General features: G+C 38.8%; 2 protein-coding genes across 2 annotated transcripts; both read left to right on the forward strand.

The window, feature by feature from the left end:
• Positions 1-16446: 16446 nt before the first annotated feature.
• On the forward strand, positions 16447-22895 carry LOC132602210 (cytochrome b561 and DOMON domain-containing protein At5g47530-like). Its single transcript, XM_060315173.1, has 4 exons — positions 16447-17462; positions 18244-18687; positions 19755-20018; positions 22091-22895. The coding sequence occupies exons 1-4, from the start codon at positions 17124-17126 to the stop codon at positions 22355-22357; spliced, it is 1314 nt and encodes a 437-aa protein (XP_060171156.1). The 5' UTR covers positions 16447-17123; the 3' UTR covers positions 22358-22895.
• Positions 22896-61271: 38376 nt separating this feature from the next.
• On the forward strand, positions 61272-61703 carry LOC132601398 (uncharacterized). Its single transcript, XM_060314484.1, has one exon. It carries the CDS (start codon positions 61272-61274, stop codon positions 61701-61703), a length of 432 nt encoding a protein of 143 aa, XP_060170467.1.
• The last annotated feature ends 10386 nt before the right edge of the window (positions 61704-72089 follow it).

A 72089-nucleotide genomic window follows, 5' to 3' on the forward strand; every position in this document is an offset into this window, starting at 1 on the left:
CCTCAAATGCATCAAACCATCCAATAGGAGATCTACATTGCCTCTCATAAAGAGCCTCAAATGGAGCCATATTAATACTCGAGTGGTAACTTTTATTATATGCAAACTCTACCAATGGTATGAACTGGTCCCAATTAACACTAAAGTCAATCACACAAGCTCAGAGTATATCCTTGAGAACCTAAATTGTCCACTCAGACTGACCATCTGTCTGAGGATGAAAAGCAGTAGTGAGATCCCATCGAGTGCCCAATTCGGCCTACAAAGTCCTCTGAAATCGGGACGTAAACTGCGTGCTTCTATCAGATATGATGGAAATAGGGACCCCATGCAAACGAACAATCTCATGGATATAAATCTAGGATAAATTTTAAGCAGTGCAGGTAATCTGAACCAGTATGAAATGAGCAGACTTATTCAATCTATCAACAATGACCCAAATTGAATTAAGGTCTTCAAAAGACCAACGACAGAGTGCATGGCTATCCTCTCCCACTTCCACTCAGGAATGGGCATCATATGAAGCGTACCCCTGAGTCTCTGGTGCTCGTACTTAACTTGCTAACAATTGAGACACTACGAAACAAATTCAACAATATCACTCTTCATTCTAGCCCACAAATAATGTTGCCTCAAGTCACGATACTTCTTGATAGCACCAGGATGAATTCAGTATCTAGAACTGTAGGACTCCTCCAAAATACTCTGAATCAAGTCATTAATGCGAGGAACAGAAACACGCCCCTTAATTCTCAAGAACCCCTCACTATCAATCATGGACTCACCACTCAAAACCTTATCACGGATCTTACATAAACTTGCATCCTCGAATTGCCTTGCCTTATTCTACTCCAGAAACGATGATCTCGCCTCTACACAAGCCAACACTCTGCCCCAATCAGACATATCAAGCCTCATGAAACTATTAGCTAGAGTCTGGGCCTCCATGTCTAATGGAGACTTCGAAATGATCAAGCGAGCCAAGCTATCCATACTAGCTGACTTCCTACTCATGGCATCCGCTACCACGTTTGCCTTGCCATGATGATACAAAATAGTAATATCATAATCCTTAAGCAACTCCATCTATCTCCGCTACCAAGAATTAAGATTCCTTTGAGTAAACACGTGCTGAAGACTACGATGATCGGCGAAAACCTCAAAATGTACACCATAGAGATAGTGCCTCCAAATATTCAGAGCAAATACCACCGCTGCCAACTCCTACATCATGAGTGAGATAGTTCTTTTCATGAATCTTCAGTTTTCTAGAAGCAAATGAAATAACTCTCTTTTCCTGTATCAACACAGCACCCAAACCAGTGAAGCATCATAATAAATCACAAAATCCTTTCCCTCTACAGGCAATGCTAGAATCAAAGCTATAGTCAATAAAGTCTTGAGCTGTTGAAAGCTCTCCTCACACTCGTCGGACCACTAAAAAGGTACCTCATTTTGAGTCAAACTGGTCAAATGCGAATTAATAGAAGCAAATCCCTTCACGAACCGATAGTAGTAACTGGCTAGCCCCACAAAGCGATGAATCTCTGTCAGTGATGTAGGCCTAGCCCAATCTCTCACTGCCTCAATCTTCTTAGGATCAACCATAACCCCCTCATTTGACACCACATGGCCCAAGAAAGATACAGACTCAAGCCAAAACTCACGCTTAAAGAACTTGGCATATAGCTCTATGTCTTTTAACAACCCAAGAACAACTCTCAAGTGTTTCTCATGATCCTCCCTACTCCGCGAGTAAACCAGGATGTCATCAATAAACACTATCATAAAAGAATCCAAGTATGGCTTAAAAAGGCCTTTCATCAAGTCTATAAAACTAGCAAGGCATTAGTAATCCCAAAAGACATAACAAGAAACTCATAGTGCCCATATCAAGTCCAAAAAGCTGTCTTAGGAATATCTTCGGCACGAATCTTCAACTGATAGTCAATATTAGAGAACACATAAGCCCCCTGAAGCTAGTAAAATAAATCATCAATATGGGGAATAAGGTACTTGTTTCGAATGGTGACTTTATTTAGCAGGCGGTAATCAATGCACATCCGCATAGTTCTATCCCTTTTCTTCACAAACAATATAGGAGCGCCCCAAAAGGAGACACACGGTCTAATAAACCCCTTACTCAGAAGATCCTGAAGCTGCTCCTCCAACTCCTCCAACTGTGCTGGTGCCATCCGATATGGCAGAATAGAAATAGAGCGAGTCTCTGGCTCTACGTCAATACAAAAGTCAATATCACGATCTGGTGGCATATCTAGCAAGTTTGTGGGAAGCACCTCCGCAAACTCACACACCACAGGAACAAACTGAAGAGATAGAACGTCAACACTATTAACACGAATGTGTGCCAAATAAGACAAGCACCCTCTATTAACTAGCTTTTGGTGTGAAAAAAAAAGAAATGATCTTATTTGGGGAGGGACTAGGGATACCCTTCCACTTAAGTCTAGATATACCTGGCATAGCTAACATGATTGTCTTGGCATGACAGTCCTAAATCGCAAGGTATGGAGCTAGCTAACTCATACCCAGAGTAACATCAAAATCTACCATGTTCAGAATCACTAAATCAACCCATGCACCATACCCCATAAATGTGGCAGTACAAGACCGGTATACTTTATCTATAACCACAGAGTCTCCAACTAGAGTAGATACATGAATAGAGGAATCAAGCAAATCACAGACTATGTCAACACCCGTAGAGAAATATGTAGACACATAAGAAAATGTAGACTTCGGATAAAACAATATAGAAGCCATGCGGTGACAGACAGAGATGTTAACTGTAATGACTACATCCGAACCCTCAGCCTCTGATCTGCGAGGAAAGGCATAGCAATGAACCCGTCCGCCACTAGCCTGCGAACCTCTACAATCAAGCTGTCCTGTCTGAGCTCCGCCCCTACCGGGCTGATGTCTACCTTTGACTGACTGAAATCTACCTCTGCTAGGCTAGGAGCCACCTCTACCAGCTGTGTGACCACCCGCTCAGTCCCAACACGGTTCTCACCATAAGATCTTTCTCCTTTATCTAATGAAACTGGAGCCCTGGGAGCCTAGTACTGAGCACTTTGGCCACTCTGCCTAAGTTTGCAACAATTTCTCTTATAATGCCCCTGCTCACCACACTCAAAGCAAGCACGGTCAAGAGTAAGTTCTGAATAGAAACTAAAGAAGTCGAATAACCACCATGTTCTGGGAATCTAACCTGTGAACTCCCTGGCTGACTAGAAGAGTACTGACTGGCCCCTGATGGGCCTCCAACTGAAGCATGCATGGCTAACTGAATAGGACGTCCCGAGTACACCTGTGAACTCTGTCCCCGAGAGAATGAACCACTGAAACCACCACTCTTGCCGGCCTTCTTCTCTGTATACTTACTATAACCATCCTGTCGAACACCATCAACGGTCCTAACATGATCCACCACCTCCTGGAAGAAAGACCCTGAAGCCACAAGCTGAAGAGATAACAACTGAAGAGCAGTGTTCAACCCTTTTATAAATCGCCTAACTCTCTCCTTCTCAGTAAGCATAAGCGGGAGAGCATAACGAGACAAAGAATTGAACCAGGCCTCTCAAGCAGCCACCGAAGAGCTTCCCTGCTCAATGTTACTAAAATCATCACACCTTCTGTCCCTCAAAGTACGAGGAACATACTTCTCTAAGAAGACCTGATAAAACTAAGTCCATGTCGACAGAGGCAATCTCGCTGACCTACACTCTACAAAAGCCCTCCACTACAACTTGGCATCATGAAAGAGCTGAAAGGTCACAAACGCAACACTATACTTCTCCACTGGTCCATCTTATGCAGCCTCTCATGAAAGTCCATGATGAACTCATAAGTATCCTTAGCCTCAGTGCCATAGAAGATTGGAGGCTTCATCTTAGTGAACCTCCAAAATAAATCATGCTCATCACTGCCCCTGCCACTGGTCTAGGAAATACCTCAGGTCCTGGAGCCTTATCCATACGGGAGCCATAGATGTAGCATGCTATTCCCCTAGAGCACGAACTCTGTCTGGAGCCGGATCACCCACTCTCACACCTTGGTCACCTGGAGTGGCTGGTAACATACCTGCCTCTGTCAAACAGTTCAACAAGTTAAACACTTAAACCATAACATCTGATAACACTAGCGTAGCTATAATATTTGGCAGAGATGGTGCTACTGTTCTTCTGCCCTTGCCACGGCCATGGCACCTGACTTAGCCTCTATCGCGAGCTGCGGCCCCAGCGGGCTGCTCGGGTGCCTCGTTCTCTGCTGCTCTCGCACCAGTCCTCACCATCTGTGAGAAAATAGAATGAAAAGTCAAATACTAATTTAAATCATCCAGATACCAATTGGAATCAAGTAGTACAAAAGAAACAAAGAAATTAAATTTTTCTAGTGTCCCATAGCCTCTCGAGGATAAGTACAGGCGTCACCGTACCGATCTTTAAGACTCTACTAGACCTGTCCTTGTAGAATGAGATCGACGAACCTAAGGCTGTGATACCAACTTTGTCATGACCCAACCCATCGTGACGGCACCACAATAACCCCCTAGTAGGCTAACCATCCCTTTAACCAATTATCCATTCATTTGTACAATTATAAATCCATAACAAGAAAAAAAAAGCATAAATCAGTCTAGTCATGCCATAAATGAAATAAAGATGCGGAAGTCTAACTATTACAACCCCAAATCCGAAAGTCATAGTACAAGGACTATAAAATATAAAGCTGTCTGAAATAACATAAATGTTTGAAATAAAGTAGACATCAAGATAGGAAAGATCTTTAGGCGGCATGCCATGGATAGGAGCTCACCTTCTGATCTAGATAGAAAATAGCCTCAATCTAGATGTGTGATCTGGAAGAAGTCTCTGGCACACAATCTACACTCAAATAAAAAGTGCAGCAAGATAGTATCAGTACAAACACTATGTATTGGTAGATATGATAGGGCGACTAAGATTAGTATCATGCATACGTTTATAAAATCAAAAAAATAGGCAGAAAAGCACTGTTACTCCTAATGCACAAGCAAGTATACGATGTCGCCAAGTAATATAGTTTCTTGTAAAATTTGGATATCGTATCCACAGAGACATATGACCAACGGTTTAACGAGAATTCACCATTGCTACTAATTATGCAAGTAAATAAGAGAATGGTTGTTGTGTTTTAGAACTAATGCAAAGAGTAAATAAATAACTATTTGTGTGAACAATTTTGCAACGAACGTTGTTAACAGTTAATTTTATCACAGAGAGTTGAGTATTGCAGGGTTACGGCACTATCGTATTCACGTTATGCATTCGCTTTCATTGGATTTTATTCTTTATCGAGTTACTGATTGACAGGGTTAATATTATGACTACGAATCTCTCGAGTTCTCTAGTCACCTATTCGTATTACTTTCATGTCTATATCTCTATGGTCATGAACTTTCATACAAACGCATTTATAATTCCTATATATCAACCAAGTATGGCGAACTAGGTGTATCTCTATTCTAGATGGAAATCCACTCCCCGATGCCCTGGGTTAAGATCCTACTTTACTTAATCTTCGTTCTATCTTAGTATTCTTCTCTCGAGTTCAATCTAAGAATTAAATATATATCCTACTGGTTGCGAAGCAGAAGAATAGTCGTGCACAAGATTAAGTAAATAACTCATCTAATAAATATAATAAACATCAACTCAAGTTCATACTTTAAAAATCATACTTTGGCCACAACCCTAGAACAAGGGAGTTTAGCCGCTCATATTCGGATTATAATAATGGAATTTCATGTTCGAATAAAGAAAAGATGAATTAATGAAGGTAAAAGATCAAACCCTACGATGATAAGATCCTTGCTCTCTGCGAAATAATATGTGATAAAACTTTCAAAAATGACCAAGGGTCCTATTTATAGCATTGAGAAATAACCCTAGAAAGCCCACCAAAAATGGGTCTAAAAATTGGCACAAGTGCATTTTTCTCCATGCAGGCTGTTGAGTGCCTCCCAAAACTTGACATGGCCTCACTTTGAGCCAAGCTCGGCGAGGTCCAAGTGCCACTTTACACTTAGCCGAATTTTTGGACTTCTTGAAATCTTGAACATCCACCTCGCTGAGCTTCCTTCAAAACTTGACAGTGCCTCACTTCGTTCATGTGTAGCTTGTTTCCTTGAGACTGCTTGGTTTTCCCTTTTGTGCTAGATGAATTACTCCATGACACTCTTGTTTTGAGCATGTTTTAGACTGGCCTTGAAACTGTGAATTTTAGTAAACTTTGTGATTGTTTGTTAGTCCTAATTAGTAGCTAAAATCTTTAAGTTTGGAGTCATGGTATACTTGAGGTTTTTCTATGTGATATAAGTAGGGTGCTTGAAGGTTGATAGCTGTTGAATACCTAGCATATATTAGTGTATATGGAGGGTATGCCCTTTAAAGGGTTTTGCTCTCCATATGAGGTATATTAGGGGTATATCGTGTATATCACAGTTTGGTACTTAGAAATATTTTGAGAAAAGAGAATGGCTTGGCCCTATTGCTTGTGATTGGGCCTGTTATACGTGTCTCTGAAACTTGAGTCCTCTTTATTTGTCTAAATTATGCCTATGTGATTCATTATTATATTGGCTTGGCTCAATGATGTTGTAATTCAATTTTTGTCTTTGTAATAATTTAATTCTTTTATTTAGTTTAATTCATGGATGTATTCCAATGTAATTTATACCCTTTTTGCACACTTTGTCCATCCAACCCGTTGGTGGGTCTCAATGAGGCCCACTAACACTTTAGATCGATTCTACCAACCTTGGAGCAAAAAAATGGAGCATACGCTTTTTTTTTAATTGTTTTTATTACATAGGGGGGTAAGGGAAGAGGAAATGGGGAGGGTATTACAATGTGGGGATTTGAACCCTCACCAACAAGATGAAAGTTCAGGAAGTCAACCAACTGAGGTACTAGATCCCTACGGAGCATACGCTTGGATCACAAGGACATTGCATTTATACTCTTCTGTTGGGCTTGGTCGGCCCAATTACTCATCCTTATTTTATGCAATTTCAATTTTACTTTTGTATTTATTTATAAATTGGAACCTTTAGAATTGTCCCCCTTTAAAGACGTAAAAAATTCAATTTTCTATATTGTACAAAATTGATTTTGTAAAAAATTAAAAATAACTCACAATTTTCAAATAAAGGACGCACTGATTAAGTATACATTAGACTAAAAAAGATCAACTTTAAAAATTTTGGGACGGATTGGAACATATTTGAAACTTGTGGACTATTGACCCGCACTGGACTGATTTAGATTCTCTTGGATTATTTTGGATTGTTTAAAGACTTGGACTATAAAATATAAAAAGATTAAAATTGGACTAAATAAATGCTAAATTAACACGCCTAAAAAATGATTTTTCAACACTTAAAAATCTTTTAAAACCTAAAAACTTAAAATGGGTGGGCTTACGTGGTGTTCTACTTAGGTTAAAGGCCTTTGGGTGTTAACCTAGGTGTTTTAGTCCGAAACCCAACACCCAATTTTGGGCAAAACTCTACCATTTTCATTTCTTGAAAAATGTGATAATTTGCATGAATGACTAACTTTTATTTGCGAAAATGTAGACAAAAAACAGTTTTATATTTGCAAAAAATACACTATTAGAACCCGTTGGTCAACCGTATTTTACGGATGCTTAATACCGGAGTGCCTAACACTTTCCCCGGGGGATCACCAGAACCCTTACCCGAACTTTGGTTAAATTAGGATTCTTTTAAAATTTGATCGTTTTAAATGAACCCTTTTCAAACTAGCTTTCCTAATTTTTTAAAAGTTAGGTGGCGACTCTAAAATAATATCCATTTAGCGTAACATCCACGTAGGAGTATATTTTTTCCTTTTTCCCGGTACAACTGGCAACCGTACTTCCCCGGGACACTTTCCTTTTCAAATGAGGCAAGTGCAAATACGAATCGGAAAAAATATAATCGCTACACCCGCCACCCGGGGTACAACAAGACTCCATTATGGCCAACTCGGTAATTGCACATACCCACCCTATAACTGGATAAATAACAAGCCCTATCTACTACCCACTTCCCCTTTTGACATATCAACTACACGTCTTATTTCACTTATTTACTTAATGGCATGACACCCACAGAAATTAATATTCATCGTAACCTAAACAATGTCCGTCCGAACTCCGTGTCCGAAGACATAATCATGTTTTCTCCCGTCAATTCTATAACGTATATATGATTTACTAATCAAAGTCTAGCTCAAGTAAATCATAACCTACCTTGTTGCTGAGCAGCTTTCACAAACGTTCTTGGAGTATCTACCATCCCGTCTTAGAGCCAGAAACCGTGATAGAGAAATCTTTAAGGAAGATAACCCGAAGGATGTTTGGATAGCCACCTTTCCCCAGTCACCAAGTGTTTTCTTTGGGAATACCCTAATGACGCCTTAGAAGAGGGGTTTGTGGATAAAAGTTGTAAAATCCCGAAATAAGGCCATTAAACGCGGGTTTTGGTCCGCGCATACTAATGCAGCGGACTGATGCGCCGCTACAGTGGGCTCGCTATGGCAGTCAGTTACCCGCTGCAGCGAGAACATACCCTCCAGGCCCATAACTCTTTAACTCCTAACTAATTTCAACTACTAGTAATTATTGCACTTAAAAATCCCCCGGGGACTAATCTTGTGATGATACCCTGGGTTTTCGTACACGGGTTGCGGAAGGTCTAATAACAACCTGGCGGGTCGTTACATCTGATACCAATTAAACAACCGCTCATTCTCGAACAGCGTCAAGCGGATTTGGGTAACAAGGTTATATTATACGGGATGTTATAAAATTACGTATCCCATGCCACATCTCAAGTTTTAAATCCTTACTCGAGTTCACTCACCACTGGTTATCAATACCTCGGCCATAAAGAATACGCGTGGTTAGAACAGCCGTACTAACAAGGGGACGAAGCACCAGACTTGAAAATCTTAGTCCGCAAAATCGGAACCACTGGGGGACCTAGGACTCATACGGGATTTTAAATCCCTATGGCTGGAAAGGGTGGGACCACGAGCCATTGTCGCAACTGGGAACTAGAGTAACACGCAAGCCGCTACAACGGTTTGTGTTCCTTTATGACGATACCACTTTAGTGGATAGAGTATTGCTGCAACAGAACTACCCAGGTAGAGATAGAAATATGGGAGGTGATAATTTACTTTCCCACTTCCTACTTCCCCCTTTTCCGAAAACCTCTCCACTCTCCACGATTTTTATTTCCCCCCCCCCCCCCCCCCCATTCACTCCCTTAGACTCTTAATATCCCCCTCTTCCCTTTTTAAATTTCCCACACACCATTCAAATCTACACTTCAAAACACAAGGAAAAAATAAGAAAATTGGGGAAAACGGCAATGGTCAAATTTTTGGAGAAAATCTTGCAATCTTTTGCCAACTTAAGGTATATACTCTCCTCTACTTCTCTATTAGCCTGTTAGTCCCTATTATTACGAAAATGTACATGCTAAAGTTGTTGGGTAGTGTTAGAATGTTGGGATTTTGAAACAAGAGTTTTTGATTCCTTAGGGGAAAGAGATTTCAAATTATGGCATGTTATTTCAATGTTCAGAAAATCTTAGCATCACTAATTACCTAAGATCTACTCGAAAACGAGGAAAAAGCGTTGTTTGGGTAGTGGGTGCATTTGGTAGAAGTGTTTTTGATAATACTTGAAATTTTGGGTTTGTTTGTAGTTAAAAGGATGTTTCATGGCGTGTAACCAACATGCATGCTAACATATTGCCCGATCTATGTTGAAATCTGTAGAAATGTGGCCAAATTTTTAGGCCACCATTTTTGTTGGAAAAAGGGTTTCTCGCTGGGGAAGATGCAGCGGACCCTCTTCACAGGCGCGACCTTACTGCAGTGGTTATACTACCACTACAGCGAAGGCTGCTCGGGCAGAATATGGTTTCTGGTAGTTCTCCCTCCTAGGTTGAGTTTTGTTGGTTTTTCTTGACTACATATGCCCTATAGCTAACTGAACTTGGTGTATCATTGGACTAATGCAGTTTTCCTTTTATAGGTACGCAGTTTTATTATGTCATGGCCGATTAACAACAACCAGCAGCCCACTCAAGCCAGATTCGCCAGCACTCAGTGCCGAAAGCGCTACATGGAGCAACAAGGCAAGGGGTTGCTGTATGAGAGGGGCTTTATCATGGACCGGGTGGACGAGTTTTTCCCGTAATTCTACAACTATTTACAGGAAATTAGGTGGAACAGGTTGGTGTAGGACCCCAACAATCGCAATGCCAACAGGTTCAGGGAGTTTTATGCCATGCTCCCTACTGTCAATTGGACTTCTCCAGACCCGGGGAGCATAATTTGGGGCATCCAGGTGAAAGTCAGGGTAGAGGTAATTAATGATGTTTATGGGCTTCCCAATCCCCCCGAGGACGGGATGCTTGCTAAGGACCACGATGGTAATGGCCCTTGGTTGGTGAATATGCTGGTAAAGAAGAGCAACAAGCATAAGGTCACTTGGGTTGTTAGCCGGATCGGGATCAAAAGTACTTATTTCACTGACGATGCTCGAGGATGGCTGAACCTAGTTTCCCAAAGGGTTCGCCCTTCGAGTAACACTACTGATGTCACCTACCCCCGGACCCTTGTGATTGCTTGCGTGCTGGATGGTGTGCCTGTAAATGTGGGTAGGCAGGCAATCGGGGAGTGAAGTTGTTTTGCGGCCAAGGTTGGCTTAAGTCTGATGTTTCTCTCCCTTATCACAAGCTTGTGTCATCAGGAAAATGTGTTTACCGAGCCTGCGGACTGGACAGTTAAGTGCGATGTGAAGTTTAACCCTTTAAGGGTAAATAGTTCGTAGTCTCGCAGCAAAAAGAGAAAGATAGACTCGGATGATGAGGAGAGTGAGGGTCAGGAGGGAGAAGGAGATGGTGCTAGCCCTTCACAGCCCTAGGGCCCCTTGGAGTAGATGGCGGCCGAGTTAGCAGTCATGAGAAGTAGGGTGGAGGGGTTTACATGGCCTTTTATGGAGGTCCGTTCCTCTAGTGCCGCTGTTGGTGCTGATGCTGGCTATTTTACCCAAGACAGGGTAAAGAGTTACATGGAGACGCAGACCAAGATACAGGAGTCTGTGAATACCTTGCAGGATGTGTATGGTTCTTTGTCCCAGGCTTATGAGGAGTTCCGGGAGGATTTGGACAAGGAGAAGAAGAAAAGGCAAGCCCGGGACAAATTGTTCGTGAAGATGTGGAAGGGCATCAAGGGTATCCTGAAGACCTTGAACCCAAAGGGAAAGCTGCTTAAGATGAGCAAGCGACATGCCCAACAGTTATTCTTCCTGAGCGGGTCCAGGCTTGGAAGTGATGACTCCAGCAGTTCAAGTAGGGGAGGTGACGGGGCGACCAACAGAGGAGTGGCCTAGTGTCCTTTCCTCATTCCCCTATTTAGCATGATTTCCCTTTTCCTTGTAGGGAGTTGTTTTAAGACATGGTTTTATCTTGTTTTGGTCGGATGTTTCAGACAATTTCTTTTGTTTTCTGCATTGGTTTTTCGGATAATGATATTCGGTACTGAATGGTCCTTTCCCTCATTGGGCTAAGGGTCTCTATAAATTGTTGTGTTAGGAAATTTCGGATTTTTCTTTGAGTTTGGGATGAATTGCACAGGTTGAGAAATTTTGTAGCAAGGAATCTGGTCACTGGAATTTTCTGACCACTGCAGCGGTGTGATTTCCGCTATAGCGCATCTGCTGTGGCTATGAAGGCTCCGCGTCTATGAGATATCTGAAAATATGAAGATCCGTTGGCGTAGGCAAGGTCCTGTAACGATAAACCCGCTATGGTGGTGGGAGAACCGTTCCGGCGAAGGATCGGGGACAATGAGCATTTTTCTACTGCCTAACAGGATCGTACAACCCAGGAAAATAATTGTATATACACGTAACACACACAAAAAATTCACCAAGCATAGATAGGCCAGCACCGCCAAATACCAATTGGAATCGACCAGATACCAATTGGACTCGTCGAGATACCAATTAAGGATCCTCCTAAATGCCTCATAGCCTCCCGTGGATGGGCACGGACGTTATCGTACCACTACACGAGACTCTACTAGACATTGCTCTTGTACTCGAGAGACCGGTAACCTAGGCTTTGATACCAACTGTCACGACCCAAATTATTGATCTTGCGGGCACATACCATGTTGCCATCCGATAGGCGAACCCTTACCCACCCAACCCCTTCGTAACGTTGTTTTGAAAGCAAATGTAGCCAACAATATAGTAAGTAAAATAGACATTTCGAAGACATTCTTTAATTATATAAACACAGTTTTAATTTCCCAAGGATCTAGTCTAAATCGATACAAGAGCTTCAAATTACAGAGATATAACAAATAAAAGTCACAGCTTCCGGCTTCGGAATGAGATGTACAGAATCTGTAGGAAGACATCTGCCGCTGCACTAATGAAACCTTTAAGCATAAATCTGAAACATACCTACACCCCGAAAGATGTAGCAAGAGTAGTATCAGTACACCATATGTACTGGTAAGCATCATAGGTCAACTAAGATTAGTTCACGCAACAAGGTATAATATCAAACAGAATAAACAAATAAGTATAGTCGCAACACCCCTTTTTAAATCCTACCCATACTTGCACAGTTCTGACATTAATATGCTCGTGTCCTATTACCATGTCAATGTAACACTAGAAAGTAAGGACTAATAGACAACAACAATTACATTTAAGACAGACTTCTAATTAGACCCCGACAATTATAAAGGACAGATCTCAACCTCTCTATCTACCTACACTCAGTGGGTCCACTAATCCTTACCCTTTTCCCCTTTGCTTTAACATGCTTAGAATTTAGCGATTAGACTCAATCAAACATACAACTCACAATGGACACCAGACTCAACCACTTATCAAGTATCAAGTAAGAACAAGCAAGTGATGCAATTAATGATAGCAAATAAATATACTCCCCAACACTTAGCCACACTAACGGGGTCAAGCCAACTTATCTTCCTTTATTTATCAACGGGCTACGAGGTTAATTGTAAACGCCTCATTTTTCACAATCATGATTAAATCTATTGTAACTTACCAGAATGAAGCATAACTATGTGTCATCCAATTGGATCAGCTCTGCCTCCGCAACAAATATATGAACACACAAATATAATGCAGTCAATGTTAGTATCATATCCGTACACACATGCTAAATGGTAATGTTTGACCCATTAGCCCTAATGGTGTCCATGTACCACTCGCTCCAAAACTAAGCTCGGAGCACGAGCCCGTAAATAGGGCACATCTTTATCCCCTATCAAATGTGCCTTTTCAAATTTTTGTTATCTTTCTCATCACAATGTATTTCCGTTCCACAATCAATAAGGAATGTAAACAATCAAAATCAATATAAAAAATACAAGTCACTGTATCACGAGTCACAACAAGACTTAAGAAATTACCCTCCTAACAATGAGGATACTCTACGAAGATGAATACACTAAGAATACCAGTCATCAATGCACTGCCATACCAAGACTCTGACTCGACTCACCAATAGCAAGAGTAAGGAATCACTCTGAATCAATCAAGAATTAAATACTAACGATTCCTGCATGCTCAATACAGAGAATAATGACAGCATGAATACTAAATAGGGACACCTAAAGTTTAGGAACAGGTCGCCCTCACTCGGGGTATAACAAGACTCCATTATGGCCAACTCGGTAATTGCACATACCCACCCTCTAACTGGATAAATAACAAGCCCTATCTACCACCTGCTTCCCCTTTTGACATATCAACTACGCATTTTATTTCACTTATTTACTTAATGGCACGATCTTAACCTAAACAATGTCCGTCCGAACTCCGTGTCCAAAGACCTAATCATGCTTTCTTCCGTCAATTCTATAACATATATACGATTTACTAATCAAATTCTAACTAAAGTAAACCATAACCTATCTTGTTGCTAAGCAGCTTTCACAAATGTTCATGGAGTATCTGCCATCCATCTTAGAGTCAGTATCTGTGATAGAGAAATCGTTAAGGAAGAAAACCCGAAAGATGCTTGGAGAGCCACCTTTCCGTAGTCACCAAGTGAGTACTTTGGGAATACCCTAATGACTGCTTAGAAGAGGGGTTTTAGGATCAAAGTTGTAAAATCCAGAAATAAAGTCATTAAACGCGGGTTTTGGTCCGTGCATACTGCTGCAACGGATTGATTCTCTGCTACAGTGGGAACGCGGCTCGCTATGGCAGTCAGTTACTCACTGCAGCGAGAACATACCCCCCCCAGACCCATAATTCTTTAACTCCTAACTAATTTCAACTACGAGTAATTTTTACACTTAAAACTCCCTCGGGGACTAATCTTATGACGATACCCTGGGTTTTCATACACAGGCTGCGGAAGGTCCAATAGCGACCAGGCTGGTCGTTACAGTACAGGTTCATATGACCATTTCATTACATACAATTCACTTGCATTGCATGCATCCCGTTACATATCATACTGTCTATGCTTGCTTGACTTGATTTCATACCATATGTGTGCTAAAAGGTGGGATTTTTATGCTCATCCTCTACATAATTGACATAAAGATGATATCTTTATGCTTAATCTTTACACTTATACTTTTCTTAATGCGGTGAAAAGCTTGAACCTTCACAATTATACTTGGAAAGGAATAGACTTTATGATCCAATTGTGTTGTGGGAATCTTATTTATTTTCTAAGTGATTATGAACTATTTGAAACTAACAAAGAAATAAGAGGAGTATCGGAAGTACCCCGTCATCACTATAGTTTAGGGTCAATCAACAATGTTACTGGGTACACGTGCTTCCTGTACTCACTATACACTTGTTGAACCTTTTGTGTGCAGGTTCGGTCCGGATACGAGAGGATATCGAGGCTCATAGATCCTTTGGAGCGCTTCTCAGAGTTTTAGGGTGAGCCGATGATGGTTTCATGGCGTCAAACTCCTTCCTACTTTACCTTTTGCCGTTCTCTCTTTCCAGACAATGTTTATGTATTTTCCAAACTTGTATTAGGATTTAGTAGCTCTGTACTTGTGACTTCCAGGTTTTGGTGGGGATGTACTGACTTAGACCATTTCATGTTCTTATTATTAGACCTATTATGAGACTTATTATAATTGTTCTGATTAATTCCACAATTTATTTATATTTTCGCGACTTAGTCACAATTTGAGGATTTTGGATCGTGACAATTGCCATATCCATTGCAAGAGATAGGAACATATGAATGAAATTGAGTTTGGATGGAATCTTGAGAACAAGACAAAAGGAAATTTTCAATGTGATTATAAGTTAGATAATCAAAACGTTATCTAGGAAAATGTTATACTCCTACTTAACGTACAAAAATTACATAGTTACTGCTATATTGGGAAGAGACATCACAAAAAGGATTGTGAGATCCATGTCGTGAATATAACTATTGTGATTGACAGAGAGGCAAATCACACAAGGAAAGGGAATTCCTACCAAAGAAACGAATAACACAAGCAAGTTTACGCAAGTATAAAACAAGCTGCCTCATTTACTTTTCGCACTTGAATTTTTGCCTTTTTATTCTTAATAGTATTATATTGGTTTTGATCTAATAGTTTGTGTGTATAGAAAATATTATTTAAAATTAGTTGACTAAGATTAATCTAATCGATGAATAAGTTTAAAGGCTCAATTCAACCCCTCTTGTTTCACAGATTGAATAAACATTAATTCATTTTCTTTAATCCTCGTTATCTTACCGGATGACAAAATGATCTTATTGAACGATATCAGTTTACCTCTAAAGGGTTACAGTAATGGTTACAGTTCCTGTTTGAGCCTTTTTTTTTTTTTTTTAAATAAATGAGAAATTGTCTAGAATACACACCAATCTTTGCCCAAATTTGCTACAACACACCTAATCTTTACGGGGATCCTATTATCCCCTGGATATATTTTTAAGGAATTTATTCGGCATTTGTCAAGTGAGCTAGATAATAATTCAAACATGTGCTAAACTAAATGTTAAAAAACAAAGGAGTTCAGTCATTTTCAGGTCATTTCACTCTTCGAACAAAACAAAAACTTAGAATTTTCTCCTACATTCTTAATTTTTTTCATGGATAAAGCGTTGATTCTCTTCGAATTTGATCTTCTGAATCACTATATTCTTTCATAATCGAATCTTGGCTTGTGTCGTGTTGGATTTTGGTTTGACTTTTCCTGATAAATGCCAAAGAATGCTTTAAAAATATATTCCGGAGGTAATAGGACCGTCGTAAAGGTTAGGTGTGTTACAGCAAATCTGGATAAAGATTGGGGTGTATTTTAGACATTTTCCCTAAATAAGTCGAAGACCAAGCCAATCTTGATAAGAAATAGAGAAATACAAGTAAATGGTTAGAGACTTTCTTTTAAGTCCCTTTTTAACATTAACCGAAGACAAACCGATCTCGAAAAGAAAAAAAAATAGAGAAATACAAGTTAATGGCCAGGAACTTCTTTTAAGTCTTTTTTTTCTTTAATATCAGCCGAAGACCAAATGGATCCCGATGAAAAATAGAGAAATACATAAGTGAAATGGCCGGGAACTTCTTTTTGGGTCCTTTTTTTTTTTTTTTTTTTTTTTGTGTGTGTGTGTTGTTTTTTTTTTTTTTAACAATTAACGAAGACCAAGCTAATCTCAATGAGAAATAGAGAAATACAACTAGTCACAAAAGTGATACTTTGTTTTTACATCAATTATTATGTAAAAACACGCACATACACACATACTTAAGTTTGTCCTTTCCCTTCCTATACGTGGAACACAAAGTAAAGCATTTTACTATACAAGAAAAGCAACAGAAAGAGAAGTAAAGTGAAAAACATAGGAAGAGTAATTGAAACACAGCTTTTACCCTCGCACTTTGTTCCTAATAAAAAGAACCTCTGACCTTATCCAAAAAAGTGGGAGAAAAAAAAAAGAATAAACAAACAGAACATATACATTACTTCTTTTAAACTCCAATTTTCTCACTCCAATGAAAAACTCATGGATGCGTATCCTCATGTTAAATTTCCTTCTTTCCCCCCTTTTGACTTGCCTATTATATATACCTTACCTTGAGGTAGAAAGAGAAAAAAATAGAAAAAAAATCAATAAAAAGAAAGTGAAGATGTCTCCATCTTGTTTAACATTTTTGGTCTCAAACTCAATCTTCCTTTTGTCTTTATTTTCATTTACAATTCATGCCCATGATTGCACTGAGGATTTTTGGTCTGAAGCCCAGAACAGAAATCTAACATTATGCAAGAGATACAAACACAGGAATGGAGTTGAGTTTGGATGGAATATCGACAACACGACTCGGAGTCTCCAGGTCAGAGGCTGATTTAGAGTTGATTCTATGAGTTCAACTGAACTTATTGCTTTCGGCTCAATCCATAAATACATGCATAAAAAATTCTATGCTTGTGTTTTTGTATATAGGTTAATTAGATTCATTTTGAGCAACTTACCAAGGGCTAAAATCATAGCGATCCTCCTATTCAACTATTTCGATCATTTTTCAGCACCTCAATTTCTTTGGAGCATCTGAAGATTCGATCATTTTTGTATGATTTTTCTTGCACTACCCTTTCCAATGAGTTTCAAAACTAAAAATCATTTATTGATTAAGTTTTGATCTCATCTCCTTTTGAAAAATTCAGAAACTCTTCTTTGTGGCAATAATAGCAAAATATCAATTTGATGCAGTCGTCTATATCTTTGTTTTGATATTTATGGGCCTCTTGAGTTCTCTTCTTTCCTATTTCTTTTTAAAATTTAATTTTGTGGGTTGGCTTTTATTATTTGTTTTCTTTATTAATCTTGATATGAATTTTCTCGTTAAGACCCTATGAAGCGACCAAAACCCCTTTTGCCGAAAAATTACACAAAAAATAAGGTGATTTTTTTTTTGGACATACACATAAATTTGTTGAATCCTCTTGATATGCGGAAAGTTTGTAGTACAGTGGTAAAAATGGTCAAAATTCGGATCGGGTTGCATGTTCAAATTTCAAGTGTGATATTCTTGCATTCCTTTCAATTTCCCTGATAGAATTTTCGACTCTTCCATTCACTGACTATAAATTTTGAATTTGCCTCCGCTCCAACAGATAATGGTGGGAGCTAGATTAGAAAGTGAAACAGGGTGGCTAGCTTGGGGTTTGAACTTTGGACCAGTACCGAGAATGGTGGGGACTCAAGCACTTATTGGTATCAAACAAACAAATGGTTCATTTCTTGGTGACACGTACAATGTCACACAATATATCAAGATAGGGTGCAAGCTCTTACCTTCTCCTATTGATTTGAATATAAGCAATTTAAGGTTTGGACACATTCATTATTATCACATTATAGAAGCCACTGTACATCTTCCTCAAACAGTCAATGTATCAAGAATTAATCAAGTTTGGCAAGTTGGAAAAGTTGCAATGGGAATGGAACCAAAGATTCATGAAAGGAAGCTTCATAACTATGATAGCACAGAGACCATTGATTTGCAGACTGGCACAGTTATAACTGTTAGAGGTTCTAGACGTCGTCAAGCAAGAATTGTAAGCCTAATTAATTATGGATTATTCTCCTTAATTATTAATCTTTCTTTCTTTTCTCTTGGTTATGCCTATATTGAGTTTTCTGGAATATTTAACTTATATACACGGATTGTAAAATACTTTTACGTTATTATTGTATTTTACTTGTTATAGAGGTTACACCTTACTTTTCATATAATTAATCCCACTTATTATAGACGACTATGTTGTTATCTATTACTCTTTCCATCTTAATTTATGTGATATCTTTCTAGTTTCAAGAGTCAAACCACTTTCCTTCGACCCCAGTTTTTTCATATGGCTTATAAAGTATTTTGAATTGTCACTTATTGTTATTTATAGAACTTTGTACATAGTTTCCTAATATGTAAATATTATTTCTAAAATTTAAAAATTTCATGTATGAATTCATGGTCAAAATTAAAAGTTTGAGTGTCAAAATCTGAATAATACCACATAAATTGGGATAGAGAAAGTAATTTCATACGTGACCTGCTAGTATAGTTTTTTTATACTACCAGTACATAGAGGTTAAACTCGAATGGTATCCATTGCATGCATGCAACCTTCAAACGGTTGGACTAGACAGAATGAGCATATTGATAAATTATAATGCGTGCTTTAGGAAAACAATTCCTTTTTTTTCCCTCCAAATTTACTTTAATTAGAAGCTAAACTAAAGAAATTCTAACTTTTAGAAAGTAATTTATTAAAGACCCCATATATACTTCTGAACAACATTATTAGTTTGATGTTGTTATCCTTAGAAGGTGGCCTTTGAGCCCTTTTGTGAAAAGAAGCTTAAAATTAAGTCCTTATGATTAAGATTTGATTTCACCATAATATTATTTTTCAACTACTCACATAATTGAATGCAACCAAGCCTAATTTGGGATTACGGCATATTATTAATTATTACTTGTGTATATTTCTCGTGTACAAATCATAATTTCCATGTGTTTTTTAAGCATGAACACATGATATCTAAAATTAAGATTTTTGTAAAACTGTTCTTGCATATAGAAAAGAAGTCTTTTTCTTTGCTTAATTTATTTTTGTATTTGCAGGCTCATGGAATACTTAACATTATTGGTTGGGGTGTAATATTGCCTATTGGGGTGATAATAGCTAGGTATTTCAAAAAGGGACCAATAAATTGGAATGAACATGATCAATGGAAGCATGCTCATAAGACATGCCAAACATGTGGATATATTATAGGTGCAACTGGTTGGGCACTTGGACTCTGGCTTGGAGCTTCTTCCAAATATTACTCTTTTCCCAAACATGGAGTTTTTGGCATCTTCATCTTCACATTTGCCACCCTTCAAGTAAAAAACTCACTCTCTCTCTCTCTCTCCCAAATTTTTGATTTTCCTTTTATTATATCAGCTACTAAGCATCAAGATATCTTGTCTACATCATACCTTATTTTGAGTGTAGTTCTTTTCGAAATCCTGCGTGAATGCGGAATGTTTCTGCATCGGACTGTCCTTTTTATCTACATACATTCAGTTTTTATACCAAAATCAAAAAAATACATTATACGTATAATCTTTCATATACATTTGTCGTTAACCATAGTTAATTAACATGTACTTTCATGACGTTATGAATCTATCACTTAGTAGGGAGGCTCAAGAATATTGGGATCCTAAAGCTAATATTAAAAAACTTAAAAAAAGAAAATCATATTTACTAACCTGATTCATATTTATAGTTGACATATATTTGAATTATGAGAAAAATAATAAAGTAAGTACTATGACGGAAAAAATAAATAAATTTAAATATAAAGAAAAAGAAAATAGAAAGTTAGAAGAACAGATTCTTGAAATTGATAACTTGATATCAAAATAAAATTTTATTATAAAGTTAGAAGAACAGATTCTTGAAATTGATAACTTTATATCAAAATAAAATATCATTCTTTTAATTTGTTCACTGTAATGCTTGAGAACTTGAGAAGAATAAGAAAAAATACAATTTTAATTTATTCGATGTCTTTGATCCCTTAATTTTTGAAGAATAGATTGCCTATTGAGAAAAATATAAAACAACAGCTTTATTATGACGAAGAAAAAATAGAAGATTAATATCAGGATGTAAATTGCCCTTTGGTCACCATCAATTGCATTGGCTAAATAATTCACTTTTCTCTTCTTATAAAGATCTTATACATTTTTACCATTAAAAATCAACTTATTTAAGGAATATTACCATAAAATTAACCTATTATTAATAATTAAAAAATGGGGTCTTAAAAATATGCGGGCCTAAAACCGTTGCTGCACTAATTATGATAATTTAATATACTAAGTGTAAACATCATGTGTAGATAAAACTAAAAAAAGGGGGAAAAAATGTAACAGTACTTTTAAATAATTAGAAAGCATAATCCCTTCCAGAGCCTGGACCCCAATTCTTTAATTTTGAAAAAAAAAATTATCGTTATTTTTTTGCAAATATAGGATACTAATCTCACTACTTATGAAATTTTCCTAAAAGAGAATTCCCTTGCAAATAAAGGATACTAATCTCACTGCTTATGAAAATTTCCCAAAAGAAAATTCCCTTCCAGACCCTGGACTCCTATCCTTTAAACTTACTATTTCTGCATGCCCTTTGAAATGATTCACTTGCATAAGTAGATTACTAATTAACAAGACTAACGTGGGAATTGAAGTGGCGGGATAGGAGGGAAATTTCGTAATCCTTCTTTTTCCCACAATTAAAGTCATTGTTATGAGCGTCGTCGTTCGTGCAAAACAGACGAGTGAGGGTAGCTCAAGTGGTTGAGCACCTCCACCATTAACTGGTAGGTTGGAGGTTCAAGTCACGCTGCAGGGATAAGTGGGGACACTATTGATCCTTTTGATGAGGTGAAGCAGAAAAGAAAATCGTGAAAAATTTCTTTTACGTTATTAATTTTTTCCATAAAAAGATTAAAACAAAAGAGATGTTATTTGAATTATCCGTTCTAATTAATTTTTGTGATTTCATAACCTTAAGATAATGATGATACTAACAAAGGGGTATCAAATGGAAAGTTTGGACTAAATTTGAACGGTTCAAAATGGGCTGAGTGAATAAATGCATGGATCAAACTACAAACTCAACCCACCCAATTCTTAAGTTTTAGTTTTCCTATATGTTTTCCAATAATCTGTTTAAGTATCTAATAAAAAATATCTTTATTAGATATAACATACCGTACAAAAGAATGTCTTTTTTCATAAGGTTTACTCATAGGTTAATTTATACTATTGAGTTAATAATTGCACGACTCATTCACATATCCAAACTTGAACGGATCGAACAGGTCATATTTTTATAGGCTAATTTTAGCACGGCTACTGACAAATGTGTATACTAATCATTTGATTAATAAAAATATATGCAGACGCTAGCCTTGAGATTAAAGCCCCACAAGAACGATGAACTTCACACATACTGGAGTATATACCATCTTTCTCTTGGTTATGCATTACTAGCAGTGATTTGTGTCAACATATTCAAAGGGATCAAAATAATGCAAGATGTAGACACGTGGAGACCTGTCTACATCGCAGTTATTGTCTCTCTTACTTTCATCTTCTTAGTCCTCGAAATCATCAATTGGCTCAGATTCAAAGTTGATCAATTGAACAAGGACAAAGAGATTAAATGAGGTGGAACAATGGACAAATAGATATAGTAAGAAATAATCATCTTATCTTCTTACTTCTCAATTCACTCACTTCAAGATAGGTTCCGAGAGACTGATACAAACAAATTCTAGTACTTGTTATGATTAGTTTTTTTCTTTTTAGTATCTATGACGCCATATCTTTTAAAAAAAATAAAAAAATTATATTTTACAATGATGGTGGCGTTTCAATTAGTTTGCGCATTTTTCGACATTTTACGAAGTATGGGTTAAGTTCCACCATCACATATGTTGTATAACTTTGTCATATCTATTATGTTTGAACTATAAAGTTTTTATGTATATTTAGGGTGGAGAGGGTTAATAATTTGTCCAATTATTATGGTTTTATTTTATGTTGAAAAAAATAAGTAAGGTTTACTCAAATGTATGTTTGTGATATTTCTTGTAATTTGACATATTACACTTACCTCCCTCATTTTGATATTTTTGTAATAGAAGTGATTAATGATAACATTTATATAATATTTCAAATTGTCCCTTTTTTGGGGAAAAATAACACTGTATGACAATTATGGCAAAGTGATTACCCGATTTAGCCCATCTTTATTTTATTACCCGCTATAGCACTTTTTCACTCTTTTGTTTTTTGCTTCCCACTACCCTAGCTCATGTCAACAGACAATGGGAAAGAGGAATACACTGGAGTGTTAAATTCTTCTGCTTCTCTCCAAATGCTTCACAAGAATTTTGCCCATTCATCCATGGTAGAAACACCCGTGAGTAACCCATACCAAAAGAATGTCAGGGTATCGTCAAAATTATGTCTTCTTAAAAAGTCGAACTTGTCTGCAAGTTTTTGCTGGTATTCTCTTAATTGTCCCGAATACTGCATAACATAAGTGTTTATAAACATGTTTTATACACTATTAGACACTTTTATACGGTGTAGAAGTGTGTATAAACACCTCTTATGTATGGACACCTCTTGTATAAGTTTGTATAATATAGGGATAAAATTAAAGAACACCAATTTGAGGGGTAAAAATTAAAGACCAGTCCATATGAAGGACATCCGCGCAATTTTTTGTTTCTTTTTCTCTACAGCATAATGTTAGCTCTGGGCCTTGAAAATAGCCCGATTTAAATGATACACCTTTATATGAGGTTTATACATTGTCTACTCCATGCGTATAAAGTTATATATTAGTGGATAATGTTGTATACCGTGAAAAAGTGGCTATGTGGGTGTAATTTAAAAATATGACTACGCGAATGTAATTTTGTGTGCTGGATTGTACATTATTGAAATTTCCTCCCAATTCTTTTTTTTTTCTTTTTGGTACAGTGGGGAAAAAAAACTACATAAAGATCTTAAAATCATTCAAAAAAAATACGACTTAAGTTTTGTTAAGAGTAGGAACTCCATGTCTGTAAGTGCAGGATTTCAGAGAGTATCAAAGTCTCTTCATGATTATATTGTATTATTCATTTGCTAGAAAATCGACACAATGCTTTGCCTCACTCCAAATATGTATAATCGTAGCTTTGTTGGCCTTCAACAAATATCAACAATCTTCAATAATAGGTCCAAGCGGATGATACATCCTCCTCATTGATAAGCTTTACTGCAATTAGGCAATCTATTCCATCTCTACTGCTTCAAATTGCCGTTACGTCACTACATGTAGAATACTTCTTCTTCTTCTTCTTCTTTTTTTTTTTTTTAATGAAAACCCTGCTCTCAAATACAACTTGCTAGTTGAAACATTCAACTTATTTGTTGCCGTCATTTCTTTCATCGTAAACTGTATGATACATCTTGCTACTCAAATAGGATTTAGATTTTTAGTTGTAAATTTTTCAATTGTACCATAATAATATAAATTCAAAAAATAATGATTAGCGATTAGTTTACTGTCGGAGTATATGTTTCGTATCTACTTTCAGGCCGTGTAGATTTTTATGCAATTGATCTATTTACCCCTAAAAATGAATAACAATTAAATTTATAAGTGATGGATAGAATATGTGGTTAGATTAATTTATAGTATAAGATAGTAGCAAGTAAATAGTAATGTATTGATAAATAATAGCAAAAGAAAATTAGGAAGACAAGTTAGCAAGCTCTGCAAACTGGTCCGATCTGGAAGATGCTCCCTTTAACCAAGCCAAAATACTTAAGGAGATTTCTCTGCCACTTTACTGATTACAAATGTGTAGAATAATAATGATCTAACCTCCAAAAGGAAGAGGTAGTCATCTATTTATAGCTAACAACAAATGGGTCCTAGTACAATGTAAGAAAAGGCCTTTGTAGAAAAATCCTAAAATGGATAAGGCTGCGTCCGTACGGTCTGACACCTGTACTGTTATTAGCGCAAATGGTGGAGCGGTAAGATGACGCGTGTCCTGCCCCATAATTGATTCTCCGAACCTATATTGAATGTACTCTCTTTTGGCTCGGGTTCTCCGGACTTATTAGAATAATCTCGGTTTTGACGCAGAGTTGAATGTATTCACGACCCCTCGATTTTCGTTCATATCGATTGTTACGACCCTACTCTCCCCCGATCTCATATCGGACGGCTTTAAACTTTACTCCGGTGCTTACCGGATACAAGTTGTATCGATTTTTACCGTATACAGATAGACCCCACACTTTCCGAATCAAAGTTTTACCGGAGTGACGGGAAGTGGAACAACTGACTCGGTGACTTTTCTAGTAAGCTTTTACTTTTACTTTGAAAACAAGCGGGAAACGAAACGTCCCTCTAACTTCGGGCACGTGTCACCTTCCAGTTAACATCTCATGCCCGGCTGTCGCATCGATCATTCGATCAATGTGAGGTACAGGGAATGAATCCTTCGGGCATGCTTTGTTTAGATCTTTATAATCAACACACATTCTAAATTTGTTACCTTTCTTCGGCACAACGACGACATTAGCTAACTAGTTCGGGTATTTACCTTCCGGATAGAACCTATTTTTAAAAGATTTGTTACCTCATCTTTGACGAAGGCATGCTTTAATTCGGCCATCGGTCTTCTTTTTTGCTTAACCGGAGTGATTTTGTTTATCAAGGCTGAGCTTACTCATCGTCACCTCCGGTGGTGCACCTGTCATGTCTAAATGGGACCATACAAAACAATCGGCATTAACTTGAAGAAATTTAATTAACTCGCTCTTGAGCTCCGAGGTTAACTCGTGCCCAGGTATACCTTTCTATCCGCAAGTGCACGAACAAGATGATCTGTTCCAACTCCTCTACGGTAGACTTGGTCGCGTCCGAATCATCCAGTAATACGAACGATCTGGGCACACCGAAATCATCCTCTTCGAAACTTGGGCTCATCTCTTCCTTCTCTTCATTCGAGCCTGCACTCTTTAATTGCTATTTGGTGTCTTTGACTTTGGTCAATTCAACAGCCTTTTGGACCGGTTCCGTTTTGGCGAGGGGGGCTTCTTCAACCGCGAACATCTCCCTTGTTGCGGGTTGTTCACAATTGACCGTCTTTATCCCTTTCGGAGTTGGGAATTTCAACATCTGATGTAATGTCGATAGTACTGCCCTCATGCTATAAATCCACGGTCTGCCGAGTAGAGCATTATATTTCATCTTTCCCTCGATGACATAGAACACGGTCTACTGAATAGTTCCGTTGATGTTGACTAGCAAAGAAATTTCTCCCTTAGTAGTTTCGCATGCCATATTGAACCTTTTGAGCACCCGAGCCACCGGAACAATTTGACCCAGTAACCTCAGTTGTTTTACTACTCTCCATCGGATAATGTTGGCCGAACTACCTGGGTTAATCAAAATACATTTAACTTGAGATTTGAAAAAAAGGATAAAAATTACCAATGCATCATTGTGTGGTTGAATAATACCTTCTGCATCCTCATCGTGGAAGGAAATAGATCCCTCCGGCACATAATCTCTGATCCACTTCCCTCGTACAATTGAAACCTTTGTTCCTTTCATCATCGGACCTCGTGATGTGTCCGTTCCTGCGACTATCAAATTGATCACATGTTGTGGGCTTGACCTGTTTGTGATTTTCCCTACCTTTATAGTGTCCTTTGGCTCGCTCACCCAAGAATTCATGAAGGTGGCCGTTTTTTAACAACCGAGCCACCTCTTTCTTTAATTGGCGGCAGTTTTTAGTTCTATGGCCATGATTCCCATGATACTCGCACATCACGCTTGGATCTCTTTGAGCTGGATCAGATCTCAATGGTCTCGGCCATCTAGCATCTGTGATATGACCAATAGCCGAGACAAGATCAGATGTGCTAGTGTTGAAGTTGTATTCTGATAACCTCGGAATGTACGTACTCTGATAACCTCGGAATGTCCCCATTACTGGCTGAACTACCGGCATCACCTGTAAATAGCAACCCTCGACTGTTTGACCCGCGATCAGCCCGCTTATCCCCTCTATTAGAGAGATGACTGAGGCCGCTTCTTCCCTTATCTGACCTAAAGCTGGATTTCTCCGGTTGAGAATATGGTCGATACCTATCCCTCGATGGCCTTGTCTTTGGTTCATAATTCCTCCCCGACCTCTCAGAGTTCGTATTTTCATTTATCGGACCGGGGGAAAGTTCAAGTTGATCATCCTCTACCCGAATCTAGGATTCGTACCTGTTATGGACATCGACCCAAGTTACTGCGTCGTATTCTAATAAGTTCTCCTTTAATTTAAACGAGGCAGTTGATCTTCAGGGATTGAGTCCCTTAGTAAAAGCTTGAGCAGCCCATTCTTCCAAGATCGGAAGAAGTTCTATCCGTTCTCTTTGGAACCTATTCACGAACTCTCATAGTAGCTCATTATCTCTTTGGGTGATTCTAAAAATGTCCGTCTTTCGTTCCTGTACCTTCTTGGCCCCGGCATGGCATTGATAAACGTATCTGCGAGCATCTCAAAAGAAGTGATGGAATGCTCGGGCAGATGGTTGTACCAAGTCAATGCCCCTTTGGATAATGTTTCACCAAACTTTTTCAGCAATACTAAATCTATTTCATCCTTCTCGACCTCGTTGCCTTTTATGGCGCAAGTGTACGAGGTCATGTGCTCCTGCAGGTCTGTCCTCGCATCATATATCGGAATATTCCGCATCTTGAACCTCTTCGGGATCAATTTTGAGGCTGCACTTGGTGGGAAAGGCCTTTGGATGTATCTCTTTGAATCCGGTCCCTTTAAGATTAGAGGTGTTCCTGGGATCTGATCCACCTGAGAGTTGTATGTTTGCACCCTTTTCTCCGTAGAATCAACCCTCTTTGCCAAGGTTTCGAGCATTTTTAGAATCTCAGTAGATGAACCAGCCCCGGATCCGTCTCTTTTGACTATACGGGCCTCCTCTTGCCTTGGTTCGGTAGGACGGTTTGGCTTCACCGATGCTGCTTTGTTGTCTTTGCTCTGGAGCTGAGCTATTGCAATCGCTTGTTCCTGCAACATTTCAAATAATAAATGTAAGTTAATCTCATCCGGTATATCCAGTGTTTTCTAGGCTTGCGCCTGAGGCAAAGTAGTTGAATTATTGCTATTCAAAGGGTCTGTAGCAGAAGGGCGGCATTCTCCGGGTTGGCGGTATTCTGGCGGTTAAGGCCTTCTCTCGAGTTGACAGCATTTGGGTTGGCTGGGTCAGTAGGTGGCCCGTTCGGGTTCGGTAAATCGCTGTTATTTTCGTTTTCAGCAACTATTTCGTTATTGTTCACGTACCCGGAATGACCACTGCTTGCCATTTCGAACGTATCTGAAACGCAAACTTTCAAACATCAAGTGAAAGAGGAAGTAGCAAATTAAACCATTACTATTATCATATGCCCCACAGTGGGCGCCAAACTGTTTACCCCTAAAAATGGATAATAATTAAATTTATAAGTGGTGGATAGGATATGTGGTTAGATTAATTTATAGTATAAGATAGTAGCAAGTAAATAGTAATGTATTGATAAAAAATAGCAAAGGAAACTTAGGAAGACAAGTTAGCAAGCTCTGCAAACTGGTCAGGTCTGGAAGATGCTCCCTTTAAACAAGCCAAAATACTTAACAAGATTTCTCCGCCACTTTACTGATTACAAATGTGTAGAATAATAATGAGCTAAACTCCAAAAGGAAGGGGTAGTCCTCTATTTATAGCTAACAACAAATGGGCCCTAGTACAATGTAAGAAAAAGTCTTTCTAGAAAAACTCTAAAATGGATAAGGCTGCGTCCGTATGATCTGACACCCGTACTATTGTCAGCACAAATAGCGGAACGGTAAGATGACGAGTAGCCAGCTCCATAACTGATTCTCCGAACCTATATTGAGTGTGCTTGCTTTAGGCTCGGGTTCTCCGGGCTCATTAGAATACATTCGGTTTTGACTCAGAGTTGAATGTGTTCATGACCCCTCGGTTTTCGTTCATATCGATTGTTACAACCCTACTCTCCCACGATCTCATATCAGACAGCTTAAAACCTTTCCCCTGTTTTTACTGGATACAAGTTGTATCGGTTTTTACCGTATTCAAATTGCATAAAAATGTAATGTGTCGTATTTTAAATGGAACAAGCAGTATGTCCCTTTTCTCTTTTGATCTCGGATGCAAAGATCAAATGACTTACCTCGCCATATCTTATTACCATTTCCAATAATATTTTAGATTTTGAAATAGTAAATAATCTTTCAATGGGCTGATTGATGATCCAAATGAACTCGAAGCTAACTTAAGCAAATAAAATACAGTAGAAAGTTGGAGAATCAAATAATTTTCGTCACAAGATATAGTATTCAATAATTAAGGAGTACTACACAAAAGGGGTACTTTTGGAATATTGAATCTTTTAAACAAGTTTGGTTACTAAAAAGATCAAAATAAAAGAGGTGAATGTAATATCTCAAAGCAAGATTGTTACAAAGCTAAACTTTTAAAGGGAAGAATGTTTTGTAGTTGGAATTTTAGTGCTACCATTTTCACCATACAGAATTGCTCCTTCCTCGAGTGAAGAATAGAATCCAAAGACAATTGTTAAGTAAATTGTACTACTCCCTCCGTCCCGATTTATATGATATAGTTTAACTTGACACGGAATATAAGAAAGAAAGAAGACTTTTGAAACTCTTGGTTTAAACCAATTGATAGATATATGTGTGGTTGTAAATAATTTCATTAGGGGTATGTTAGAAAAATAATACTTGGGGTTAGAAAAGAGATCTGCACAATGACTTCAAGGCGTGTAGCAATGCCACTTTCCTTAAGGAATATTTGACCCCACCACCAGGTATACAAAGGGGATTGCGAATTTTCTCTAAGATACAATGAAGCCTTTTATTCGAATTTGTCTTTGCACAAACAATTCGAACCACAAGTCACTCAACAGAAAAGCAGAATTTGTCTAACTTATAAATATTTTCTGTAGCAAATAAGTATAAGAGATTTGGAGAAGGAGAAAAAGATCTTGTATATTTTTTTCTGTTACTTTGACAGTCTAATTATAGACATGAACATGTCTATTCTGAAGAGACACATCAGGTGGGTACACAACATGTCTATTCTGAAGAGACACATCAGGTGGGTACACAACATGTCTATTCTGAAGAGACACAGCAGTTGGTTACACAACTGTTGGAATTTAAAAAGAGATAACTGTTCAATTTCTGTAGGTAACTATTTCTGTACCAACTGCCAATTTGAATGAATTAAAATTCAACTTTGAAATTAAGCAACAGACAAAATTGCTAACGATGTAGGAAGATTACTTACATGTAGTAGGATTGATATTTGGCACAAATATCATGTTTCGTAACATTTTACATCCTATTCTTATGACTTTTATCGCTTAATCCATGATGCAATCGTCGTATTTGAACTTATGTCATTATATTTCATGTGTATAGGTACGATGAAGATAAACAATGGAAAATTGGGCTTAAAGTAATTGATTTTGGCGTATATGATGATTACACGAGGTGACGAGTCGAAGACCACAAGTGATGAACTAAAAGGAAAAATAATTCGACTGAAGGTTTCGCTTTCCTTCCGCATCGCGTGAAGAAAACGGACAGAACCAGCTCCTAGCAAAAATTTACCATCAGGCTTTTCATCCGCGATGCGAAAGAAAAGCGGAAGTGCATAAGGCGATCCTTCCGCGATGCGGAAGGAAAGCGCAGCGACGAGCAATTTTCCCGTTTCAATCGGGATTAGGTTTACTTATTTTTTGTTTTAACCCTAGACTATATATATACGTTTTATTAGCTAAAAATGGTGTGCTGGGATATTCGGAAGACTCATAAGCCACCATTACAATTCTCTCTCTAGGTTTATTTTATTTTTCATCTTTTTTCTAACCCTAGATTATTCATGAATTCTTCTTGTTCATTAAGATTCATGAGTAGCTAAACTTCTTAATTCTAGGGTTGTGGCATAAGACTTGAAAGTTGGTTTGACGACAATTCTTCTCTATTGATTTTTCATATTTTGGGTTGCTTATTTATTCTTGATCTTAATTTTTTGATTATCTGGCAAATAGTTGAACACTATCTGTGGCATGTGAATTGAACTAGGGATAGGGAATTTGCATGCACATTAAGAATAAATAGGGCATGTTCGATATAATCGTTTCGCTAATGAGGATAGAAATATACCCTTTAGCCTTGCTTAGTTGAATACGGAGGAGTAAATGCGTTCTTGTTACCTCTGACGACCATAGGGATATAGGCGTTATAGTAGCATCTACAGACTTGTGAGCAACTCGGAAGATACTCATAAAGTTATAATTAACCCGTCAACTAGTAACCCAGGAAATAAGATATGTGGAATTGTCTGAAGATCAACTGGATTATCGAAAGCTATGACCCTAGAACTTTCTCTCATCTGATAAACCTTACAATCTTTGTCGAAATTCTCAGTCACAAAAACACCCATCACAAATGGTTTACTTTTCAGTTTTAGTTTAGTACAACAAACATCTTGTTTTTCACTTTCTTGAATAGTTTCATTCGAATTTGAATTAGCCTAACAGTAGAATCTAAGTCTCTGTGGGATCGATATCCGGACTTAACAGTCTACATTACTTGTATGGTCACGTATACTTGCGTGTGCATTTGGGAGCAACAAGTTTTTGGCGCCGTTGTCGGGGACTTAGAAAAATTTACTGTTTTTCTAATTTGAGTTTGTTTTTCTATTCAAATATTTACTTTTTTGTTGTTCTACTTATGTCACTTCAGGTTTCTCTGGTTTATGCCAAGCACTAGAAGTTCAGGAAAACCGTTAGTAGATCTCGATCCTGAAATTGAAAGAACTTTTCACAGATAGAGAAAAATGGCTGATGAAGCTGCAAGACTTGCTCTTGAACAGGCAGAAAGAGATAGAAACAGAAACGGGGATGAACCGGGTGGAAGAGCAGCTGCAAGGGCACAAGAACAACAGATTCCTTTGTCCAATTATGCTTGGCCTAGTCTAGCAACTATTGCTAAGGCTATTGTTAGGCCTGACATTACTGGAAATTTTGAGCTAAAAGAAGGAACAATACAGCTGGTGAAACATACGTGCCAGTATATGGGTAAGTCTAGTGAAGACCCGCATAAGCACTTGATACAGTTCGTGGAGTTAAGCGAAAATTTCCAATATATAGATGTTCCCGATGATTATGTGAAGCTGTCCTTATTTCCGTTCTCATTGATTGGAAAAACGAGGGAATGGTTGACGAGTCTGCTTGCAGGTTTTATCATTTCTTAGGAGATATTATCAAATAAGTTGATCGATAAGTTTTTCTCACCTAAGAAAACAAAGGAGCTACGAGGAAGAATTGCTAACTTCACCCAGAGAAATTCTGAATCTCTACCACCCGCTTGGGAAAGGTATAAGGGCTATTTGCGAGATTGCCCCCATCACATGTAGCCAAAGGAGATCATTGGAAATTATTTCGTAGAAGGTCTTAACCATGAATCAAGGGCCCTGTTGAATGCTTCAGCTCAAGGGAAGATCTTAAACAAAACATATGAAGAGATTGAAGCTCTCCTTGAGATGATGTCTAAGGGTCATCATGAGTATCACGAGACTAGTCGGGTATTACCACAAAAAGCTACTGGGGTTTTTCAAGTTGATGATGTTGCAGCTATTCGAGCTGATATAGGTACTCTTACTAACGTGATGTTGAGGGTGTTTCCTCAAGCTCAACAGATTCAACCAGTTCAACATATTCAGCAGGTAGCATGTGTAAGTTGCGGTGAGCCTCATGATTATAACAATTGTCCATTGAATCCAGAGTCTGTCTATTTTGTGGGCCAGCAGAACCGTGGTATTGGAAATCGGGGAAACTATTATGGAAATAATTACAACACTCCATTTGGGAAGCAGGATTTCCACAAGCCAAACAATTATCAGCAACCTCAAGCTCAACCAGCTAGCAATTTAGAAAAGATGATGAAGCAGCTCATAGCTCAAAATCAAGTGACGCAGCAGCAAAATCAGAAAATTCAGAGTGAGATGCAGAAATCTACTCACGAGCTTGAGCGTCAGATGGGGCAGATGGCTCTTATGCAAAATGTCAGACCACCGGGTGCTCTTCCTAGTGATACTGAGAATAATCCAAAAGAGTGCAAGGTAGTCACCTTGAGGAATGGTAGAGAGCTAGAAGAAGTGCCTCCCAAAAAGAAGAACATAGCAGAGGCAGAACTTATCCCTGCTAAGCGAGCTGAACCAAAGCAGACAGTCACAGAGCAATATGTAGAGGAAGTGGTTTGACCACCCCCTCCCTTTCCACAACAACTTCAAAAACAAAAAGCAGATTCGGCTTGCAAGAAATTTCTTGAACTCTTAAAACAGGTAGACATCAACATACCTTTGGTGGAGCTTTTGCAAGAAGTTCCAAAATATGCTAAGTATATCAAAGATGTGGCTGCGAACAAACGGCGTTGGACAGAGTTTGAGACTGTTGCACTTACTGAGGAGTGCATTTCTAGAGGGAGGAGTAAAATTCCTCCAAAGTTGAAAGATCCGGGCAGCTCCATAATTTCGATTACGATTGGCAACATTGAATTTGGGCTAGCATTGTGTGATTTGGGTGCTAGTATTAATCTGATGCCTACTTCTATGTTTCGAACATTGGGCTTGGCTGAGCCTAGGCCAACCACTAGTACGTTACAGTTGGCTGATCGATCTCTTTCTTATCTTGATGGTATTATTGAGGATGTTCTTGTGAAGGTAGGCGCATTTATTATGCCAGTTGATTTTGTGATACTTGATTATGAGGCAGATAAGAGTGTCCTCTTATCATGGGGAGAGGATTCTTGGCCACTGTTGATGCTGTGATTCGAGTGAAAGATGGGAAGATGTCCATTACAGTTGCTGGACAAGAGGAAACTTTTGATGTGTTTAAAACTACCAAGCTTCCAGCCCATTATGAGGAGTTGAAGATGATTTCCGTGGTGGAGCTCGAGCTCACTAATGCTGAGTCAGATTACTTTCTAGCTTCGCGAGACCCGTCGGAGACAACTTTGGTGTATGGGGAAGATATGAAAATTGATGCAGAAGTCGAGGAGTGTCTTAGCGTTCTTGACACTTCATGCGCTTATCTACGAGCAAGTACACCGTTTGATGAGCTAGATAGACCAGAGTCATGGAAGAAACTGAAACCATCTATTGAAGAGGCTCCAGTTCTTGAGTTGAAGCCATTACCTCCTCACCTTCGCTATGCTTTCTTGGGTAGTGGAGACACATTGCCCGTAATCCTCTTCCTCTCTGCTTATTTGACTGATGTGCATGTTGAACGTGTGTTAAGAGTGCTAAGAGATCGAGTCCGGGCCCTTGGGTGGTCGATAGCTGATATTCAAGGTATTAGTAGCTCTTTTTGCATGCACAAAATATTATTGGAAGAAGACAGCAAACCTAGTGTTGAGTGCCAGAGGAGACTGAACCCGATCATGAAGGAGGTGGTGAAGAAAGAGGTAATCAAGTGGCTTGACAACTGCATTATTTATCCCATCTCTGACAGCAAATGGGTAAGTCCTGTACAATGTGTCCCGAAGAAAGGGGCATGACTATGGTAGAAAATGAGAAGAATGAATTGGTGCCTTAATGCACTGTTACTGGTTGGAGGATATGTATTGATTATCGCAAGTTGAACAACGCCACCAGAAAAAAATCACTTTCCTTTACCCTTCATGGATCAGATGCTCGACAGATTGGCTGGACACTATTATTATTGCTTTTTGGATGGTTATTCGGGTTACAACCAGATCATGATTGCACCTGAGGATCAAGAGAAGACCACATTCACATGTCCATATGGAAAGTTTGCATTCCGGAGGATGCCTTTCGGTTTGTGCAATACTGCAGGTACTTTCCAGCGATGCATGATGGCTATTTTCACCGATATGGTGGAAAATTATGTAGAGGTATTTATGTCGGGATTATTTTGATGACTGCTTGAACCATATGGATTTCGTACTAGCTCGTTGTGAAGAAACGAACTTGGTACTTAACTGGGAAAAATGTCATTTCATGGTTCGAGAGGGCATCGTTCTTGGGCACAAGATATTGAGCAAGGGAATAGAGGTTGACAAGGCAAAGATTGAAGCAATTGAAAAATTTCCACCACCTATTTCAGTTCGGGGAGTGCACAGTTTTCTTGGGCATGCAGGCTTCTATCGACGGTTCATCAAAGACTTCTCTAAAGTTGCTAATCCAATGTGAAAGCTTTTAGAGAAAGATGTGAAGTTTGTGTCTAATGAAGCCTGTCTGACGGCTTTTGATAAGTTGAAACAGAGGTTAGTGTCCGCTCCTATTATCATCACACTCGATTGGTCTCTACCGTTTATTTTTATATGTGATGCAAGTGATTTTGCTGTGGGAGCTGTCCTTGGTCAGAAAAGGGACAAGATTTTTCATCTTATTTACTATGCAGCAAGACACTTGATGCAGCCCAGATGAATTATACTGTCACAGAGAAGGAGTTATTGGCAGTTGTCTACGCCTTTGACAAATTCCGATCATATCTTGTGGGCACGAAGGTGATTGTGTATATTGATCACACTGCAGTTCGTTATTTGTTTGCGAAGAAGGATGCAAAGCTGAGGCTTATTCTTTGGGTGTTGCTGCTGCAAGAGTTTGACATCGAGATTCTTGACCGAAAGGGCACAGAAAATCACGTAACAGATCAGTTATCGAGATTGGAAGATTGGGAACATGTGGATGAGGAAGTGGCGATTAAGGAGACTTTTCCTGATGAACAACTCTTTGCTCTTCAATCAGCTGTGGTGCCATGGTATGCAGACATGGTGAACTTTATAGTAAGTGAGATTTACCCCCTGGTGCTAATCACGAGCAGTAGAAGCAGATTTTGCATGATAGTCGTTTCTATGTTTGGGATGAGCCCTATCTCTACAAGGTTGGCACAGATCAGCTGATCAGAAGGTGTATTCCAGAGGAAGAGGTCCCCGCGATCCTTGAGAAGTGTCACTCCTCACCCTATGGGGGACATCATGCGGGTGATAGAACAGCTGCAAAGGTACTTCAGTCCGGGTTCTATTGGCCTACTTTATTCAAAGATGCTCATGAATTTGTGCAGGCCTGCGATAGCCGCCAGAGAACCAGAAATATCTCCAAGTGTCATGAAATGCCTTTGAAAGGCATCTTAGAGATTGAACTATTTGATGTTTGGGGTATCGACTTCATGGATCCCTTCATATCGTCAAAGGGGAATAAATACATATTGGTTGCTGTAGACTATGTCTCGAAGTGGGTGGAAGCCATTGCACTTCCCACCAATGATGCTAGTGTGGTGGTAATATTTTTGAAAAAAAAATATTTTTACAAGGTTTGGGACCCCTCGAGCCATCATCAGTGATCAAGGTACGCACTTTTGCAATCGACTCTTTGATAAATTGTTGCTCAAGTATGGGGTGAAACACAAGATAGCGACTGCTTATCATCCTCAGACGAATGGTCAAGTGGATGTATCGAACAGAGAAATTAAGAGGATTTTGGAGAAGACTGTGAGTGTAAGTAGGAAAGATTGGGCACTGAAGCTCGATGATTCTCTGTGGGCATACAGAACAGCTTACAAAACTCCAATTAGCACATCTCCCTATAAGCTCATCTTTGGTAAGGCATGTCATCTACTAGTTGAGCTCGAGCATAGAGCATATTGGGCAATAAAGAAGCTGAATTTAGACATGGTTCAAGCTGGAGAAAAGACACTATTGCAGCTGCACGAGTTTGAGGAATTTCGCTATCATGCCTATAAGAACGCGAAAATGTACAAGGAGCAAACTAAGAGAGTTCATGACAAGCGCATCCAACCTCGTGACTTTATACTCGGGCAGTTAGTCTTGCTGTATAACTCCATGCTGAATATTTTCGGAGGGAAGTTGAAAAGTAAGTGGTCAGGGCTGTTTGAAGTCGTTAGGGTGACCGCACATGGGGTGGTTGAGGTGCAGCCGCTGAATGCAGAGCGGACATTCTTGGTAAATGGGCAGAGGGTCAAACACTACTTTGGAGAGGTCATCCATCCGGAAAAGACCTCGGTGGATCTAAAGGAGGCTTGAGGAAAGCCTACGTCGTGCCGCGACGTTAAATCAAGCACTTCTCGGGAGGCAACCCGTGTGAAAAAAAATGAAAAAATGAGAAAAATACAAAAAGTGTCGTGCCACGACCTTAACTAAGGCGCTTGTTTGGAGGCAACCCAATTTTTCATATGATATATGTCACGTTTGTTCATGCTGCAGGAATTAGGCGGAACAGAAAAAATAATAAATAAAAGCGCCTAGTGATTTGCGCATCGGTCCCGCGATGCAGACCGATCGCGCATAGGGATATGGGTGACTGAAATGCTAAAATCAGGCGATCCTCCTGCGATGCGGAGGAATCACCTGATGAGGAAAAGATGACAGAGCCTAGTGATCCGCGCTTTGGACTCGTGATGCGGACCAATCGCGCGGGTCGACCTGTTTTTTTTTTTTATCCTATTTATGTTATATCCGTGCCCCTTCACCCCTATCCCCTCACAAAACATTCCCTTCTCACACACATTCCCTCTCACACGAAAAATCCCTATCCCTATTCCCTCTCTAACAAACACAAAATCAAGTTGCTCAAATCCATCCTCTATTAACTTCACAAGGTGAGTGGGTTCACCTTCCATTTTTTCCCCTTTCCCCCTTGTTCTTGATGTTGGTAGTTGTAAAGTGGGGATATGGGTATGGGCAAATTTTGGGCGGGGATTGGTATTTCTTGTGTTGTATGAGTGTTTATTTCTAGAATATGACTCCCATTGCACAAGGGAGGGTTTCCAAACCCACCATTGTTGTCAAAAGCTAAGGGACGATTCTATGCCTACAAGGTGTTCGATAAAAGTCCTAAACCAAGTTTTTGAGGAAATTTTGAGGTCTTGAGTAGCAATGGAACATTAAAAAAGCACAGGAACCCTTGCGCATCTCTTCTCACCATAAAATTTGAATTGTGATGGACAATTAGAAAGTTGTGATTTATCACCCCAAGCCCTACAACATGAAGTTGCTTACTTTGTGTTTTTGTTTGCTTTGTCGTGTAGGAGTAGTTAACTTCTTTGATTTTGATTGTTGTAATGTAGTTTGAAGTAAGTGTGGGGTTAGTTCCCCAAATTGTAACAAAAAAAAATAATATTGGCAAGAGCCACGCATTCTAGACTTAAGTACATGTAATATGATTAAGTGTAGGGTTGTGCTACGACTCCCTTTAGTTATAGACCTGTACTTCTCGTTTGGTAATGTGTTGTTTTGCAGGTAAAATGGTTCATGCCAAATCCAAGGGCAAATCTGTCGGCTCCTCCTCCCAAGGCACGAAAAGAGGAAGAGCACAAAACCCGTTCAGACAAAAGGGCAAACATCCGGAATGGGAAAGCATCCCGCGGTTGCCATCCCTCCGGCGTCTAAAAGGAAGCCCCACCCCTATCTGTCTGGGGATGGGGAGGAGTGGTATGCGGGATTCGACACATCAAAGGGTTACAATCATGAGCGAGCAATCAGTCTAGCCTCTTTGAAGAGAAATTTTCGGGACTTATACAACCGCATAGTCGCCATGGGATAGAAGTCTGTGTTTGAGCAACCGGGGGCAGTGAATATTGATTTGGTCATGGAATTATACGCTAGCATTGAAAGATGCGGGAATCACAGTTCTGTGTTAGTTCGGAAAAATTGGGTGCCATTGACGGCGTCAACTTTGTGTCACGACCCAGCTAGGGGCCGCGACGGGTACCCGGGGCTAACCGCCGAGCACCGCTCGCTCTATCACTTTCCTTACTCGATTAATGCCTTGTTATCACATTTATACTTAAAACATGGAAAAGATCATAATTTATATGAAAACATAAATACTTTTGTATATAGAAAGGTTTAGCACCTCAAAATAATGAATGCACATATATATGAAAGATGTGAGACCATACTACCCACCCTACGCATCTACGAGCCTCTACTGACATACTATACAATGGACGGAACAAGACTCCGTCATGCCCAATATATATATATATACATATGTACCAAAAGAGAAATCATAAGCACCTCCGAACAATAGAGTGCTCTCTACCGCTGACAACTCCTAAGTATCTGGGTCAAGTTCGCCTCCCTGTCTACCTGTGGGCATGAACACAACGTCCAAGGAAAAGGACGTCAGTACGAATATTGTACTGAGTATGAGAGGCATAAAAAATGAAGAAGAGTAACAACAATATAGTGAGAGCATCAATAAGAACATCTGAATCTGGATAATAATAATAAAAGAAGTAATGCATGCTATCTTACTCATACTTATCATAATATCATGAATGCATGACATGCAAGCTGCCCGTCTATGTCGGAACGGTGTGATAATCAATAATCTGAGCTCTCGTCCAGGCCTCCCGCGTCCGGGGTACCATCTCATGCCGCCCACTAGTGGTGTCTGCCCATGCCCAAAAGGGTCATGGTGTGTCCGTATCGCCGCCCGCCGAAGCGGTGTCTGCCCGGCCAACTAGGCCTGGTGTAAATGCAATCATGACATGCTCATGTAAAAATACTTATAACATTATACTTTTCAAAAAATGTACTTGTTATTATACATGCATATGAACTTTAGATCAGCTGTATTCCATCGAGGTGACGTAAGGTCGTGTACCCTCGATTCTATTATGGGCATACATGAACATTCTGCCCCACCTTGAAAGGATCAATGTATAAGGTGAGTGTATACAAGGAACAACATCATTTACGTTAAGAACATCATATCATATCTCTTGACTCATATAGCTATTTTATGATCTTAAGCTCTTGGCTTTCCGGGTATAGGAGAATCATGGAAGGAGAGAAAATCATGTCATGGGATTCATATAGTAGAAAGAAAGGGTCTAGCCTCACATACCTTTGTTGTCGAGCTAGGCTATCGCTCACTTGTCTTCCTTTGAAGTCACGTCGTCACCTTCACGAGAGAATTTGGGCTCATGTTAGTTAATGGATTACGAAAACGCATCATTATTCCTAAGGAAAACTAGGCGGCATTTCCCTTGTTTCTTCTACTTTTCCCCGTTCTATTGCAACTCCCAAACATTCACAACAATACTTATAATATTACAAGCAACAATCATCGTTTACACACCTTAAGCAAAATCCACCATTTCCTTCCAATTTCCCCACATTTAATGCTTTTAGCCCGGTATCGCGTTTTCTCGTATATAATACTTATTCCATGGTCTAGACACCATTTTCAACATATTCATAATCATAGCATATCAACATTCATGATTCCATTCAATTACTATTCCATTATGACTCTATTCACCCATGCAAGACTCATTTTCTATGTTCTTGTATACTTCAAGTATCTAAGCCTTCTAACACCTTGAATCACATGGTATGGTCATGAAACATACCTTAGATGATGATTGAACAAGCCTTGAATGAGAATACTTCTCTAGCACCAAAACCCTAATTCACCTTTCTTGGAAATTCTTGAAGGGAATGACTTCCAACTAGGTTTCATACACTTTGTTGCTTAGATTTGGTGTTGATGATCTTAGTTTTCCTTTGATTCTCTTGGATCCTTATGGAAGAAATATTTGGAAGGTTCTAGAGGTCTCTTGAGGTGTATGGATGAAAAATGAAGTGAAATGAGGCTTAAGTCCCTTTTAATGATCACAAAATCTGATTTTTAATGAACTTTCATCGGGGTGAACAGTGGTCGTAAACCACAGTTTACAGACCGTATTGTGGTTTACGGTCCGTCCTCCATGATCGTTTTTAATAATCTCGGAAACAGAAAGTTTGGCTGAGGATTATGGCAGTTTACGACCGAGGTTTACGGTCGTAAACCAGTTTACGGGCCGTCCTCCAAGTCGTATTTAGCCATTTCAACACTTGGCAGAAACTTTGAGATTTTGGAAGGCTGGAGGACGATTGCACTATACGGTCCGTAAATCACTTTACGGGCCGTATAGTGCCCTTTACGACCACTGAGCTGAAAATTTTCCGCAACCTTCTTATCTCCAAAAAATTCATAATTAGCCATTCCCGACTTAGTAAAACATCATACACTCAAGCCCTTCATTGTTCTACTCATCACACAAGTGCGGGAAAATTTTTGAGGTGTAACACTTTGTGCGGGGCAATTGGAGTCCCGCATGTGCCTAGTGACCTATTGCTAGAATTCATCAAAAGGCTCGATTACAGGGCTATCTGGGAAACTCTTTGTGGAGCCAACCCTAAAGCTCAATAGGCACGATAGTCAGGGCCTCTTCGGAAGCATCAGAGCATGAGTATGAGCAATTTTTGTAGAGAAGCCCGGGTTTGGTTGCGCCTTCTAATGCTAGAATCATGCCACTTGATCACTTAGCGGAGCTACAAAAGGACAGAGTGTGCATAGTGTGCTTCTTGATGACACGACAGCCGGTGAACATTGGGTATTGGATGATGAAGGAAATTTGAAGAGTGCGGGCTAGCAAGTCTAAAAGGCTGAGTTATGGAAATACTCTTAATGCTTACGTCATGAGGCTCCACGAGGGGTTGGCATTCTCTACTGATAGAGTTCTTGAGGCGCCCACTGACGCACTCGACATCTCAAACGTCATAGCCCTAGCGAGTGCATCTGGACATCATTTGACTCCAGCAGAGGTGAGGTCCGCCCAATCCACAGTGCTAGCCCAGCTTTACACGGGAATGATGGTTGCGGGCGAGCATTTTAACATTGATCTTTCAGGGGTCTTTATTCAGACACCCCACACACCACATTCTCGGGCACTTGTGGGTGAGGTGTCTCAGTTACCTGAGGATGAGGATTAAAATTTGGTTCATTGAGTAATAATTGCACTCGAAGAGGGGGAGGAGATAGAGTCGCTAATTCAAGGCGACAATAATGAAGGAGAAGAGGACGCCGAGCCAGATGATGGCGAGGCTGATGATGAGGACTACATCGATGAGGATGACTAGGCCTTAGTAGGCCCCAGGGAGTATTTCTTACCTTGCTTGTGCTTTGTTTTTTTTCCAAATATACATGCATTGAGTACATTGCATAATTTTAAGTGTGGGGTGGTAAAATACGTCCCTGGTTTGTATCAACATGTTTTGAGGTTGCGGATGATGTTAGTATGCCTTAGGATTATTTTTCTTAGTAGCTTTGAGTCTTAGTGTCAAAAAAAATCAAAAAGATTTTAGTTTCCTTATTTTTCTTTGATAACTTCTTAAGTCCCTCATTAGTAGGCATTCATCATCCACCCCCTTGAGTTTTCTTATGGCCTCAGTTCTTTCCCGAGGGGGGGGGGGGCTTTGAATCGGGAGTAGGTAGATTTTTCTTTTATAGTCATAGAAAGGGCTTTTCCAGATGACGGGTGGATGACAACCTAGTTGAGGAAAAATTAGTCCTTAGGATAGGTGTATTCAAATGCTAGGTGAACGGATTAGGTAAAGTATTGGCATATGAGTGATCTTGATTTTTTTTTTTTTGTGAAAGCATGCCCTGAAATTGTATCACTTTTCTTGAAAGCACTTGAAAATGGTTTCTGTTTGACTCGTTATGTCCCCCACTGGCATTGGTGTTTCTTATTGTTGTTTGATTCGAGGGACAACCGAATCCCTCTTGCGTTGATTGTGTGCCAGGTGTGTGTAAGGTTTTTCATTTGTATCCATGTTTGGTATTGACGTCTAGAACTTGCCTTGTGTGTTTGCGAAGCGAAATGAAGTTCGGTTGAGCCTAGAAAATGATAGAGGCGTTTTTTTGTTTAGTCACTAAAAAGCCTAAAAAGTTATCCTACCAACTTGTAAATATCACCGTAGTTAACCCTTTTGAGCCTTTAGCCTTTTCTTTGATAGCAGTTAATTAGTCTTTACCCCTTCGTTCTATAAAAGTTGAATTTTGATCCAAATACTCTATGAGCACTTTAATCATTTACATATTTAATGGTTGTTGGGATGTGAAATAAAGAGGGGAAATGGTTGTTTATTGTAATCTAGGAAGACTATGGGAACACCGAATGAAAAAAACTAATTCACTTGTTAGTTGGGAATTGAAAAAAAAAATATGAAAAAGAAAAAAAAATGTAGCGAAAAAGTTTCCCTTCTAACTTATGTGACTTTTAAAAGAATGGTGCTTAAACAAAGAAAAATGGGTGAATTGGGAGAAATTTAAAAGTTGGTTGGTGTTGAATAAGGGCTGATGAAGAAATTGTGCAAGAATGATAGAAGTATATGTATTAAAGTGCTTAGGGAGGCTAGTCACTATTATCCAAATAATTCCTACCCATCCCTTAGCCTACATTACAACCCTCGAAGTCCTACTTGATTCTAGGTTCGTCTTACTTGTATTAGTGGAGTGGTTACACTACGGGCAAGCCTATGGTACGTCGTATTTTACATGTGATATTCTTTGTGGGAGTGAGCGTACTTATTGATTTTATGTCCATTGATTTAAATATATGTGATTCTTGAGAGATATGGACTACTTTATTTTGGTGAGGGCACATAATTAGCAATAGAGTGGTGAAGTGTTGATTTCTTGATTATAAGGTTGCTTACATGCTTTAAAGTGGTGTCGTTGGGTCAATTGGTTTGAAAAGTGAAGTGTTTTCCAGGAAGGTGGTCCTTGGTGCTAAGAATGAAGGTTTTAAATCTTTAGCATGGCTTTCGTAGCTTGGCTAATTGTTTTGGTTTTGAAATCTTTCTTTTGAGATAACAATACTAGCCGAATCCCGTTGAAGACCTGTTTGAATGAGTGGGCTAGAAGTGTAGTTTAGTGTTGGTTTGTGTTTGCTCGAGGGCGAGCAAAGTCTAAGTGGGGGGTGGTGATATTTGGCACAAATATCATGTTTCGTGTCATTTTACATCCTATTCTTATGACTTTCCATGATGCAATAGTCGTATTTGAACTTATGTTGTTATATTTCACATGTATAGGTACGATGAAGACTTGTAAGCCACCGTTCCAACTCTCTCTCTAGGTTTATTTTATTTTTCATCTTTTTACCAACCCATGATTATTCATAAATTCTTCTTGTTCATTAAGATTCATGAGTAGCTAAACTTCTTAATTCTAGGGTTGTGGCATAAGACTTGAGAGTTGGTTTGATGACAATTCTTCTCTATTGATTTTCCATATTTTGGGTTGCTTATTTATTCTTGATCTTAATTGTTTGATTATCTGGCCAATAGTTGAATACTATTTGTGGCGTGTGAATTGAACTAGGGATAGGGAATTTGCATGTGTAATAAGAATAAATAGGGCTTGTTCGATATAATAATTTCGCTAATGAGGATATGAATATACCCTTTAGCCATGCGTAGTTGACTATGGAGGAGTAAATGCGTTCTTGTTACCTCTGACGACCATAGGGATATAGGCGTTATAGTAGCATCTACAGGCTTGTGAGCAACTCGGCATAAAGTTATAATTAACCCGTCAATTAGTAACCCAGGAAATGAGATAGGTGGAATTGTCTGAAGATCAAATGGATTGTCGAAAGCCATGACCCTAGAACTTTCTCTCATCTGATAAACCTTGCAATATTTGTCGAAATATTCTCTTCACAAAAACACCCATCACAAATTGTTTGCTTTTCAGTTTTAGTTTAGTACAACAAACATCTTGTTTTTCACTTTCTTGAATAGTTTCATTCGAATTTGAATTAGCCTAACAGTAAAATCTAAGTCTCTGTAGGATCGATAGCTAGACTTAACAGTCTATATTACTTGTACGACCACGTATACTTGCGTGTGCGTTTGGGAGAAACAAGGACTACTGCAAAATGTACTAGGACTATAAAACATTGTGGTAAGATTATTGAACCTTTGAAAGACCGATTTGAAATCCCTCCCCCATTTTAATATCTCCAAAATTCTGGGAATCCTATGCATAAATGAAAGTATCGGTTCGATTTGAACTTCCACTTAGTGAAATGTATTGCTGCTAATCAGAATTACTTGGTAGACCAGCTTTGAACCAGTAAATCTTTTTGACTAGGTAGGTATAAGTCACACATAAAGCTCCATATTCCAATGAGTGCCTTTATTAGTTTATTCATATAGCCATGTGTATGTATCTTTTTTCACGAGTGCTGTTAGAGTCAAGCCTTCAAATCCTAGAAGCGGCTGTACTTCTCACTCACATAGGTAAACCCTACTACAAGTACTCCCGTAACTAGTACTTTTACCATTTTGAAATGTAGGTCTATTAAGAGCCTTAAGCTCACCCTTCTTTATTACTTCACGGGTAATAAGCACTTTCACTTGGGATGCTTACTTTGTTTAAGTGCTCACAATCATCCATATGATATACTTTGACTCAAAACTCAAGACTTGAAGTTGCAACAAGTGTTGAGTTGAGCTTCCACCATTGGTAATTTAACTATTTATAGGCTTGAGATCCATCCCTTTGATGTTTTAAACACCATCTCTCTTACAAGACCTTTTGTTAGAGGATCTGCAAAATTTTGACCTGACCTTACAAAATCTAAGGTGATCACTCCATCAATTATGAGTTGCCTGACATAACTATGTCTGACACCAATGTGTCTAGACTTACCATTATATACTTGACTATATGCCTTTGACAAAGTGGCTTGACTATCACAATGGATTCAAATTGGTGATGTTGGCTTTGGCCATAGTGGGATATTGTAGAGTAAATCTCTTAACTATTCCGCTTCTTTGCTTGCCGAGGCTAAAGCAATAAATTCAGAACATAGTGGAGTTGATTATACATGTTTGTTTCTTGAAACCTCAACAAATTGCACCTCCACCTAGCATAAAAATCCAACCACTTGTAGATGCATGATCTACTCTATCTGAAATCCAACAAGCATCAGAATATCCTTCCAAAACAGAAGGAAAACCTGAATAGCAAATTCCATAATTATTTTCTTCAGGTACATCAATACTCTATAAATTTCATACCAATGCAATTTAGTTGGATTAGTTGTGTATCTACTTAACTTGCAGACAACAAACGCAATATCTAGTCGTGTACTTCTCATGGCATACATTAAGCACCCAATGACTCTTGTATAATCTAATTGTGCAATTGGTCTATCTTATTTGGCATTAATTTTAAACTTGGATCCATAGGTGTAGAAACCGGTACACAATCAGATTTTTCAAACTTCTTGAGTATTTTCTGAATATAATGAGATTGAGATAATATCAAACTTTTTTCATCTCTAATTATTCTTATTCCACGAATAACATCAGCCACACCCATATCTTTCATGTCAAAATTCTTTGACAAGGACTTCTTAGTATTAGTAATTTTCTCCAAGTCCGTACCAAATATTAACATGTCATCTACATATAAGAATATGATGACACCTTTTCCTCCAATGGATTTGCTGTAAACACATTTATCAGACCCATTGATTTTAAACCATTAGACAAAAAACTTCATCAAATTTTTTATGCCATTGTTTTGGTGCTTGTTTTAATCCGTATAAAGATTTAACAAGCTTACATACTTTCTTTTCGTGTCCAGGAACTATAACCCCTTCAGGTTGCTCCATATACACTTCTTCATCTAATTCACCATTTAGAAATGCAGCTTTTACATACATTTGGTGAATCACTAAATTGTGAATCGATGCAAGAGCAATGAACAACCTTATAGTAGAAATTCTAGCCACAGGAGCATATGTATCGAAATAATAAATACCTTCGCTTTGTGCAAAACCTTTTGCTACTAACCTTGATTTAAATTTATCAATGGTTCCATCTACTTTCATTTTATTTTTCAAAATCCATTTGCAACCTATTGGCTTGGGTAGAATCTTGAGACTTCATTGCTTCAACAAAAGTTGATGGATTATCTTCTGTATTAAAGCAATAATGTAAATGCATCTTTACGTTTTCTCTTGTTCCTTCTACTAAGTACAAAAGGAAATCAGGACCATAGTCCTTTGTTTTCCTAACTCTTTTACTTTTCCGAAGTTCAACCACTTCTTCTTGATCATCATTTGTCAATTCATTTTTTGGATTATTAAGAAATTTATCTTTGGGTCTAGGTGTTAACACCTAATTTTTGACCTCCCACAATTTGTTTTAACTTTATCGAAGTACTTGAATTTTAAACAGGATAACATATGTTTTCATTTCTTTTTTTTTTTTTTAAAAGAATCAAATCAAAATGGTTTTATAAACTATGCAAATAATGTTTTTCCCGTATTGTTTGGTAAAATAATTTCTATAATATGCCATTTGGAAATTATTTATTTTTACAGCAACTAATGATGCATTTTAACTAATTTCAATAAGAAAATATTTATTTATTTAATTGTCCAAATTATCAGAAATTAATCAGCAAACATCTATCCCATTTTAATTCAAGAAAAATTGATTGATTAAAATAAATAATCGTTTCTACCCCCAAATTTTAATTTCTGCAGAATCATTTATGTGGACAATTTTCAAATTAACTATAATTAATTGTGGTTTGCGTATTATGTGTTTAATTATGGCTACGATTGAAATAGTCAATTAGTTAGTCAAATAGGGTTGGGCCATGATTGAAATAACAAATTCATTGTTTAATTCAATTAAGGCCATACTTGTGAATTCATTTTTTTTTTTTGTGAAAATCAACCGTGTTTTTTTTTTATTAATTGATTATTTAGCTTTAATTAAATTATTTAGTAATCAATCTTTTTTTTTTACCTACTCTTTAATTCACTTTTTTTCCCTTTATACACATATATGCATTAATATATTACTTATTAACATACCCGCAAATCATGCGTGTATATATATATATATATATATATATATACACACACATACACACACATAGTATATAATATATATGCATATATATGATATGATATACCCGTATATATGAGATATATACATAAATATATCATATATATATATATACATATATAGGCATACAGATCGGGCTGCCCCTCTCTCATTTAAATGGACCGAGTCCAGCCCAACTGGGCCAGACACGACCCGACCCAAATTATTATGCATAAGGGGGCAAAGCCCCTCTCCACTCATCCGTTTAGGAAAACAAGCCTTAGGAAGCTTTGAGGGTTTCTTTGAGTGAAACCCTATGCCGTCGCGGGGCCACCTTCTCTCTCATGTCGTCATTCCGCCATTTTTGGCAAAGCTGCAGAGCGGGTAAGGCTTTTTATTGGCCAGGTAGGGTCAATTTTGGGCAAGGCATTAATTGCCTCCTCCAATTTTCACCTATCTCTACCCAACGAGGTGTTATCTCGTCCTTATTTAGCATGTTTTTCTTTATTTTGTGAATGTCAAACTTTGATACTCTGCTATTGGTTCGTTTGGAACCAAAAAGATCAACCTTTTGAGGGTAAGATCCGACCCTTCGTGCATTTTTGCATCTAATCCTAACCCTCCAAAGTAGGTGTGAGGTGGAAACCCCTATAAAGGGAAGCTATCCCACATCGAACAAGAAGGGGTTTTGGAGTTCCAGGGTTCTCTATTTAAAGGGACCTATTTTCTTTGTTGTAAAACAGACTTTGAATATATTTTTCTGAAAATGTACTCACTTAGTCTTGAAATACTTAAAGATAGCTTTAAAAATTTGATTGAAGGATTTTAAAGAAGTTTTTGAGTCCAGTTAAAATTTTTAAAGAAAGAAGGGGAAATTCTTCTATTTTTCTTGTGTTTGTTAAGTTCAGTGGCTTTGAGTTTGGGGTTTGGAGGAGTAAATCTTCAAGTTTGAATCTCGATTAGTGGATGCACTTGCAAAAGGCAACCTCTTTTTCTATTTATTTGCTTATGAGTATAAAAATTGTTAGTTTAATTATCCTTTAATGTTGTTTATGCTTGTCATGTTTAGTTCAAGTTAGTTCTCTTGTTTTCTTGTTTTAGTCATGTGCCTAATGTTTTATATGATTATTAGCTGGATAAAAGTAGCTTAGTTTCATTTAGTTTTGGTTGGCTGATTTAGAAGCTATGTGAAATTGCCTAAACTAAAAAGGGACTCTGTTAAGCATAGCTTTAGTGATGAAGTCTGTTGCCTGCTAAGGATTAAACAAAAAAGGGAAAAAAAGTTTAGTTGATCAAAATAGGATGTGTTAAAGTTCATTTGTTAATGAAAATGTTCACATAGAGAAAAAGGGGATAAATGGTTTATTGATGTTATGATCTGTGTAATAAGGTTTATATAAGGAGTTTGTGACAATGATGTTTTCTTTTAAAATGCTAGCCTAGTTAATTAGTCTCATAAGAACGCCTGTTGGAATACTTTGAGAGCATCCTTTGAGGGCCTGGCAAACTTGTGCGAATATGCTAAGTTGATTGATAAACTCTGATGGGGTATGATCCTATGTAGTGACTTATTAGTTTGAGTGGTAGGTAGTTTCTAAAATACTCTGCTTGTTTTGCTGTCTCATTTCTAAAAGGAAGGGCTTGTGTTATATGAGATATGTCTTGATCTTGATTAATTTACTTAGACTGCTCTTGAATCATGCTTAGCTTAAAAGAAAAAAGAAAGAGTAAAGGTGTATATGAATGAACATAGGGTGCAGAGTTATTCCTTGGCTAGATAAATTCCTTGCAATATGCTTGATCCTATCCTGTTAAGCGTAAGAAATGCATTTTTTGATCTTGTTTGACCCAATCTGCTACTATGAGACTTCAAATTGGTGCTATTTTCTTTTTGTGCCGGTTGGTTTAGCTATTTCTTGCTAAGGTTATATCTATCTTCCTTTGTAAAAAAATAGTATAAAGGTGTAAACTGCTATGTTGAGGTTGCTTAAGACTAGTTTTGTTTTCTTTTGTTTTTAAATTTGCCCATGGAAGGGACTAGTCTGAAACTGTATCATGCATTATATATTTTCAAAAACTGAGACTATGCTTGCTTTTTGGCCTTAGCAATCTGGTGAGTGTAGCAGCTGGACTATGACAGTCTTGTGGGTGGCATATTTTTCATATCACTCTTTAAAATTGGGACCTTTAAAATAGACTGGGAAAAGGGTATTTCTACCACCTCATCTTTTGACTAGATCAGTGTTGTAGTTATAATTTCTTTAAAAAATATGATGTTTAGAAGGTCTTACATTGGTCCATTTTAGTTGAGTTCCTAGAATTTGATTCTGTCACTTATGGCCTAAGGTTTAAACTATGTGAGTCCTTTCTGCCATGTGCTATGTCATTAAATTGGACCGTTAAGACATAAACTTGGAAATAATTTTTCTAGTAAATGATTTTGGGCCTGGAAGCCCAACACTGAAACTGGGCTAAATTGGACCATTTAGTCGACTGGGTTTTGACGAATCTATGAACTTAGAATACGATTTAATTTTATGGGCTTCAAGGATTTAAAAACAAGCTTGAATAAAACAACTTGTATTTTTTTTCTTTTTTTCATATATATAAATATAAAATCGGAGATATACTCCATATTTTCCATATATATATATATATATATATATATATAACCCGTAAGTATTAAACCCATTTCGTTTGGACTAGAATAGTAGCGACTCTACTCGACAGAAATCTCAGGTGTGTCCTAGTCCGGCAACGAAGTGAGTTGAACACTTGCATGGATTTTTGAACCAAACTCCCTCAAAAGGGGGGAATTTTTGCCACATTTTTTGGAACCATAATTATGATATGGAAAAGAATGACTTTTTGCGGAAAAATCAAAACACTATCTTTTTTGGCAAATAAATACATTAATCACATATTGAAGCTCGTAGGTCAACCGCATTCTACGGATCCTTAATACGAGGGTGCGTAAAACCTTCCCTAGGAGATTATCAGAACCCTTACCTCGAACTCTGGTCCAAAAGATTTTTACTTATTTCTGAAAAATCTTTAAACTCGATTTTTCTAGTTTTCCATAATAAATTAGGTAGCGACTCTAAAAAATACCAAATCCAATTAGAGCACCAACAACCTCGTAGTAAATTTTATTCCTAAACCGCGTAAAAGTGAACCGTAACAGATGGCGAATCTATTGGGGATTTTTCGAGGTTCTAAACATAAGGGTTTAAACATAATGTGATATAATTGTGATTATTTGCTTATTTGTTTAATTTCTTGCAAAATATAAACTGTCATGCATTCATATCATAAACTCCGCCACTCCTGGCAAAAATCATGGTTTCAAAGGGGACACGTGGGCTCGCAGTCTAGCCTTTACCAAAAAACCCGAAATATCATTTCTTTGGAACACGTTGAACGTTAAGTTGGTGTGTGGTCACCCAACGGCCGACAACAGTTCACCCCGAGTAGTCCATTAGGCTCCAAGGTCAATTTGAGAAAACCCACTCTTGCATAAGCCTAAGACAGAGCTAAGCCAAATCCAAATCAGCAGTAGACTGGGTGGTTTGGATATTTTAGACGTATCCAAACCCGATAAGGAGACTACCTCGTGTCAAGTGCGGTCTATGACCCGAAAGACACCATATATCATATTATGTGCAATTTGGAGACATTGAATATGCCTATTAATGAAACCATTGCCTAATGCGGGGGGGGGGGGGGGGGGGGTTGACATTGGGTTTTATTTTGTAGATGTCAATCAGTTTGAACTTTGATATGGTTCTGGCCATGCCTGAGCTGCTATGAATTTGGTGGGGTCAAATGTCTCCGGAAGAGAAAAGAGTGATCTCATGTCATCTAGGGAATTTGACATCTATCATGACTATGACCGGTTGTAAGTATTTAATAGAAGTAATCACCGGATTTTGGGATAGAGACCGGATGATTTTCAGAGTTGGGGATGACATTGAAATGACACCTACACTGGAGGAGTTAAGGATGTGTTAACTAGCATAGGCTCGGGATTGAAAAGAAGAAAGAAACCCGACCAAAACGTTTTGATCCCAGAAAAACATACATACTCCCAAATTTACAAAATACTTTCCCTAAATTACGCCAATTGGGCCCATGGCCCCACTATACCCTTTAGAGAGTTGTACAGAAGGTTCGGAAGCCCGGGTGGATTTGTGGAACATCCCAGAAAATTTAAAACTTATGCCGACTAGACGGCTACCAAACTCTTAGCCTTTGCCATTTTTTTTAGGAACTATGGTCTTTCCCAAGGATTGGTTCTTAGCCATAGATACCTGAGTCATTTCAGTCTCTCATGCTATCTTCTATGGCATAACCCAAAAGGAAAAAACCAAATATTTTGACATAACCCTAATCATACTAGCCGACTTGTACCAATCTTTGAGTATCAGCCGAAATCATTACAAATACTTCCAAGGTTGTAATCTACTCCTGCAATGGTGGATCCTCAAGCATATGGTCAAGGTTAGGGGTGAGCAATACCTGAGTAGACCGGCAGAAAGGGACAATCTTAAGGATTTTCGCCTAAACTTCGGAGAACAAAACAAACAAGGTTGGACATCCACTTTCTCCAGATTGAAGGGGGAAAACATCCAATGGATGTTCCATGACTTCGTATCCATTGAGGTTGAAGTTAAGGGAAGAAAGTGTCCGTTTGTACCGCTTATGGGAATTCGAGAGATTCACCCTTATGCTCCTGCCCGTGTTCTAAGGCAATTTGGGAGAATCCAAGTTATACCCCATATTGTAGGCATGGGAGATTTCATCATAGACTACGACATTCATAGACCGCCAAAGGCATTGGATTGTGTCCGAGAGTGGAAGGGTCGCATGATTTGGGGTCCCGACACCTTGGCTGAGGATAGGTTTCGTCCGGGTTGTGTCATAGAATACAAAGATTGGTTGAGGGCTAACTTACAAGGCACACTTACACCTAGGCCTATTCTCTATAGCTATGTTCAAGACAAGGATTTGCAAGACGAGATCTGAGCCCGTCCAATTAAGAGAAGAGTTGATGACAGAGATGCTAAATATTTGGGGCAAATTAAGCATGATAAGGCCGTCATAGAGAGTCTGAGACATGAGTTGAGTTAGACAACCGAAGGAAGAAGATTCTAGATGATGTTGCTCCATTGACCTCCATACAGAAAGGGTTTCTTATCGAGGCGACCTTGACATCAGCCCATCTTCACATCCAGACCCCCCTCCGGAAAGCAAAGAAAGCCAAGACTGATAGAGATGGGGCTTCATCATCCACAACTGGAGGACATTTCTACTGATTTATTTTTATACACTGTCTTTACTTTTATCTTTGTATCCCTACGGGGAAGAATATTATTATTAATGATTATGGGGCAATGGTTTGGTTCAAATGGCACATTTTGTCTCAAAACGTTTAGTTTGAAAGAGCGCGTAGTATAATTTTATGAGCTGCTTTATGTGACTCTATTTGCTTACATATGTTTCGTTTAAATGCTCAATTGATCTCAACTACTGTCTACTCACCCAAAGAAAAACAATGAAACAAAAACCCGCGCTAAGCCCAACGATTTTCTCAGAATCTAAAGATGAACAACAAAGATGCGCTTGAGCTTGAGGTCATAAAGAAGAATAAGGTTTCGTTGCGACGAAATATCTAAGATCTTGAGGAGAAAATATGGATGGTAAAGGCCAAGATCAAGGAGGCGGACGAACTATTGGATTCGGCAGAAAGCTGGCCTGAGAAACCTGTCGAGGCTCAGGGAGAGAAGGTCCTGAACAAGGGAAAAGGGATTCTTCCCGAGTACATCCCGATACTGGAAGAGTCCGAAGAAGAAGAAATAGAATCAGACCCACAGGAGCCCACATGGCCATCAAAGGGGGTTGTTTCCGCTGTATCTTCAAGCATGAAAAGGGAAGAAACCTCTGCTGCACCATCAAGCCCTAAAGGGGAAGGAGCTTCTGTTCCGTTATCAAGTCCAAAGGAAGAACCCCTAGAGCAAATGGAGTATGCTCGGCCAACTTCACCCGAAAGGTGGCCAATTGCTGCCAAAGCGTTGGATTGCCCTTACCGAGTCTCACCTCAGCAAGTTACGAATGAAGAGATGATGATCAAATTCCGAGGTAAAGGAATAGTCAGTGTCTGCTGCGACAGGTTACCACCTTGCCCTCCGGCTTTCACACACAAGAGATGCCCTTATCACCAGGATCAGGCAGGGCATAGCCTCAATGAGTGCTTAGCCTTCAAAAAGAGACTCATCAGACTGATAGATGAGAAAAGAATTACCAAGATGTTAGTCCCGCATTCGCTATTGGTCCATAACAATGTGATTCCAACTGAGGGGATTACCCGGAACACTTCTATTTGGCGTTACGACTTCACAGTGTTCAGAGCCTCTTATGCCAGCATCTTTCATAAATTGGTCAGTATTGGGAGGATTCGCCCCATCAGAACTAAAAGGGCTCAAACTGAAGGAGCTGGCCATCGCAAAATGTGTTTGTACCATTCTGGGGCATTGGGGCATGACATAGAAGAATGCGATGCGTTCAAATTTGAGTTGGAAAGTTTGGTCCACAAGGGAGCCCTTTGGTTGGTGCTTCCTCCTCAGCGTTAGGATTTGGGAGCCTTAGGGCTAGGAAAGGTTGAATGGACAAACAACCTATGTTGACCTCAAAGAAAGGTCATTTTTGGGTAGTTTTAGGGGATTCCCTTTTTTGTATTTTAACATGGATTTGTCCCCTCTTATTTTGTGTAAACGGAACTGTGCCGACCTAATGTCCCAAAGAGGGATACGCAGGAAGCTTCTATTAGGCCTGGTCACGGGTAGGTTTAGGATTATTTGGATGTAAACCGAACTATAGAAGGGCCTGAATTCCCGCGGAGGGATTCGTAGGCAGTCTACGTAAGACTCGGTCCCTATATATTATAAATATTATACCCCCTCTCACTCAAACAAAGCCCAAGTACCCCAAACCCGGTACAAGAGATCAATTGAGCATTTGAATCAAACATATGACCCTATCCGTGCTAAGTGTTTTAAAACTTCCATTTATATGTGATATCTTGCTTTTCTTTCTTTTATTCTGACGAAACTAACTTTGTTTGCCTTTGAGTTATTCTTTTCTTATAGAAAGAGAAGTTGATTCGTGTTCACGCTGGCATACTTCACAAGATTTAAAGCTGCAATAGCATTCTTATCCCTATAAGACAAAGGCAAAGAGAAAATGATTGGTACTTCGGGAAACAAAATAACCCCTACTTATATTACTCTCAGAGAATCATCTCTGTAAGAGTTGCCTGAGTCATCACCTACTGAAGACGTCATGAAGATGATGTTTGAAAAGATCGCCCATCTCCAGGAAGAGGTGGTGCGAAACAAAGCTGCTAATGCTACCCGAGAGGCCCCTACCGAGGGAAGAAGGCCTCCACCATTTTTTCCATCTCTGAACTCACCATTACCAGACTACTTCCCTGCTAGGTCCGTTATGACCACCATGCTATTTACCCCGATTGATGGACACATTGGTGCTTCAAGCCACACCCCACCACCATTTAACACCAACAAAATTCCCAGGACCGCCCACTCCATCCCCTCTTACCTAGCACCATGAAATACCCACCCTGGCATCACTATACAACCAAGCATCACCCCACTACCAATTGACAAAAATACTCCTATTACCCGAATTCTCCCTACTGTTTCTTTCCACACACGTGTCACACCAGACACTTTCTCGCCCGATCGAGAAATTGACCACTATAAAGAAATGAAAAAGGCATGGAAGGCCGAACAGGAAAAACAGGACGAAAGGCTTGAGCGGAAGATGACCGCAATATCGGAATGATATATGAGGACTACCCTCACTGGCACAGGTCTAAGCTATGATGATTTGTGCACGCATCCCAATTTGAATTTAACTGAAAGTTTCAAAGTAACCCAATTCGAATTGTTTAACGGGACGGGCAATCCCAAAGCGCACTTGCGGGCCTACTGCGACCAGTTGGTCGGTGTCCGAGACAATCAAGCACTCATCATGAGATTTTTCAGCCGAAGTTTGACAAGAGAGGCCTCGAAATTATTCGCGGTGCAAGATATACGTCGTTGGGTCACATAGGAAGACGTGGCCGCTACTTTCATGGAAAGATTCCGTTTTAATATTGAGACAGTGCCAGATAGGTATTATCTGGAGAAAGTTAAACAGAAGTCCACCGAGAACTTCCGTGAATATGCAAGCAGGTGGAGAACAGAGGCTGCCTGAGTGCAACCTCCTATGGGCAAAGAGGAGCTTGTGTCGGTTTCTATCCGTTCACAAGAGAAAGACTTCTATGATAGAATGCTTTCAATGGCAGGGAGGCCTTTCTCTGAACTAGTCAAAATGGGTGAAGCCATATAAGACGGTCTCAAAACCGGCAGAATAGTAAGCATGACTGGAAAATCCGCTGGTTCAGGTTCAACCGGGTTGACGCACAAAAAGAAGGAAGATGTGGCTAGCATATCCCACACCCCTAAACCCAAAAGAAGGGAAGATTTCCCAATGGGAACATATGCTTCACCTCCTCCAAATACCTACGTACCTACCCCTTACAACATGGTGCCCGTATATTATGCCCAACCAATCTTCCAATCACCACCCCAAACTACCAAGCTCCACCAAATACCTTCCATTCACCTCCCCCAAATTACCAAGCTCCACAGCCAAATTATAAGACTCTCCTACCTAGTTACCGTACCCCACAAAATAACCAACCCAATACCTACCAGAATCAACCACCACCACATGTCTACAATGTGCTACTTCAAAATTTTGAGAAGAAACCCCCTCAGGTGTTCACTCTGCTAATGGAATCTCAGACTGATTTGTTCAAGAGGTTAAGCGCAGCCGGAATGATTCAAGTACTTTCGCCAAAAGTCGTTGATCCAAAGAACCGATTTTACCGAGCTGACCAAACATGTGCCTATCGCTCCAATGGCATAGGGCATAGTACTGAAGACTGCATTAATCTCAAGTAAAAAATACAGGATCTGATCAACCGAAAAGAAATTGTGCTCCAAACGGCCTCGCAAAATATGAACACCAACCCTTTGCCAAACCATGGCAACAACGTGATTCACATGATTGAGAGAGAGGAGTACTGGGTTGCCGGAAGGCCCACGATCCGCGATCTTGTGAAAGAAATTGAATGTACGGTAGCGTCACTGTCCCTGCAGGAATGCCTACAATTCAAGGTGTTAATCCCTGCACCAGTGACGAAACACATTGATCAGGTAACTCCGACGCCGCCCCGAAAAGAGTTTGTGGTATAAGTGGCCGCCGCACATGGCATCACAAGATCAGGAAGATGTTATACTCCTGAAGACCTAGCCCAAGGGGGACCCCGAAAGAAGGGTAATCAGAAAAGGAATATAGAGTAATCAGAAAAGAACTATCACTGAAGGCAAAGCTGAAGACTTTTGGTGCCGAATGCGGCCAAAGGAATACTCCATTTTTGAAAATTTAAAGAAGACACCGGCCCAAATATCAGTGCTAGCATTGCTGCAAAGTTCAAACTAATGCCGCCCGGCTCTGATGAAGGTGTTGGAGGAAGCTCATGTCTCAGCTGGAACAAACAGTGAAAATCTGGCCGAAATGATCGCCCATGTTATAGAAGAACATGAAATTGCCTTCACGAAAAAAGAATTGCCCAAGGAAGGAATAAACCAGAACAAAGCGTTGCACATCACTATCATGTGTCGCTACAAAGTGGTAACCCGGGTGTTGATTGACAATGGGGCAGGACTTAACATTTGCCCCGAATCCACCTTGACTCAGCTAGGGTATGACCTCGGAAAGGTTCTCCAGAGCCACACTAACATAACAGCATTTGACAGAGGATGTTGTGATGCCACCGGAGTAGTTAACCTGGATATTCAAATAGGACCTGCTGAGTTCACCACAGAATTCCAAGTCATAGAAATACCTTATAATTTGCTTCTAAGAAGACCATGGATCCACATGGCAGGGGCAGTACCATCCTTCCTTCATCAGTCTGTGAAATTTGTCTGGGAAGAAGAAGAAGTGGTAATCCCCGGGGAAGCCAACATGCACAATTATTCGGACAATTCTGTACCTGTCATTGAAGCCGTACCTAAAGGAACAGATTTCCATGTCATAGAATTGGTAGCAGCGGCTCACAAGATAGATTCCATGGAAACTCTCATACTGGCAATTTATAAAATGATTGCTTCCACTATGCTTCTAAACGGGTTCGAACCTTTATGGAAGAATCTGCAGGGCATTACTGAGCTTGTTCCTATCCTTTAAGATAATTTTAGCTTTGGGCTTGGTTACGTCCCTACAGAGGAGGAGATGCTTACCAAGAAGAGACATGAGGTTTCAGATCTCTGCAAACCCATCCCCAATTTGTACCAGTCATTCCCCCACAAAATGCTTGCGCTTGAGGATGCTGACATTGAAGAAGGGATAAGGATGCTATTCCAAGAGGATCATTGCTCTATGATTCTAGAAGAATGTGCTGAAACACCCAATATCAGAGAGGCAGAAACGAGCGACCAACAGTCCAACTAGACCTCTACCCCGCTACTGGATCTTCGGTAGAGAAAGATTAATTTACTTTTTGAAAATGGGGAGAGTCGGTTGAGGCCCGATTACTGACCCTCTTTGTCAGAGGCCCGATTACTCACCCTCTTTGGCACTTACATACCTAGTAATGTTTTCAAAGACAGAAATGGCTTGACCTAAGCTAGGACCACAGTTCGTACTCCTGATATTTTAAATTAATGAAAGCCTCGGTTTATTAAAACTATTTTATTTGTTGCATGCATGTTTTATACTAACATATTTTGTCTTAATTTTTCTTTTTCAGTAATAAAAATAATAAAGCAACCTTAAATGTCATGACATGTTGCTAAATGAATGAGTCGAACAACGTAAGTGAGGAAGAATATGAGGAATACGACGAGACGACAATGCTACCCAAGGGTCTCACAGAAGAAGTAGAACAATTAGAGAATGAGCAAAAGCCAAACTTGGATTAAACAAAAGCCGTAAACCTAGGTGACGAAGAGAATATCAAAGGAACAAGGATAAGTGCACACCTAGTTGCTCCTCTCAAAGAAGAATTGATAAGTTTGCTAAGGGAATATGTGTCCATCTTCACATGGTCATACGCCAACATGCCAGGGCTAAGCACCAGCATAGTGTCCCACAGGTTACCCATTAATGAGGGGTTTGCTCCAGTAAAGCAGAAAGCCCGACAATTTAAACCGGATCTCAGTATCCGAATCAAAGACGAGGTGGAGAAACAAATTGAGTCTGGAGTAGTGGAGGTAACATCCTACCCCACATGGCTAGCCAATATAGTCCAGGTGCCCAAGAAAGACGGCAAGATAAGAATATGTGTGGATTACCGAGATCTAAACAAAGCTAGCCCAAAGGATAAATTTTCTCTCCCTAACATCCACATACTCATAGACAATTATGCTAAGCACGAGTTACAATCATTTGTGGATTGTTTCGCCGGCTACCACCAGATCTTGATGGATAGAGAGGACGCAGAGAAGACAGCTTTCTTCACCCCATGGGGAGTGTACCATTACAGGGTAATGCCCTTCGGCCTCAAGAACGCCGGTGCAACATACATGAGAGCAATGACTACCATTTTCACGACATGATCCATAGAGAGATTGAGGTCTATCTAGACGCTGTCATTATCAAGTCAAGAGAAAGTTCGGAGCATACCACAGATTTGAGGAAATTCTTCAATAGACTCTAAAAGTTTAATTTGAAATTGAACCCGGCCAAATGTGCGTTCGAAGTACCGGCTGGAAAGTTATTGGTATTCATAGTCAGCCGAAGGGGCATAGAGCTAGACCCAACAAAGATCAAAGAAATCCAAGAGTTGCCTCCTTCTCAAACTAAGAAAGAATTCATGAGTTTCCTGGGAAGGCTAAATTACATCGGACGGTTCATAGCTCAATCCACCATTATTGTGGAGCCCATCCTCAAGCTTCTGAAAAAAGATGCTCCAACAAAATGGACGGAGGAATGCCAAGAGGCATTCGACACTATCAAGAGATATTTATCTAACCCACCAGTCCTGGTACCACCAAGGCCTGGGAGTCCTTTGCTGTTATAATTTTTGGTTGCTGAAAAAGCATTCGATGCGTGTTAGGACAACATGATGAGGAAGGGAAAAAGGAGCGCACCATTTACTATCTGAGAAAAAAGTTCATAGCCTGCGAGGCCAGATACACGTTGGTGGAAAAGACTTGTTGTGCTCTAACTTGGGTAGCTCAGAAATTAAGGCGTTATTTGTCCTCATATACCAATCACCTCATATCCAAGATGGATCCTTTGAGGTACATATTCCGTCAGCCCATGCCCATCGGGAAGTTGGCCAAGTGGCAGATGATGTTGAGTGAATTCGACATCGTATACATAGCCCAGAAAGTCGTCACTTACTAGATACAAGCCCGGTGGATGAAGAACTTGAACCACTTTATACCTATTTTCCGGACGAAGGGGTGTTGGCCGTAGAAGAAGGAGCAGCAGAATGCTATACTGGCTGGAAATTGTTCTTTGATGGAGCAGTAAATTACAAAGGTTCCAAATTACGAAGCTTGCATACTAGGCCTCAGAACGGCGCTAGCTATGGACATCAATGAAGTATTGATCATTGGAGATTCCGACTTGTTGATTCATCAAGTACAAGGCGAATGGGCCACTAAAAGTGAAAAGATCTTACCATATGTGAACTTGGCATAGAGAATGCGCAAGAAGTTTAGGAAGATTGAGTTTCGACATACGCTAAGAGCTCAAAATGAATTTCCTGATGTACTGGCCACAATAGCATCAATGATCGAGCATCCTAAAAGCAGTCACATCGACCCGCTAAGGATAAGTCTGAAAGAAGAACATGCTCTCTGTTGCCATGTAGAAGCTGAGCCAAATGGCAAGCCGTGGTACAGCGGCATCAAAATGTATTAAAAAGGACGGGAATACCCCGAAGGCATCACAAACGGACAAAAGAAGACCATCCGAAAAATGGCAAACAGTTTCTTCCTAAACAAAGATGTGCTATATAAACGGACACTGGATTTAGGTCTGCTCAGATGTGTAGACACTGGCGAAGCCACCAAACTGGGAACATGTGGACCCCACATGAATGGATTCGTGCTAGAAAAAAAAATTCTATGAGCTGGATATTATTGGATGACCATGGAGAGTGATTGCTGTAAGTATGTGCAAAGGTTCCTTCAATGCTAGATCCACAGAGATCTGATCAAAGTCATGCTAGATCCACGGAGATCTGATCAAAGTCCATCCAAGTGAGCTTAATGCTATGAGCCTACCATGGCCTTTCGTCGCTTGGGGCATGGATGTTATTGGACCCATCGAACACGCAGCCTCGAATGGCCACCAGTTCATTTTGGTTGCCATTGACTATTTTACCAAGTGGTTGGAAGCAACATCCCACAAATCAATAACGAAGAAAGTGGTGATAGACTTTGTGCGAAACCACATCATATGCAGATTCTGTGTACCCGAGTCCATCATAACAGACAATGGAGTGAATCTGAATAGCCACCTGATAAAGGATATTTGTGAGCAATTCAAGATCACCCATTGAAACTCAACAGCTTACCGGCCGCAAATGAACGGAGCCGTAGAGGAAACCAACAAAAATATCAAGAGGATATTGAGGAAAATGACTGATAATCATAAGGGTTGGCACGAGCTGTTGGCTTATGCCTTACTGGGATACCGTACCACAGCCAGAACTTCAACAAGAGAAATGCCATATTTGTTAGTCTATGGGAAAGAAACAGTCATACCTACTGAAGTTGAGATACCTTCCCTGAGAATCATTCAGGAAGCGGAATTGGACAATGCCGAATGGGTCCGAGCACGTTATGAGCAATTGGCAATGATTGATGAGAAAAGGATGGTTACTGTTTGTCACAGTCACTTGTACCGGCAAAGGATGGCAAGAGCCTTCAACAAACGAGTCAAAACTAGACTTTTTCAGATCGGGCAATTGGTGCTCAAAAGGATTTTTCCACACCAAGACGAATATAAAGGGAAGTTTTCTCCCAACTGGCAAGGGCCTTACGTAATCCACAAAGTACTCTCCGAATGAGCGGTAATGTTGGCAGAAATGGACGGTCAAGAGTGGCCGAAGCCGATTAACTCAGATGGAATCAAATGCTACTATGCGTGCAGAAGGAGCTTTAGTTTGTAATAGTACCCTTTACTTGTAATCGTTATTCCATTTGCTTGTATTAGTTGTTTCCTTTTATTTGTAACCACTTTGTAATAGATAGGCTAAAACAAAACATCTTTTGTAATATGAAGTACGCAGTGACCTGATTTCGCCACCGTGTGATAAGTAGGTAGTCTATTTGGGACCCGGTCGCTTTATTAGTAAAAACCAAAAATCCATCATTTGTTTCTGAAGTACGTTCGACCTGAATTCCTGCTGTGACAGGATATGTAGGAGCTCTTCGAGCTCGGTCACATCAAAAGAAAAACTAAAAAAAACCCTAGGAAGCCTCGGAGATAAGACTTCACAAGGAAGCAGGGATTGCGGCATGTCCAACTGGGGTAGAATTTTTGAGAGGATCTCAAAAATTCGTGCCTACATGCCACTACGGGATATTCAACTAACCCAGAATTCTAAACTGGGGCAGAAATTTTGAGAAGATCTCAAAATTTCCCGAAAAATTCAGTAGAGGCATTTGATGGATAAAGATTTAAACTAGGGTAGAATTTTTGAGAAAGGTCTCAAAAATTCCATGTAAGAAAGCAAAACCCTAGTCACGGAAGCGGAGGACTCCGTCATTCAACGCACATGTCATGACAATCAATAATGTTTTAAAGATACCCTTATGGTAGCATTACAAAAATGATTTTGTCTTCTGCATAATGGAAAAAACTTCATCTTTCGAATACCTGAGCTAAAGGGGTTTCGGGGCAAGAAAGCCGAAGATGCGACAACGCCGACATACGAATCAACTTAAAATAAGAAAAAAGTAACCCATTTCTGATGCAAATCCCCAGGACATCGAAGGTGATCCTTTCTAACTTTGCTCTATGTGCAGGAAACGCTCCACTAAAGAAGGTCCAGACCACTGTGAGATCCGGCTTCCGGAGTATATGTCTGGCCACGAGGGCTATGAAAGATTTTGAATGCCAAAAGGGAAAATAGCTAGCCACGAGGGCTATGAAAGTTTTTGAATGCCAAAACGGCAAATAACTAGCCATGAGGGCTATGAAAGGTTTCAAATGCCAAAGGGGCAAAATATTAAGCCACAATGGCTACAAAGTGATTGAACGCTGCCACGAAGGCAGATGTTTAGCCAGAAGGTTCATAATACAACAATACGGCATATCTGACCAAGGGGGTCACAGTTGGAACAAAGGACGAAAAAAAGACGATTTAGCCAAAAGGGTCATATCTGTCATTTACATCATTCATACAACTGCAGAGAGGGTCATTGCACGTTTATTTTACTGCTGGCGAGAGGGCCATTCATACAACTGGCGAGAGGGGCATTGCACGTTTATTTTCCTGCTGCCGAGAGGGCCATTCATACAACTGCCGAGAAGGCCATTGCACGTTTATTTTCCTGCTGCCAAGAGGGCCATTCATACAACAGCCGAGAGGGCCATTGCACGTCTATTTTCCTGCTGCCGAGAGGGCCATTCATACAAGCATGCCAAAAAGTCTATTCGTACAACCATGCCATGAAAGCTACTCATACAAACATGCCGAGAAAGCCATTTACTTCAAATGCAAAGAGGACAATTGCACGTTTATTTTCCTGCCGCCAAAAGGGCCATTCATACGAACTGTCGAGAGGGACATTGCACACTTATTTTCCTGCTGCCGAAAGGGCCATTCATACGAATAGGCCAAGAAGGCCATTCACTTCAGTTGCTAAGAGGGCTATTCATACAAACATGCCAAGAGGGCCATTCATACAGACATGCCAAGAGGGCATCTATTTCAATTGCCAAGAAGGCTAAGCATATAAATTACAGGATACGATAAGACAACAAAGCGATATAAAACTGGTCATAATACCACAGTATTCTACTCAAAAGACAAAGCGATGGAAAACCGGTCAGGAGACCGCAGTATCCGCTCAAAGACAAGACGATAAATCAGGCCATGAGATCGCAGTATTCGTCATTTAAAAAATCAAACGTTACTCAGCAGATGGAAGCAGATTTACAACCGCCAGTCAGAGCAGGTTGACCAAATCAAATCCAGACTAATTGTAGAGCAAACGTGAAACTTTTTCTTACGCAGCCAGCTGAGATAAGGTGACCATGAGAGTCAAGCTCTCCGGCCAAAACATGAAGGATCCTCACCATACTCAGCCACACAGAACTATTTATTTGCTTACATTCTTTATTTTTTTATATCATTCCATAATCGGTCGGACACACACCGAAATACACATAAAGGCATTCCCTCATAAGGGATACCCTTTTCCTCTGATTGAGTCGAACTACAAGTGACTTGATTCCCACGGACAAGGATATGTAGGCAGACTCAATACCAGAAAGTCAGTCACACTCTTACCAATCACACCAAACTTCCCAGCTTGACAACCGAAAGATCTGAGAACTTGTTTAAAATGCATTTAGAAGCCATAAGTCATGCCGAACTACAAATGGCCTAAATTCTCATGGAACCTGAGATATGTAGGAAACCCAGAAGCCAAGGTTCGGCCATGTATTTTTGAAAAATTGCATAAAATGAGAGACAGCATGTCCTGGTTCAGTAAAAAATCAGGGTTAGTCAAATTTCGTTGCTCGGGAGTGGTCCCGCCATCCCCGAACACCGAAGGGGTAGTGGTTGACACCTAATTTTTGACCTCTCATAATTTGTTTTAATTTTATCGAAGTACTTGAATTTTAAATGGGATAACATATGTTTTCATTTATTTGAAAAAAAAAAAATCAAATCAAAATGGTTTTATAAAATATGCAAATAATGTTTTGCCTGTATTGTTTGGTGAAATAATTTCTATAATACACCATTTGGAAATTATTTATTTTTACAGCAACTAATGACGGATTTTAACTAATTTCAATCAGAAAATAGTTATTTATTTAATTATCCAAATTATCAAAAATTAATCAGCAAACACCTATCCCATTTTAATTCCAGGAAAATTGATTGATAAAAATAAATAATGATTTCTACCCCCAAATTTTAATTTCTGCACAATCATTTATGTGGAAAATTTTCAAATTAACTATAATTAATTATGGTTTGCTTATTATGTGCTTAATTATGGCTATGATTGAAATAGTCAATTAGTTAGTCAAATAGGGCCATGATTGAAATAGCAAATTCATTGTTTAATTCAATTAAGGCCTTACTTGTGAATTTATTTTTTTGTGTGAAAATCATTCGTGTTTTGTTTTTATAAATTGGATAATTAGCTTCAATTAAATTATTTAGTAATCAATATTGTTTTTTACCTACTCCTTTATTTGTTTTTTCCCCTTTATACACATATATGCATTAATATATTACTTATTAAAATATCTGCCTAATATATATATATATATATATATATATATTAATTGGATATTTAGCTTTAATTAAATTATTTTGTAATCAATATTTTTTGTTACCTACTCTTTTATTTGTTTTTTCCCCTTTCTACACATATATGCATTAATATATTACTTATTAACATAGCCGCCTATCATGTGTATATATATATATATATATATATATATATATATATATATATATATATATATATATATATATATATATATATATGCATATATATGATATACCCGTATATATGAGATATATACGAAAATATATCATATATATATACACATATATAGGCAAACAGATCGAGGTACCCCTATCTCATTTAAATGGACCGAGTCCAGCCCAACTGGGCCAGACCCAACCCAAATTGTTAAAACGCATAAGGGGACAAAGCCCCTCTCCACTCATCAGTTTGGGCAAACAAGCCTTAGGAAGCTTTGAGGGTTTCTTTAAGTAAAACATTATGCCGCCGCGGGGCCACCTTCTCTTTCATGTCGTCATTCCGCCATTTTTAGCAAAGCTGCAGAGCGGGTAAGGCTTTTTACAGGTCTGGTTAGGTCAATTTTGGGCAAGGCATTAATTGCCTCCTCCGATTTTCACCTATCTCTACCCAAACGAGGTGTTATCTCGTCCTTATTTAGCATGTTTTTCTCTACTTTGTGAACGTTGAACTTTGCTATGCTGCAAATCTTTAATTGATTTTGGTCGTTTCTGAATTTTGAACCTCGGGTTGCTATTGGTTCATTTGGAACCTAAAAGATCGACCTTTTAAGGGCAAGATCTGACCCTTCATTCATTTTTGCATGTAATCCTAACCCTCCAATGTAGGTGTGAGAAGGAAACCCCTACAAAGGGGAGTTATCCCACATTGAACAAGAAAGGGTTTTGGAGTTCTAGGGTTCTCTATTTAAAGGGCCCTATTTTCTTTGTTGTAAAACAGACTTTGAATATATTTTTCTGAACATATACTCACTTAGACTCAAAATACTTAAATATCGCTTTCAAAATTTGATTGAAGTCTTTTAAAGAAGTTTCTGAGTCTAGTAAAAAAATTTAAAGAAAGAAAGGGGAAATTCTTCTCTTTTTCTTGTGTTTGTTGAGTTCTGTGGCTTTGAGTTTGGGGTTTGGAGGAGTAAATCTTCAAGTTTGAATCTCGATTAGTGGCTGCACTTGCAAAAGGTAACCTCTTTTTCTATTGATTTGCTTATGAGTATAGAAATTGTTAGTTTAATTATCCTTTAATTTTGTTTATGCTTGTCATTTTTATTTCAAGTTAGTTCTCTTGTTTTCTTGTTTTAGTCATGTGCCTAATGTTTTATGTGATTATTAGCTGGAGAAAAGTATCTTAGTTTCATTTAGTTTTGGTTGGCTGATCTAGAAGCTATGTGAAATTGCCAAAACTAAAAAGGGACTCTGTTAAGCATGGCTTTAGTGATGAAGTCTGTTGCCTACTAAGGACTAAACAAAAAAGGGAAAACAAGTTTAGTTGATCCAAATGGGATGAGTTAAAGTTCATTTGTTAATGAAAATGTTCACATAGAGAAAAAGGGGATCAATGGTTTATTGATGTTATGATCTGTGTAATAAGGTTTGTATGAGGAGTTTGTGACAATGATGTTTTCTTTTAAAATGCTAGCCTAGTTAATTAGTCTCATATGAACTCGTGTTGGAATCCTTTGAGAGCCTGGAAAACATGTGTGAATATGCTAAGTTAATTGAAAAACTGTGATGGGATATGATCCTATGGAGTGAGTTATTTGTTTGAGTGGTAGGTTGTTTCTAAAATACTCTACTTGTTTTGTTGTTTCATCTCTAAAAGAAAGGGCTTGTGTTATATGTGATATGTCTTGACCTTGATTAATTTACTTAGACTGCTCTTGAATCATGCTTAGCTTAAAAGGAAAAAGAAAGAGTAAAGGTGTATATGAATGAACATAGGGTGCAGAGTTATTCCTTGGCTAGATAAATTCCCTGCAATATGCTTGATCCTACCCTGTTAAGTGTAAGAAATGCATCTTTTGATCTTGTTTGACCCAATCTGCTACTATGAGACTTCAAATTGGTGCTATTTTCTTTTTGTGCCAACTGGTTTAGCTATTTCTTGCCAAGGTTAGATCTGTCTTCCTTTGTAAAAAAATATTATAAAGGTATAAATTGCCACATTGAGGTTGCTTAAGACAAGTTTTATTTTCTTTTGTTTTTAAACCTGCCCATGGAAGGGACTAGTCTGAAACTGTATCACGCATTATCTATTTTCAAAAACTGAGAGATTGCTTGTTTTATGGTCTTGGCAATCTGGTGAGTGTAGCAGCTGGACTGTGGCAGTCTTGTGGGTGGCACATTTTTCATATCACTCTTTAAAATTGGGACCTTTAAAATAGACTGGGAAAAAGGTATTTTTGTCACCTCATCTTTTGAATAGATCAGTATCTTAGTTATAATTTCTTTAAAAAATATGATGTTTGGAATGTCTTACATTGGTCTTTTTACTGGAGTTCCTAGAATCTGATTCTGTCACTTATGGCCTAAGGTATAAACTGTGTGAGTCCTTTGTGCCATATGTTATGTCATTAAAGTTTGTCTTGTTTGAGGTTTGATTGAAGTAAACAAATGGCATGTATGACCTTATTTGATCATGCCTCTTCTTAATGGTTTGCTATCATGATTTAAGTGTTGCATCATCACTGACTAGTAGAGTCACTTGTCTGACTTGGGAATAGAATATGACAACACACCTTGATGACTGTTTTCCTATAAATAAAGAAAAAGAGGCGAATGAATTGCTGTGTTAAAGTAATTTTGGCTGCACTAGGAATACTAACTAAAAGAGGAGTAGTTTCTTTTAAAAAGAGGAATGTGGAATAGGTATTGCTGAGTCATAGAAGATCAATTGTTATTTCTCTGAAATTCTGTAATCTGCTGCTAAACATTGCCTATATTCGTGAACATGAATCCAGGCTTGGTTTTCTTTTAATTGATGGTCTTCACATGAGGATTTTTTGCTTGCTATTTGTTGTTCAGTCTGCTGATTGAAGTCTATGTATTCATCTCTTTCCCTGCCCCCCTTTCCTTACTTTTTTAGACTCAGTTGGTTTGTTGGTTGGGAACTTGGTCTTAAGACCTTATCAGTTTGTTAACTAGGATTGTGAACTAGTTCTGGCCTGGTAATCTATGTATGCAAACATTCTTTTCCCTGTATATCACCAAGTTTTACACAAAAAAATAGGGAGGAAAATTAGCACTTGGGGATTAAGCTTAAGCTTTCCCTAATATCTACCATGCCTGGGATTCATGAAATCCCTTGGACCTTTTGTGGCATTAGGATTGAGAAAGTGAAAGCTTTCCTTTTGGTGTTGCTTTAACATTTCTATAGCTATGTATATCAGTGGTATATCAGGTGGGAAAGAGTTTATACCTACTATATGAGTAAACCTTGTGATCTTTTTTATACTTTTGCATATTTGGGCTCTGTTTTCTCTTTTCCATTCTTCTGTATTTCATGTGGGCTTTGTGTTGTTCGGCGTATAGCCTTGAATCCTGAATTTGCCCTTTCACTTCAATTCATAAACATTAATATGTGTTTTCCTGTCTAATTGTCCTTCCAATCATGGTAATTGTTTCAATTTTTGATAATTTGATCTGTCACACATCTCTTTACTTGGAATATTTGGATGCTCTCTAATTTACATTCCCTTCTTTCATGGGGGGGGGGGGGGGGGGGGTTCTTACTGTGCAAAATCTTGATCGAGTCCGTGGGAAATGAATAAAAAAGGGAAGCTAATATGACTTGAAGGCCCAGCCAGTGGGTGAAAACGGCACTGATGAGCATGGTAGGCCCATCAGTTGAAAATTTGATCTACCCTCTTCCTCCGTTTATGTATACATGCTTATATGTGTTTATTGGAACCCATTATGCATGTTAGAATTTAGAAAAATATTTAATAATTTAGGTAAGTCGCCAAAACAAATCAATTTTCCAAACACGACTAATAATTCTCTTTTCCTTAAATTAACAAGGTTTCAAGAGTTGTTTTTTTTAAATGTCACGATTTGATAGCAACAGTAGTAAATGGGATTCACTCGAAAAAAAAAGGGTTTTAAGTCCAAAACAAAGTAGTCACCTCCTTCGAAATATTTTTGATTAAAGACCTTTTTCCATTTTGACCATGAAAGCTGTAAACATTTTTGTGTGATAAAACAAAAGGGGGCCAAGAGACATTTTAAGACAGTTGGGCTATAGCTAAAAATAAAATAAAAAATAAGCACTAATCTGAATGCTTTTGGACTTTGGCAGAAAATTGGACCGTTGAGACATAAACTTGGAATAATTTTTCTAGTAAAGGATTTTGGGCCTGGAAGCCCAACACTGAAACTGGGCTAAATTTGGACCGTTTAGTAGATTGGGTTTTGACTTATTTGTGAACGTAGAATATGGTTTAATTCTATAGGCTTCAAGTATTTAAAAACAAGCATGAATAAAACAACTTCTGTTTTTTTTTCCTATATATAAGTGTAAAATTCGGAGATATACTCCATATTTTCCATATATATATATATGTACTAAACCCATTTCGTTAGGACTAGAATAGTAGTGACTCTACTCGAGAGAAATCTCCGGTGTGTCCTAATCCAGCAACGAAGTGAGTTGAACATTTGCGTGGATTTTTGAACCAACACCCCCCCCCCCCCCCCAAAAAAAAGGGGGGAATTTTTGCCAATTTTTTTGGAACCATAATTATGATATGAAAAAGAATGACTTTTTGTGGAAAAATCAAAACACTGTCTTTTTTGGCAAATAAATACATTAATCACACATTGAAGCTCGTAGGTTAACCGTATTCTACTGATCTCTAATACTAGGATGCGTAAAACCTTTCCTAGGGGATTATCAGAACCCTTACCTCGAACTCTGGTTGAAAAGATTTTTACTTATTTTTGAAAAATCTTTAAACTTGATTTCCTAGTTTTCCATAATAAATTAGGTGACGACTCTAAAAAAATACTAAATCCAATTAGAGCACCAACAACCTCGTAGTAACCTTTATGCCTGACCCACGTAAAAGTGAACCATAACACTAGGAATTGAATTAAACCTCATTTCATCAAATATAGCATCCCTCAATTCAGACACTGTATTTATAGGAATTAAAGCACTAGATTCTATAGCCATGAAATGGTATGCCTTGCTATGTTGTGCATAGCCTGCAAATATACATTCAATTCCTTTTACGCCCAACTTTCTCTTTTTGGGTTCGGGTACCCTTACTATGGCTCTACAACCCCAAACTCTTAAATAATTAAGGTTGGTTTCCTTTTATTCCATAATTCTTATGGAGTAGTATTATTTCTCTTATTTGGGACTTTATTTAGTATATGACGTGTTGTTAACAAAGCTTCGCCCCAAATCCTTGTGATAATCCAAAATTAGAAAGCATTGCGTTTACCATTTCGATTAATACTCTATTCTTATGTTCTGCCACTCCATTATGTTGTGGAGTATACAGTGCAGTAGTTTGATGTATTATTCCGCTTGACTCAAAATACTTTGGATTATAGTATGCGCCTTCTTTATCACTTCTCAAGCATTTAATAATGGATTCACAATGTAGTTCTACTTTAGATTTATATAATCTAAATTTATCCCTAACTTCATCTTTAGAATGAAATAAATAAACATAGCATAATCTTGAATAATCATCAATGAATGTTGCATAATACTTCTTTCCTCCTGTGGTAGGAGTGCTATGCAGGTCACATACATCACTGTGAATTAAGTCTAATATATTAGAACTTCTATCTACTTTAGGAAATGAATTTCTAGTGATATTTGTAACCATGCAAGTTTTGCAATTATCATGATGACTATCAAGAATAGAAAGTAATTCTAACTTAATCATATCATGCATTCTTCTAAAATTAATATGCCTCAAATGATTATGCCATAAATCAGAAGTAGACTCAGCAATATAGCACAAACATTCATATTATTATTAAGGTTGAGCTTGAACATGCCCTTGTACAAATAGGCTTTGCTTACAAAGGTTCCATCCTTAGACAACACAAAGTTATAGGCCTCAAAGACAAGTTTGAAGTCGAACTTGTTAAGCAAACCACCAGATACAAGGTTTTTCCTAACTTCTGGTACATAATAAACATCATTTAAAGTAAGCAATTTTCTTGAAGTGAACTCAAGTTCCACTGGTCCTTTGCCTTTCACTTCAGTTGTTGCAACTTTTCCCCTGAACATCATACTTCCATCTTTGGTAGAATCTAGTGTCTTGAAGAGACTCTTATCCTTGCTCACATGCTTGGTAGCCCCAGAATCAATCCACCATGCACCATCATCTTGAACCAGATTAACTTCAGAAATCATAGCCACAAATTTGTTGTTTTGGGCTTGACCATTCTGGTTTTGATTATGATTCCTATTCTGATTAACATTCGGATTTTGATTCCTTTTCAGATGGCGACATTCTGCTTTGAGATGCCCAAGTTTCCCACAATGGAAGCAAGGACCTTTCTTCTTTTTATTCTTGAAGTTCTGGCCTTTTGGTTTAATAGATTGTTGTTGTTGGCCTTTGTTGTTCTTGTTATTGTTGTAGTGATTTGGTCCTTTCCTTGACTCTCCTTCCTCCACTATGTGGACCTTGGAGTATTCAAAATTCTTTTCAGAATTCACTTCCTCTTGCTTGTGATAATCCTCTTTAATTCGAAGGTGATTTCCAAGTTCCTCAAGAGAGATATCCTCTTTCTTGTGCTTAAGATTTTTCTTGACATCTTTCTATGACGGAGGAAGTTTATCAATAATGGATAACACAATGATGGTTTCATCCATCTTCAACTTATATTACTCAAAACTTGTTAGTATATGATTAAGTTCACGCAATTGATCCATAACAGAACGATTATCAACCATTTTATACTTGTTAAAATGGCTAA

Source organism: Lycium barbarum, chromosome 7 (genome assembly GCF_019175385.1).
Source record: "Lycium barbarum isolate Lr01 chromosome 7, ASM1917538v2, whole genome shotgun sequence".
NCBI lineage: Eukaryota > Viridiplantae > Streptophyta > Magnoliopsida > Solanales > Solanaceae > Lycium > Lycium barbarum.

Excerpts from the sequence above, each read along its gene's own strand:
- LOC132602210 (XM_060315173.1), top strand. The coding sequence starts at position 17,124 with ATGAAAAACTCATGGATGCGTATCCTCATGTTAAATTTCCTTCTTTCC. Across the intron at positions 17,463-18,243 it reads ACACGACTCGGAGTCTCCAG|ATAATGGTGGGAGCTAGATT; the intron begins GTCAGAGGCTGA and ends CCGCTCCAACAG. Across the intron at positions 20,019-22,090 it reads TCACATTTGCCACCCTTCAA|ACGCTAGCCTTGAGATTAAA; the intron begins GTAAAAAACTCA and ends AAATATATGCAG.
- LOC132601398 (XM_060314484.1), top strand. The coding sequence starts at position 61,272 with ATGACTGATAATCATAAGGGTTGGCACGAGCTGTTGGCTTATGCCTTA.